Source organism: Arachis hypogaea, chromosome 6, assembly GCF_003086295.3.
Source record: "Arachis hypogaea cultivar Tifrunner chromosome 6, arahy.Tifrunner.gnm2.J5K5, whole genome shotgun sequence".
NCBI classification, from domain to species: domain Eukaryota; kingdom Viridiplantae; phylum Streptophyta; class Magnoliopsida; order Fabales; family Fabaceae; genus Arachis; species Arachis hypogaea.
In genome coordinates this window covers 36,029,047-36,101,135 of record NC_092041.1, presented here as the reverse complement: position 1 = coordinate 36,101,135, position 72,089 = coordinate 36,029,047, and the positions used below count along the sequence as shown (strand labels likewise).

The following is a 72,089-nucleotide window of genomic DNA, read 5'->3' as shown; positions in this document are numbered from 1 at the left end:
ACTCAATTTTCAAAAAATCCAAAAAAATTACAAAATCATAAAAAACCAAAAATATTTTATGTTTCTTGTTGAGTCTAGTGTCTCATTTTAAGTTTGGTGTTAATTGCATGCATTCTTTGAATTCAATCATGTGTCTTCATTGATCTTCAAGTTGTTCTTGATGATTTCATTGCTCTGATATTTAAATTCTCTTATCTTGAGTGTTTTGTTGTTTCTCATATGCATTCTCAACTTGTTAGTGTCAGTAGTATACAAACTTCTAAGTTTGGTGTCTTGCATGCAATGTTTATTTGATCTTAGTTGCATTTTGATTATTCCTCATTATTAAAAATCCAAAAAATTTTTAATTTGTGTCTTTTCAAGTCAATAATACAGAGAATTGAAGATTCAGAACATTCAGCAGAGGAATTACACAGAAAAAAAGCTGGCGTTCAAAATGCCCAGTGAGGAAGGAAAATGGCATTTAAACGCCAGCCAGGATACCTGGCTGGGCGTTTAACGCCCAAAAGGGTAGCATTTTGGGCGTTAAACGCCAGAATGGATACCATTCTGGGCGTTTAACGCCAGGATGGCACAAGAGGGAAGATTCTGTTTTTAATTCAAATTTTTTTCAAGTTTTCATAGTTTTTCAAAATCAAAACTTTTTCAAATCATATCTTTTCAATCATATATTTTCAAAATCAATTTCTTTCCATTTTCAAAAATACTTGCTGATAGTTAATGATTTGATTCAACATTTCAAGTATGTTGCCTTTTCTGTTGAGAAAGGTTTAATGTTTGAATCATATCTTTTCTTGTTAGCCAAGTCATTAATTTTCAAAATCAAATCTTTTTTTTTAAATTGCTTTTCAAATCATATCTTTTCCATCATATCTTTTTAAAACTATAACTTTTCAATCATATCTTTTTAATCACATCTTTTTCAAAATAGTTTTCAATCATATCTCTTTGATTTCCAATTTCAAAATCTTTTTCAAAATCACTTTATTTCTTTCTCAATCTCAGTTTTCAAAAATCAATCAGCATTTTTTCAAAATTCACTTTAATTTTCAAAAATTTCTTCCCCTCTTCTCACATCCTTCTATTTATGGACTAACACTCCTCCTCAATGCACAGTTTGAACTCTATCTTGATAAGTTTGAATTCTTCTACCTCTTCCTTCTATTTTTCTTTTCCTCTGACACCTCAAGGAATCTCTATACTATAACATAGATGATTCCATATTTTTCTTGTTCTCTTCTCTTTCATATGAGCAGGAGCAAAGACAAAGGCATTCTTGTTGAAGCTGACCCTGAACCTGAAAGGACCTTAAAGCGAAAGCTAAGAGAAGCTAGAGCATTACTCTCTGTAGAGGACCTAACAGAATTCTTCAAAGAAGAAGACATGGCAGCCGAAAACAACAACAATGCCAACAATGCAAGGAAGGTGCTGGGTGACTTTACTGCACCTACTCCCGACTTCTATGGGAGAAGCATCTCTATCCCTGCCATTGGAGCAAACAACTTTGAGCTTAAGCCTCAATTAGTTTCTCTAATGCAACAGAATTGCAAGTTCCATGGACTTCTATTAGAAGATCCTCATCAGTTTTTAGCTGAATTCTTGCAAATCTGTGACACTGTCAAGACCAATGGGGTTGACCCTGAGGTCTACAGACTTATGCTATTCCCTTTTGCTGTAAGAGACAGAGCTAGGATATGGTTGGACTCACAACCTAAAGAAAGCCTGAACTCTTGAGAAAAGCTAGTCAATTCCTTCTTGGCAAAGTTCTTTCCACCTCAAAAATTGAGTAAGCTTAGAGTTGAAGTCCAAACCTTCAGACAGAAGGAAGGTGAATCCCTCTATGAAGCTTGGGAAAGATACAAACAATTGATCAGAAAGTGTCCCTCTGACATGCTTTCTGAATGGAGCATCATATGTATCTTCTATGATGGTCTGTCTGAACTGTCCAAGATGTCATTGGATAGCTCTGCTGGAGGATCTCTTCATCTGAAGAAGACACCTGCAGAAGCTCAAGAACTCATTGAAATAGTTGCAAATAACCAATTCATGTACACTTCTGAAAGGAATCCTGTGAACAATGGGACGAATCAGAAGAAAGGAGTTCTTGAGATTGATACTCTGAATGCCATATTAGCTCAGAACAAAATATTGACTCAGCAAGTCAATATGATTTCTCAAAGTCTGTCTGGAATGCAAGCTGCACCAGGCAGTACTAAGGATGCTTCATCTGAAGAAGAAGCTTATGATCCTGAGAACCCTTCAATGGAAGAGGTGAATTACATGGGAGAACCCTATGGAAACACCTATAATCCTTCATGGAGAAATCATCCAAATCTCTCATGGAAGGATCAAAAGAGACCTCAACAAGGTTTCAACAACAATAATGGTGGAAGAAACAGGTTTAGCAATGGCAAGCCTTTTCCATCATCTTCTCAGCAACAGACAGAGAATTCTAAGCAGAGCCACTCAAAGTTTCATGACTGAAACAAGGTCCTCATTAGAAACTTGGAGGCACAAGTGGGTCAGATGAGCAAGAAAGTTACTGAACTCCCTCCTAGTACTCTTCCAAGCAATACAGAAGAGAATCCAAAAGGAGAGTGTAAGGCCATCAACATGGCCGAACTTGGAGAGGAGGAAGAGGCAGTGATTGCCACTGAGGAAGACCTCAATGGACGTCCACTGGCCTCCAATGAGTTCCCTAATGAGGAACCATGGGAATCTGAGGCTCACACTGAGACCATAGAGATTCCATTGGATTTACTTCTGCCATTCATGAGCTCTGATGAGTATTCTTCCTCTGAAGAGGATGAAGATGTCACTGAAGAGCAGGTTGCTAAATGCCTTGGAGCAATCATGAAGCTAAATAACAAGTTATTTGGTAATGAGACTTGGAAGGATGAACCTCCTTTGCTCACCAAAGAACTGGATGACTTAACTAGGCAGAGATTACCTCAAAAGAGACAGGACCCTGGGAAGTTCTCAATACCTTGTACAATAGGCACCATGACCTTCAAGAAGGCTCTGTGTGACCTAGGGTCAAGCATAAACCTCATGCCTCTCTCTGTAATGGAGAAGCTAGGGATCTTTGAGGTACAAGCTACAAAAATCTCACTAGAGATGGCAGATAATTCAAGAAAACAAGCTTATGGACTTGTAGAGGATGTTCTGGTAAAAGTTGAAGACCATTACATCCCTGCTAATTTCACAGTCCTAGAGATTGGGAAGTGCATGGATGAATCCATCATCCTTGGCAGACCCTTCCTAGCCACAGCAAAGGCTGTGATTGATGTTGACAGAGGAGAATTGATCATTCAAGTGAATGAAGAATCCCTTGTGTTTTAGGCTTAAGGATATCCCTCTATAACCATGGAGAGGAAGCATGGAGAGCTTCTCTCAAAACCAAGTCAACAAGAGCCCCCACAGTCAAACTCTAAGTTTGGTGTTGGGAGGCCACAATCAAATTCTAAGTTTGGTGTTGAACCCCCACATTCAAACTCTAAGTTTGGTGTTGGGAGGTTCCAACATTGCTCTGAGTATCTGTGAGGCTCCATGAGAGCCCACTGTCAAGCTACTGACATTAAAGAAGCGCTTGTTGGGAGGCAACCCAATGTTATATTTATTTTCCTTTGTTATTTTATTTTTTTTAGGTTGATGATCATGGGAAGTCACAAAATCAAATGAAAAAGCAAAAACAGAATGAAAAATAGAAAGAAAAATAGCACACCCTGGAGGAAAACTTACTGGCGTTTAAACGCCAGTGTAGACAGCAAATGGGCATTTAACGCCCAGTCTGGCACCATTCTGGGCGTTTAACGCCAGAAAGAAGCACCAGACTGGCGTTAAACGCCAGGAAAGGGCAAGAAGCTGGCGTTAAATGCCAGAAATGGGCACCAGCCTGGCGTTTAACGCCAGAATTGGCAAAGAGAGCATTTTTGCTCGCCACTTGGTGCAGGGATGAATTTTCCTTGACACCTCAGGATCTGTGGACCCCACAGGATCCCCACTTACCCCACCACTCTCTCTCTTCCTCACCTATTCACCAATCACCTCAACACCTCTTCTCCAAAAACCCCTCACCTATCAAATCCCACTATTCTCTTCACCACTCACATCCATCCTTCAAAAAACCCCACCTACCTCACCATTCAAATTCAAACCACTTTCCCTTCCAACCCACCCATACATGACCGAACCCTACCCCTCTCTCCACTCCTATATAAACCCATCTTTACTCCTTCATCTTCACACAACCTAAACACTACTTCTCCCCCTTGGCTGAACCACAAAGCCACATCCATCTCCTCTATTTCTTCTTCTTCTACTCTCTTCTTTCTTCTTTTGCTCGAGGACGAGCAAACCTTCTAAGTTTGGTGTGGTAAAAGCATTACTTTTTGTTTTTCCATAACCATTTATGGCATCTAAGGCCGGAGAAACCTCTAGAAAGGGGAAAGGGAAGGCAAAAGCTTCCACCTCCGAGTCATGGGAGATGGAGAGATTCATCTCAAGGGTGCATCAAGACCACTTCTATGAAGTTGTGGCCAACAAGAAGGTGATCCCCGAGGTCCCTTTCAAACTCAAAAAGAGTGAATATCCGGAGATCCGACATGAGATCCGAAGAAGAGGTTGGGAAGTTCTTACCAACCCCATTCAACAAGTCGGGATCTTAATGGTTCAAGAGTTCTATGCCAATGCATGGATCACCAAGAACCATGATTAAAGTGTGAACCCGGATCCAAAGAATTTGCTTACAATGGTTCGGGGAAAATGCTTAGATTTTAGTCCGAAAAATGTAAGGTTGGCATTCAACTTGCCCATGATGCAAGGAGATGAACACCCTTACACTAGAAGGGTCAACTTTGATCAAAGGTTGGACCAAGTCCTCATAGACATTTGTGAAGAGGGCGCTCAATGGAAGAGAGATTCAAAAGGGAAGCCGGTTCAACTGAGAAGGCATGATCTCAAGCCCGTGGCTAGAGGATGGTTGGAGTTTATCCAACGCTCAATCATTCCCACTAGCAACCGGTCCGAAGTTACTATAGACCGGGCTATCATGATTCATAGCATCATGATTGGAGAGGAAGTAGAAGTTCATGAGGTTATATCCCAAGAACTTTATAAAGTGGCAGACAAGTCCTCTACCTTGGCAAGGTTAGCCTTCCCTCATCTCATTTGTCACCTCTGTTATTCAGTCGGAATTGACAGAGGGAGACATCCTCATTGATGAAGACAAGCCCATCACTAAGAAGAGGATGGAGCAAGCAAGAGATCCCACTCATGGACATGAGGAGATTCCTCATCATGAAATCCCTGAGATGCCTCAAGGGATGCACTTTCCTCCACAAAACTATTGGGAGAAAATCAACACCTCCCTAGGAGAATTGAGTTCCAACATGGGACAGTTAAGGGTGGAGCACCAAGAACATTCCATTCTCCTCCATGAAATTAGAGAAGATCAAAGAATCATGAGAGAGGAGCAACAAAGGCAAGGAAGAGACATTGAGGAGCTCAAGCACTCCATAAGATCTTCAAGAGGAAGAACAAGCCGCCATCACTAAGGTGGACCCGTTCTTTAACTTCCTTGTTCTTTATTTTCCTGTTTTTCAAATTTTTATGCCTATGTTTATCCATGTTTGTGTCTTATGATCATTAGTGTCTTAGTGTCTATGCCTTAAAGTTATGAATGTCCTATGAATCCATCACCTTTCTTAAATGAAAAATGTTCTTAATTGAAAAAGAGAAGAATTGCATGAATTTTGAATTTTATAACAGATTAATTATTTTGATCTGGTGGCAATACTTTTGACTTCTGAATGTATGCTTGAACAGTGCATATATCTTTTGAATTTGTTGTTCATGAATGATTGGCTCTTGAAAGAATGATGAAAAAGGAGACATGTTACTGAAGATCTGAAAAATCATAAAAATGATTCTTGAAGATAGAAAAAGTAGTGAAAAAAAAAGTTGTGATCCAAAGCAAAAAGAGTGTGCTTAAGAACCCTGGACACCTCTAATTGGGGACTCTAGCAAAGCTGAGTCACAATTTGAAAAGGTTCACCCAGTTATGTGTCTGTGGCATGTATGTATCCGGTGGTAATACTGGAAGACAGAGTGCTTTGGGCCACGGCCAAGACTCCTAAAGTAGCTGTGTTAAAGAATCATCATACTTAACTAGGAGAGTCAATAACACTATCTAGATTCTGAGTTCCTATAGAAGCCAATCATTCTGAATTTCAAAGGATAGAGTGAGATGCCAAAACTTTTCAGAGGCAAAAAGCTACAAGCCCCGCTCATCTAATTAATACTGATCTTCATAGATGTTTTTGGAATTCATTGCATATTCTCTTCTTTTTATCTTATTTGATTTTCAGTTGCTTGGGACAAGCAACAATTTAAGTTTGGTGTTGTGATGAGCGGATAATTTGTACGCTTTTTGGCATTATTTTTAGTATGTTTTTAGTATGTTTTAGTTAGTTTTTATTATATTTTTATTAGTTTTTAGTTAAAATTCACTTTTCTGGACTTTACTATGAGTTTGTGTGTTTTTCTGTGATTTCAGGTATTTTCTGGCTAAAATTGAGGGACCTGAGCAAAAATCTGATTTAGAGGTTGAAAAGGACTGCAGATGCTGTTGGATTCTGACCTCCCTGCACTCGAAGTGAATTTTCTGGGGCTACAGAGGCCCAATTTGCAGGATCTCAACTGCGTTGAAAAGTAGACATCTTGGGCTTTCCAGCAATGTATAATAGTCTATACTTTTCCCGAGATTTGATGGCCCAAACAGGCGTTCCAAGTCAGCTCAAGAATTCTGGCGTAAAACGCCGGAACTGGCACAAGAATGGGAGTTAAACGCCCAAACTGGCATAAAAGCTGGCGTTTAACTCCAAGAAGAGTCTCTACACATGAAAGCTTCAATGCTCAGCCCAAGCACACACCAAGTGGGCCCGGAAGTAGATTTTTATGTCATTTACTCATCTTTGTAAACCCTAAGCTACTAGTTATCTACAAATAGGACCTTTTGCTATTTATTTTCATCTTTGGACGTCTAGTTCTTAGATCATCTTGGTTCTCCTGGTTCCCTCTCTGGGGTCGAAGCCAATGATCACTATTATCACTTATGTATTTTCAACGGTGGAGTTTCTACACACCATAGATTAAGGTGTGGAGCTCTGCTGTACCTCGAGTATTAATGCAATTACTATTGTTCTTCTATTCAATTCGGCTTATTCTTGTTCTAAGATATCACTTGTTCCTCAACTTGATGAATGTGATGATCCGTGACACTCATCATCATTCTCACCTATGAACGTGTGCCTGACAACCACGTCCGTTCTACCTTAGATTGAGTGGATATCTCTTGGATCCCTTAATGGGAATCTTCGTGGTAAGCTAGAATTGATGGCGGCATTCAAGAGAATCCGGAAGTTCTAAACCTTGTCTGTGGTATTCTGAGTAGGATTCAAGGATTGAATGACTGTGACGAGCTTCAAACTCCTGAAGGCTGGGCATTAGTGACAGACGCAAAAGAATCAATGGATTCTATTCCAACCTGATTGAGAACCGACAGATGATTAGCCATGCTGTGACAGAGCGCGTTGAACATTTTTACTGAGAGGACGGGACTGTAGCCACTGACAACGGTGATGCCCAACATACAGCTTGCCATGGAAAGGAGTAAGAAGGATTGGATGAAAACAGTAGGAAAGCAGAGAGACGGAAGGGACAAAGCATCTCCATATGCTTATCTGAAATTCTCACCAATGAATTACATAAGTATCTCTATCTTTATTTTATGCTTTATTCATAAATCATTCATAACCATTTGAATCTGCCTGACTGAGATTTACAAGATGACCATAGCTTGCTTCATGCCAACAATCTCCGTGGGATCAACCCTTACTAGCGTAAGGTTTATTACTTGCACGACCCAGTGCACTTGCTGGTTAGTTGTGCGAAGTTGTGATAAAGAATTGAGATTGCAATTGAGCGTACCATGTTGATGGTGCCATTGATGATCACAATTTCATGCACCATTAACTAATTTAACATGGTAGTTAACGTATAAGAAAAAGGGGAACTCCACGTTAACGAGAAAAGTGAACACCACTAACGTTGGAAAACTAGGCAATGCCCCACGTTAAGAGTCACGTTAACTTAGTTAACGTGAACTCTAACGTGGAAGAGGAGCAACAATGCCAACGTTAGTGACACTCACTTTTGTCACTAACGTTGGGAGATGGCTTCATTTACTACGTTAAGAGCCACGTTAACTTAGTTAACGTGAGTCCTAACATAGGAACTTTAGGCAATTGGAGCGTTAGTGACAAAGGTGAGTGTCACTAACGCTCTCGAAGGTGAAGAACACCCACGTTAAGAGCCACGTTAGCTAAGCTAACGTGAGACTTAACGTAGGGGCAAGAGGCAAGCCAACGTTAATGGGAAAAGTGAGTCCCATTAATGTTTGCGAAAAGGGGCACAAGCCAACGTTAATGGGAAAAGTGAGTCCCATTAACGTTGGCCAAGGATTGAATAGGAGACGTTAGTAGTCACGTTAAGACTACTAACGTTGGAGTTAACGTGGGTATATAAGGGTGGAACGTTAGTGGAAAAAGTGAATGCCACTAACGTTCTCGCACCCAAAAAGGTGACTCAATGTTAGTCCCACTAAATGCCCAAGCATAACTCATATTTCTCTACAAGCTGGGCCCACTAAAGATGAGAACTGCTTCAACTCAAGGTCCAGAGCCCATATCCAAGACTTGAAGAACTCACTAGAAGATCATGAGGAGTAGTATATATAGTAGTTTTGAACTAGAGAGGAGTTTGGCACTTCTGGGCACTATTCTCTATAGATTTACTTTTTCTGCACTTTAGCATGGATTCTTCTTTTTTCCTATTTTTCATTTCTAGAGCTATGAACAACTAAACCCCTTTCATTGGGTTAGGGAGCTCTGTTGTAATTTGATGGATCAATTATAGTTTTCATTCTTCTTCTTCTTTCTTTTCTCTTGATCTTACTAGAAAGCTTTCAATCTTAATTCAATTGGTTAGTTGTCTTGGAAAAGAAACTCTCCATAATTGGATCTCCTTTGAGCCTTGGAAAAGGGATGAGGAGATCATGCTAGAAATGCTTTCTCATGTTGGACCAAATTGGGGTTTGGATGGATATTGTGACATGTAATCCTACCAACACTTTGATTTGGGAATACATCTGGTATAATCAGTGACCACACTTCATCTCTTCCCATGAGCAATTAAATCAAGGAATTGGGCAATTGTTCAAGCTTAGAGAGATTGGATTTCCAAGGAATTGGGATCCAATCACTTAAGATTGCCAAGGAGATCAATGAATGCATTAATTGAGGAAGAGATGAGAATGAACTTGATCCGAAGAATGCAACATCTCCTAAACCCAATGATTTCCCCATATCTTATCTTACCCATTCTCTTTACTTTCTGCCATTTAATTTCATGCTTATTACCCCAACTCCCATTTAAGATTCTGCACTTTAATTCCTGCTATTTACTTTCCAGTCATTTAATTTTCTGTAAATTCCAAATCCAATTTCTGCTCAGCTCAACTAGCACTTTCTTCTAACTAAAATTGCTTGACCAATCAATCCCTGTAGGATTTGACCTCACTCTACTATGTGTTTTACTTGACGACAATTCGGTATACTTGCCGAAGGGAAATTTGTTGAGAGACAAGTTTCCAAGCATTAGTTGTTGATGCCAAGGCATCTTAGGCTAGTTTCACTAGCATTTTTCTGTTAGTTTTAGTTGTTTTATGCATTTTCTTAAGCTTAAAGTAACCAAGAATGGTTAAATGAACAACAAAGTAATGAATCATCCAAACAGTGTAATTTTGATGCAAATTCCATGAGTTTTTAGTTATATTACTTGAATGCTATGAATGGAAGAATTCTCATGAAATTTTGCAAGACTTTGATGCAATTGTGTGGATGATTTCAGGGAAGAAGAGGCTAGGCAAGGAAGCAACAAAATCAATAAAGGAAGCTTGAAGATCACATGTGGAGTACAATGTTGAAAGTGGCGTTTAACCTCCAGTTTAACCTTAAACTGGAAGTTAAACGCCAGATCACATGTGGAGTACAATGTTTGGATATAACTTCACCTTCTTAAACAAATGCTTGCCATGCTTGTTCTGTTTCCAAAAATAAAAGAAAAGTTTGAGCAAAAGTAACTTGGCTCAATTAGTGACAAATCAAGTAGAATTAAGTGGTGGTATGCATGCTTGATTGTTAGTCAGATCACTGGAAATAGAATGTAGAATTATCATTTTTTGTGTAGAAATTGAAAACTGTCTATGGATCTTGATGAATAAATGTCTTTGGCCATGAAAAAGAAAGAAAAAGAAGAAGAAAAAGCCACTGAAAAAGGGCAACCAAAAAGCAAAAAAAAAATGAGAAAATAAGCTAGGCACCAATGGTTTGAACTTCTGAGACAAATGCCTGTGGTGTTTATGTATTAAGGATATGCTTGGATGAATAGGTTCTGAGGAGTGTTTCAACACTTGGTAACTTGGGTTAACTAACCCGGGATTATCAACCAAAAGTCCATTATCAAGAGCAACCTAAATACAAAACATTTAGTCACACAAAGAGGTGCTGGGCACCAATGTCTCAAGAAGAAATGTGAACTAAAATGCCTGTAGTGGATATGTGTAATGCAATGATAAGAAAAAGAAAATGCCAAAGGCTTGTGCAACACATGACACTGAGCAAACAAGGAGCAAAGAAGCTCTAAGAAAAAGAAAAACAAAGAAAGGAAAATGTGCCAAAGACATAAGAATAACAAGAGGCCATAGCAGTGTTTGATAGATGCAATGAAAAAGTGATAATTCTACCTGATAAGAATGAAAAAGTGATGCTGCAACTTTCTGCATTAAACCCTTCTGATGAACTTCAAATGCTTGCTAGTATAGCCAATGTATTTGCTTTTGTTTCATACTTTCTTCTCAAATAACTCAGGACTTGCTTAGGGACAAGCAAGTATTAAGTTTGGTGTTGTGATGCCAAGGCATCATAGGCTAGTTTCACTAGCATTTTTCTGTTAGTTTTAGTTGTTTTATGCATTTTCTTGAGCTTAAAGTAACCAAGAATGGTTAAATGAACAACAAAGTAATGAATCATCCAAACAGTGTAATTTTGATGCAAATTCCATGAGTTTTTAGTTATATTACTTGAATGCTATGAATGGAAGAATTCTCATGAAATTTTGCAAGACTTTGATGCAATTGTGTGGATGATTTCAGGGAAGAAGAGGCTAGGCAAGGAAGCAACAAAATCAATAAAGGAAGCTTGAAGATCACATGTGGAGTACAATGTTGAAAGTGGCGTTTAACCTCCAGTTTAACCTTAAACTGGAAGTTAAACGCCAGAATAAGGAAGGCACCAAATGCTGAAAGTGGCGTTTAACCTTCAGTTTAAGGTTAAACTGAAGGTTAAACGCCAGAATCATGAAAGCTGAGAAAAGAGGAAACTGGCGTTTAACCTCCAGTTTAACCTCAAACTGAAGGTTAAACGCCAGAATGAGAATGGCACCAAGGGAGTGATTCCACGTTTAACCTCCAGTTTGACCTCAAACTGGAGGTTAAACGTGTTCGAACCATATTATGCACCAGGAAGCCATTTCCACGTTTAAAGCTCCAGTTTGACCTCAAACTGGAGCTTAAACGTGTTCGACATTCACACTCCTGGGCTACCTTCTTCATTCCCACGTTTAAGCTCCAGTTTGACCCCAAACTGGAGCTTAAACGTGTTCGGCGTTTTTGTGCCTCCAGGGTTGCCTTCTCATTTCCACGTTTAAGCTCCAGTTTGACCTCAAACTGGAGCTTAAACGTGTTCGACCAAGAATTGCCTCCAGGGTTGCAATCTTCATTTCCACGTTTAAGCTTCAGTTTAACCTTAAACTGAAGCTTAAACGTGTTCGATCAATTACCCTCCTGGGTTGCTTTCTTCCAATTCCACGTTTAAGTTTCAGTTTAACCTTAAACTGAAACTTAAACTTCAACTTAAACGCCACTCTTTGAAAGGGTTTCTGGGCCAATTATATTGAGGTTTAAGTTAGCATTTGAGCACAAATATTAACTTAAACCTATTATGGTATGAAACCCAATTGAATATCATGGTTTATGGGATTGGGCCTGAAGAATTGATGAGTCTGGAACTTCAATTTGTTGAGTCTTGTGTCATTACTTGTTTATCACTAAGTTTGCTCAATAATGTTACAGAATTGGATCACAGCCTCATCAGGATTATGGACCATAAACCCAAAGCAAAAGGAAATCAAGGAAAGGCCTCAAAGCCCAAGAAACACAACAGAAGCTCAATTTAGAAAGTGTATAAATAGGATAGAATTGAAGTTAGTTAGCACTTTTGACACTTTAGAACTTTTCATATTTTGTAATTGAATTCAGAGCTATGAATCACTAAACCCCTTTCATTGGGTTAGGGAGCTCTATTGTAATTCAATGAATCAATAATAGTTTTATCTTCTTCTTCAATCTTTTCTCTTGAATTTTGTTAGAAAGCTTCTCGATCTAATTCCATTGGGTAGTTGTCTTGGGAAAGAAATTACCCATAATTGGAATCCTTCGGAACCTTGGGAAAGGAATGGAGGATTCATGCTAGAGAAGCTTTCTCACAGTGAATTGGATTGGGGTTTGGATGGATATTGTGACATGTAATCCTACCAAATTGTGGTCCATGAAACTGTGTGGTATAATCAGTGATCGAGCATCATCTCTTCTTATGAACATTTAAACCAAGGGATTGGGAATTTGTTTGTTTTTAGAGAGAATTGGTGAGCCAAGGAATTGGGATCCAATCATATAAGATTGCCAAGCAAGATTCAATGAATGCATTGGTTGAGGAAGAGATGAAAATGTTTTGATTCGGAGATCTCAATATCTCCTAATACCCAATGAACTCCCCATTTCTGATCTATCCCTTTCTCTTTACATTCTGCAATTTAATTTCATGCAATCACCCCCATCCCTTTTAATTTCAGCAATTTAATTTCTAGCTCTTTAATTCATGCAATTTAATATTCCGCAATTCTCATCTTGATTCCGCTCAACTAGAACAAACTTCTAATCCGAATTGCTCATTCAACCAATCCTTGTGGGATTCGACCTCACTCTATTGTGAGTTTTTACTTGACGATAACCGGTGCACTTGCCGGAAGGAATTTTGCCGATTGTGCAATTTCCTAAATCGTAGCTATCAAGTTATGGCTAGATCAAGTTTATGGCGCCGTTGCCGGGGATTGGTTTTCGATTGACAATTCTCAAATTGGAAGTGAACTAGAATGTTGAGCAAGAAAAGAGTTTTGAAGGGAGGACAAACTGTAATCATGAACAAAGAATGCAGTGCACTCATCAAGAAGGACATAGTCTCTAAGAAAACAGATCGAGGAAGTTTTCATATCCCCTGCATCATAGGGGAAACAAAAATTGACAAAGGATTCTGTGATATAGGAGCTAGCATAAATGTGATGCCTCTGACTCTTATGAAGAAGCTACAACTGAATGAGGTAAGATCCACTGATGTAATCATACAACTGGCTGACAAAACTCAAAAGCAAGCTGAAGGGGTAGTTGAGAATGTGCTGGTGAAAGTGGGAAATTATTTCTTCCCCACAGACTTTGTCATTTTGGACATGGAGGAAAGCTACCTACACCCTATCATTTTGGGAAGGCCATTTCTAGCCACTGCTAGAGCGCTCATAGATGTAGAACAAGGAGAGCTAATTTTGAGAATACATGATGAACAACTCATTTTCCATGTTTTCAAACCTGCATCTGAGCCTGAACTAGAATCTGAAAAGCCTAAGGATGATAGTAGCCATCTCTGTTTGGAGGAAAGCAATCCAGCAACTGAAACTCTAAAACAGTCCTTGGAAGGCAAACAAGAATTGCAAGAGTTAAAGCCACAAGAATTAAAAGAAACAGATAAGAAGGAACCTCCTGGCATAAGAGTCAATGAAGAAGTCCTCAAGAGAGAGGAAAGAATTGTAAAGAAAGTGCCAAGAGGGTGGAGAAACAAGAAAATTCCCACTGAAGGTTTCTCTCCGGGAGATGAAGTGATATCAAGTCATTATCTGCCAATCCCACCTGGCCTCAAAACCATTCCTTCCCAGCTCCCTCAAGTGTTCACAATCAGGAAAGTTCTTTCTATGGAACATTTGGAAATCATAAAGGAATCAAATGGGGACGTTTTCATAGTAAGAGGAGAAGACATCAAGCACTACAATCCACCCTAACAAGGGACAACCGTCAAGCTAGTGACGTTAAAGAAGCGCTTCATGGGAGGCAACCCATGTTTTTAGTATCCTTACTCTTTATTGTTTTACTCTGCATCTAATAAAGCATGGTCTCTTATGCATGAACTTGAATCCTCAGGACAACTGTTGATAAGGTGCACTAAACATTGCATATAAAATACAATTGGTCTCTGAGTTTGGTGTGCCTGAAGGCATCCCCAAATCTTATCAAATTGTATTCAATCTTTCATTTAAGGTGCATAACCAAACATTAAGTTTGGTGTTCCTCTTTGAACACAGTTAATGAAAAGCAAGAAGTTCCTCTGGATTAGAAATTCATGACAAGTACACCATTTGCATGTTTTAATACTTTGATTTCAATTACTTTAAGTAGTAAAATTGTTTAGGATCAAAGAGCCAAAGTGACTATTATTTATTAGAATTATGCACATTCATTAAGGACAACCAACATGGATTTCATGTCATCAGGAGACATTACCAAACACTAAGTTTGGTGTCCAATAATAAGTGTGCATACATATAAAAAGTCACGGCTATAAGCTCATAAAGTTAATCATTGATCTACAATTCAAAAAGAATGAAAAACATGTGCAAATGCTATTCCTCATTCACATGACCGAAAGAAATGATAGCAAATTGGTTTGTTTGTGCAGGTACAAAAGGAAGGATAATAATGGAGGAAAAAGACAAAGGGGGAGGCACGGTGCTTGGTCAAAAAGGAAGTTCAAAAATCTTTGAAACTAACAAATGGGAAAAAGAAGTTCTGCATGAAAAGATAGCTACATGTACAACCTAATGCACCTAGAATACTTCCAAGAAAGTGAAAAGCAATTCGTCCTTTTCCCTAATTCTTATATTTACCATCAAGCCATCCTTCACAAATCACCCTAGCCGTCCATTTTTCACTTGCTTGCACTAAAAAGAAGCAATTGGGGAACGAGCTCCACACCACCAAATCTCCTTCTTGCACATTTCCTTTCATCATAGCATAACTATCTATTGCCGAAAACAACCTCACCACACTTCTAACAACACTTTCTTACTTCACCTTGTCAACCTTAGCTTGTTACTCTCCAAAACTAAAGAACCAATGGCAGCCTCATCTAGCCACAAAAGAAGAAAAGACAAGCAACCCATGGAGGAGGAAAGGGAATTTGATGCATGGAAATACAAATCAGTTTTCCATGAGATTCAAGCCGAATGGATGAGACGTAAAAGGGTACTAGCTGAGGTTCCCTTTGACCTTGAAAAGGATGAGTTCCCAAGTATTTGGGAGAAGATCAAAAAGAGGAAGTGGGAGCTCCTGACTAAGCCAATCACTAAAATCAACATCAACCTGGTGAAGGAGTTTTATGCAAATGCAGTGAGGGAGGATACATCCATGGAACCTACATACAAAAGCTATGTGAGAGGGGTGGAAGTTGACTTCAGCCCTAAGGCAATCATGAAAGCTCTTGGCTTGAAAAACATACGTTTCAGCCAAGCAAGTTATGAGGAAAGGATGATAGGAGAACCTGACTATTCGACTATTGCTGAAGACCTTTGTGCCATCAGAGCTGAATGGGTGAGAAAAACAAAAGGGGCTCCAAGAGTCTTGAGAAGGGGAGACCTAACACCTGAAGCTAAAGGGTGGTATGCAATAGTTAGGAGATCCATCCTACCCACTGCAAACTCTTCAGAAATAGTCCCTAAAAGAGCCATCTTGCTACATTGCATTATGGTGGGAGGGGAGATCAAAGTTCATAAACTCATTGCTGAACAGATACAAGAGTTTAGTGAGAAAAGTGACCCTGACTCTTGGCTCCACTTCCCTAGCACCATCATCAGACTATGCATCCAAGCCCAAGTACCACTTGAAGATGAAAGACCTAATTGGCTATATCCTGGAATGGCCATAACTGCTCACAGAATGACTCTTGGCCCAACTCCCCCAAGACATATAAAAAGAAGAAATGAAGGAGGGCAACAAGCAGAAGAGGAGCAAGAAGCAGAGCAAGAAGGAGAAGAAGAGCAAGAAGAGCAAAAAAGTCCAGAAAGAAGGCAACAAGTTCCCAGAGACCCCATGGATATGAGCAGAATGCAGGAAATCATGGAAGGAATGTCTCAACAATACATGAGGTCTCAAGAGAGGCAAGAGGACTTTCACCTCAAAATGATGGATATGCAAAGGAACTTTGAATCAAGATTCCTAGATCTGCAAAGAGAACAGAACTTACAATTACAGGAATCCCTCAGCCACATATGCCAACACCAAGATGCCAGTATCTTTGCAATCAAAGAAGCCACCACTTTGCAGAATGCAAGACACTCAGTCCAAGCTGATTACAACATCAGTTCTCAAATCAAGCTTAACTACATAGGGGAACATCTACACAAGATGGACCCAGCATTCCCATCTTTTGATGAGTATTTCAAAGGGAGAAAAGAAGGAGAAATAAACAAGGCAATGATCCTTGAAAAAGGAGTGGAAGAAACAATGAAAAAGGCTGGATTCTGGACAAAGCTCATGAGAAAAGATAAAGGAAGTACAAGTGGTCAAAAAGAGGTAAGAAGCAAGAAGAAGCGGGACCCCAAGAATAAAAAAGAACCAAGCAACAAATGAGAGGTGGTCTTGTTCCTTAATAATCAAATAATAGTTGGTGAATTGTCTTTATGAGCTTTCTTTCATTTTAAGTCAATTTGTATGTTTGTTTGTTTACTGCTTTGAATAAAGTGAATGCCTAGATGTTTGGATATAACTTCACCTTCTTAAACAAATGCTTGCCATGCTTGTTCTGTTTCCAAAAATAAAAGAAAAGTTTGAGCAAAAGTAACTTGGCTCAATTAGTGACAAATCAAGTAGAATTAAGTGGTGGTATGCATGCTTGATTGTTAGTCAGATCACTGGAAATAGAATGTAGAATTATCATTTTTTGTGTAGAAATTGAAAACTGTCTATGGATCTTGATGAATAAATGTCTTTGGCCATGAAAAAGAAAGAAAAAGAAGAAGAAAAAGCCACTGAAAAAGGGCAACCAAAAAGCAAAAAAAAAATGAGAAAATAAGCTAGGCACCAATGGTTTGAACTTCTGAGACAAATGCCTGTGGTGTTTATGTATTAAGGATATGCTTGGATGAATAGGTTCTGAGGAGTGTTTCAACACTTGGTAACTTGGGTTAACTAACCCGGGATTATCAACCAAAAGTCCATTATCAAGAGCAACCTAAATACAAAACATTTAGTCACACAAAGAGGTGCTGGGCACCAATGTCTCAAGAAGAAATGTGAACTAAAATGCCTGTAGTGGATATGTGTAATGCAATGATAAGAAAAAGAAAATGCCAAAGGCTTGTGCAACACATGACACTGAGCAAACAAGGAGCAAAGAAGCTCTAAGAAAAAGAAAAACAAAGAAAGGAAAATGTGCCGAAGACATAAGAATAACAAGAGGCCATAGCAGTGTTTGATAGATGCAATGAAAAAGTGATAATTCTACCTGATAAGAATGAAAAAGTGATGCTGCAACTTTCTGCATTAAACCCTTCTGATGAACTTCAAATGCTTGCTAGTATAGCCAATGTATTTGCTTTTGTTTCATACTTTCTTCTCAAATAACTCAGGACTTGCTTAGGGACAAGCAAGTATTAAGTTTGGTGTTGTGATGCCAAGGCATCTTAGGCTAGTTTCACTAGCATTTTTCTGTTAGTTTTAGTTGTTTTATGCATTTTCTTGAGCTTAAAGTAACCAAGAATGGTTAAATGAACAACAAAGTAATGAATCATCCAAACAGTGTAATTTTGATGCAAATTCCATGAGTTTTTAGTTATATTACTTGAATGCTATGAATGGAAGAATTCTCATGAAATTTTGCAAGACTTTGATGCAATTGTGTGGATGATTTCAGGGAAGAAGAGGCTAGGCAAGGAAGCAACAAAATCAATAAAGGAAGCTTGAAGATCACATGTGGAGTACAATGTTGAAAGTGGCGTTTAACCTCCAGTTTAACCTTAAACTGGAAGTTAAACGCCAGAATAAGGAAGGCACCAAATGCTGAAAGTGGCGTTTAACCTTCAGTTTAAGGTTAAACTGAAGGTTAAACGCCAGAATCATGAAAGCTGAGAAAAGAGGAAACTGGCGTTTAACCTCCAGTTTAACCTCAAACTGAAGGTTAAACGCCAGAATGAGAATGGCACCAAGGGAGTGATTCCACGTTTAACCTCCAGTTTGACCTCAAACTGGAGGTTAAACGTGTTCGAACCATATTATGCACCAGGAAGCCATTTCCACGTTTAAAGCTCCAGTTTGACCTCAAACTGGAGCTTAAACGTGTTCGACATTCACACTCCTGGGCTACCTTCTTCATTCCCACGTTTAAGCTCCAGTTTGACCCCAAACTGGAGCTTAAACGTGTTCGGCGTTTTTGTGCCTCCAGGGTTGCCTTCTCATTTCCACGTTTAAGCTCCAGTTTGACCTCAAACTGGAGCTTAAACGTGTTCGACCAAGAATTGCCTCCAGGGTTGCAATCTTCATTTCCACGTTTAAGCTTCAGTTTAACCTTAAACTGAAGCTTAAACGTGTTCGATCAATTACCCTCCTGGGTTGCTTTCTTCCAATTCCACGTTTAAGTTTCAGTTTAACCTTAAACTGAAACTTAAACTTCAACTTAAACGCCACTCTTTGAAAGGGTTTCTGGGCCAATTATATTGAGGTTTAAGTTAGCATTTGAGCACAAATATTAACTTAAACCTATTATGGTATGAAACCCAATTGAATATCATGGTTTATGGGATTGGGCCTGAAGAATTGATGAGTCTGGAACTTCAATTTGTTGAGTCTTGTGTCATTACTTGTTTATCACTAAGTTTGCTCAATAATGTTACAGAATTGGATCACAGCCTCATCAGGATTATGGACCATAAACCCAAAGCAAAAGGAAATCAAGGAAAGGCCTCAAAGCCCAAGAAACACAACAGAAGCTCAATTTAGAAAGTGTATAAATAGGATAGAATTGAAGTTAGTTAGCACTTTTGACACTTTAGAACTTTTCATATTTTGTAATTGAATTCAGAGCTATGAATCACTAAACCCCTTTCATTGGGTTAGGGAGCTCTATTGTAATTCAATGAATCAATAATAGTTTTATCTTCTTCTTCAATCTTTTCTCTTGAATTTTGTTAGAAAGCTTCTCGATCTAATTCCATTGGGTAGTTGTCTTGGGAAAGAAATTACCCATAATTGGAATCCTTCGGAACCTTGGGAAAGGAATGGAGGATTCATGCTAGAGAAGCTTTCTCACAGTGAATTGGATTGGGGTTTGGATGGATATTGTGACATGTAATCCTACCAAATTGTGGTCCATGAAACTGTGTGGTATAATCAGTGATCGATCATCATCTCTTCTTATGAACATTTAAACCAAGGGATTGGGAATTTGTTTGTTTTTAGAGAGAATTGGTGAGCCAAGGAATTGGGATCCAATCATATAAGATTGCCAAGCAAGATTCAATGAATGCATTGGTTGAGGAAGAGATGAAAATATTTTGATTCGGAGATCTCAATATCTCCTAATACCCAATGAACTCCCCATTTCTGATCTATCCCTTTCTCTTTACATTCTGCAATTTAATTTCATGCAATCACCCCCATCCCTTTTAATTTCAGCAATTTAATTTCTAGCTCTTTAATTCATGCAATTTAATATTCCGCAATTCTCATCTTGATTCCGCTCAACTAGAACAAACTTCTAATCCGAATTGCTCATTCAACCAATCCTTGTGGGATTCGACCTCACTCTATTGTGAGTTTTTACTTGACGATAACCGGTGCACTTGCCGGAAGGAATTTTGCCGATTGTGCAATTTCCTAAATCGTAGCTATCAAGTTATGGCTAGATCAGTTGTCCATGCGAACGCGTCACTGCCAGTTGCTCCAAAACTCAAATTTGTGCTTTCCTTCCAATTTTGTATGTTTCCTTTCCATCCTTTAAATCATTCTTGCCCTATAAAACCTGAAAGTACTCAACACACAAATAACGGCATCGAATGGTAATAAAGGATAATTAAAATAATTACTTTTAAAGCATAGAAAACATGTGTTTCATATATATCACATAATAGGGAAGGGAAAGCAAAACTTATGCAATTTCTATGAATAAGCATGTGAAGGGTTGAATAAATCACTTAGATTGAGCATAATATATATCATAAAATATGGGTTTATCAACTATCAATAGGTCAACCACATCTTCTTCTCCTTCAACCCCCGTGGTGCACAAAAATAAAACTCGCACAACTGAAACGGCAAGTGCACTGGGTCGTCAAAATAATACCTCAGGTGAATGAGGATCGATCCCACGAGGATTGTCAGATTAAGCAAGCTGTGGTTATCCTGCAAATCTTAGTCAGGCGAATAGAAAGTTGATTGTTGTTGTTGTAGGCGCATAAACAAAACAATAACGAAAGTAATTAAGAATTGACATAGACACAATAGTGAGAAATCAGTTAAGGCCTCGGAGATGCTTGTTCTTCTGAAATAATACTTCTTACTAACTATTTCAACAATGAGTGATTCATTCAATGGAAAGGCTGTAAGTGATTGAGCCACGGGTAGTGGTCATTAATCTCCTCTGATCTAAACCAAACACCAGCCGTGATAGTTCAATCTGGAAGACGGTGAAATTCACGCAATTCAATCTCTGGTGACCCTACTAAAAAAGCCACAGACAAGGTCGGATCTTCCGGATCGGAGAATAATGCTCAGTGTTCTAGCCTTGATGCCACAGAGACCTCAATTGCCCATGACTAACGAGATTTTATGTCACGTATCCTAATTACCCCAGGTAACTTTTTGGAACTCGTGATGTACTCTCAAGCTATAGCTCAATACTATTCGGGTCAGGACTCGTAAGGAACTCATGTAGAATAAGGGGTCATACTCTCGTTCCACCCTAGATCCATAAAGATGAAGAATGACAATACATTATAGAATGAAATCAAACATGTATTAAAGTAGAAAAATAATTATATTAATCCATAGTAATGAGCAGAGCTCCTCTCCTTAACCTAGGAGGTTTAGCTGTTCATAGTTTACAAAGGAAATAGAAAATAAGTTGGAAGAAGATGATAGATGATCCAAGATTCTTAACAAGTGTGATCTTCCTCCTATTTATACTAATAACTACACCTAAAATGATATTAATAATAATTAAAAAATTATAAAAATGAAATAAACTAAGTTAAAGGTGCGAAAATCCACTTTTGGGCCCACTTAGTGAGTGTTTAGGTTAAGTTTCGCGTCCAACTTGAGTGAGTCGGGGTTGAACGCCCACTAGGGGGGTAAATGCACTGTCTTGTGCTCCCTTGGTGGCATTGATAAACCCCATTTTTAGGGTTTATCTTGTATTGAATTTAGAGGGTTTTGTCAACTTGTCTCCCATTTATTCACTAAAATAGCATGATTTTGTAAATTCTCCTTTAATTGTGCTTAAGAGTGAAAACATGCTTTTTGGGTCTTAAAATAGCTAAACTTAATTCACCTTGATTCCATTAGATGCCTTGATATGTTTTTTAAGTGATTTTAGGTTTAGGAGACAAAGATTGGATTGAGGAAATGAAGAAAAAGCATGTAGAAATGGAGAACTCATGAAGATATAAAGGAATCACAAAGCTGTCAATCATGACCTCTTCGCACTTAATTTGATCATAACTTGAGCTACATAAATCCAAATAAGGTGGTTCTAGTTGCATTGAAAAGCTAACATCTGAGGCTTCAAGATGATATAAAATTTGTGATAGTTGTCTGGCGGTTAAAGATGCACACATGTGATGTACGCGTTCGCGTCGATGCTCGCACGTGACTCACTAAAGGCAACTCGTGGCCAATGATTTCTGAAGCATTTTGGGCCCAATCCAACTCATTTCTGATGCTATTTAACCCAAGGATTGAAGAGGGATAAGACAATTAGTCATAGTTTAGTTTTAGTTTTGTTATAGAGTTAGTTTCTAGAGAGAGAAGCTCTCTCTTCTCTCTAGAATTAGGATTAGGTTTAGATCTAAATTAAGATTTCTTAGATCTAGGTTTAATTCATGCTTTGATTCACTTTTCCTTTATCATTCTTATTCTTTTACTCTCCCTCTCTCTAGATTAGTGATTTACTTCTTGTAATTCTTTACTTTGTTATTGATACACTCTTTTGTAGATCGCCTTTTCCTTTCAATGCAATTTATGACTTCCTTGCCTTTTTATGTTTGCTTTAGTTTTCTATTGTTGCTCTCTTGCCTTGATTAGTTGTAGTTTCTTTAATTCTTACAATTTGTGATGTTTACTTTTATTGCCTTATATGTGTTTGTTGAAATGCTTCTTTTAGTTATGAGGTAGATTTTGTTCCTCTTGGCTTTGGTTGTGTAATTGGTGACTCTTGACTTATCAACCTCATTTGTTGATTGATAATTAGAAGTTGCTAACTGATTTTAATGTCACTAAGGCTAGTCTCTCCTTAGGATTAGGCTAGGACTTATGGAATCAAGTTAATCCATCCACTTGGCTTTCCTTCATAGTAGAGGTTAACTAAGTGGGAGCAATGAACAATTCTCATCACAATTGATAAAGATAACTAGGATAGGACTCCTAGTTCCCATACCTTGTCAAGAGCCTTTCATAGTTATTAGTTTATTTCTTTTGCAATTTGCTTTTCTTGTTTCTTATCTCAAAAACCCCAAACATACTTCATAACCAATAGCAAGAACACTTTATTGCAATTCCTAGAGAGAATGAACCGAGGTTTGAATACTTCGGTTATTTTTGTATGGGTTTGTTACTTGTGACAACAAAATGTTTATATGAAAGGATTATTGTTGGTTTAGAAACTATACTTGCAACGAGATTTCATTTGTGAAATTCTATACCATCAATTTTTTCTTCATCAGGCATTAAACGCCAGTTTGGGGCGTTCAATGCTGGCCTGGATCCTTCTTGGGCGTTGAATGCCAGAAAGGGGGTAACTTGGGTGTTCAATGTCCGTTTTGGGCAGTCTATTCCAGAGAAACGTATAGACCATTATATATTGCTGGAAAGCCCTGGAAGTTAGCTTTCTAACACCGTTAAGAGCACGTCCATTGGAACTATGTAGCTCCAGAAATGCTCATTTGAATGCATGGAGGTTAGGATTTGATAGCATCTGCTATCTTTTCTTTGCGTCTGAATCAGACATCGTCAGAACTTACCAGATTCAGCCAAAAATCACCTAAAATCATAAGAAAAACACAAAAACTCAAAGTAGCATCCAAAATGTGAATTTTTCACTAAAACATACTAAAACATAATAAAACTTAACAAAATATAACTAAAAAGACTAAGAAAATAGTATCAGAAAGGGTATAAAATATCTACTTATCAGAATACCAAACTTAAACTATTGCTTGTCCTTAAGCAACAAAAAAAAAAACAAACAAGTAGGACTAAAAAGAAGAGAAAGATACAATATGTCTCAGAGTTGTTAATGAAGCTCAGCTCCAAATAATTGAATGGGGCTATTAGCTCTTTACTTCTAAATAGTTTTGTCATCTCACTTTTCTTTGAAGCTCAGAAGTATTGGCATCCCCTGGAACTAGAATCCAGATGATACTATTGATTTTTTTCTTTATGCTCTTCTTGATTCTTGAACACAGCTTCTTTTGGTGCTTTGCACCTTCTTGAGCCTAGTCGTGACTCTAAGCGTTTTGTTTTTCCATATTACCACCGAATACATAAACGCCACAGGAACTTAATTGGGGAAACCCTTTGGATTTTGAATGTAGCTTTTCTTAAAATCCCAGACAGTGGTGCCCAGAGTTCTTAAGCATACTCTTTAGTTTTGGATCACAACTTTAGCTGCTCAGTCTCAAGCTCTTTACTTGACACCTTCACACCATAAGCATATAGCAGCTTAGTTGAGCTTTTTAGGCCAATTTCTAATCCTCTTAACCATTGATACTCAAAGCCTTGGATCCTTTTTCCTTACGTTAAACGAATCACTTTTTTTTTGCTATTTCTTTTGCTTCAAGAATAAATAATTTGGATTTTTCTGAGAACCAATAGTACTTTTCTAAATTCACTTGTTCTTTCAAAAGCCAACACCCTCAACTTCAAGACAATTATACTAGTTAATTCATACATTCAGAAAATAAATGCAAGGCTACCACTCTTTGAATTAGAGGGAAGGAATCATAATTAACTCAAGAATTCTTATATTTTACTGCTTCTAAGAAAAACAAATTTATTCAAGCTCAATGGAGTAATAAGTGGAATATCCTATACTTAATTGACAGAATTAAAATTAATTACTAGAAAATTAGAAAATACTACAAGTGATCATGTAATTTTAGATTTGAAAAAACAAAAATTAAAATACTGAAATAGGAAATGGATAGGGGGTGAAACTCAACCACTTTAATCGTGGTGGTCACTACTCTCTCCAGAAGATACTTTTTGGCGCTTCAGCTCTTCTAATGCTCGCCCCTGCTTCTTATGTTCTTCAGCTATCGTTTAAAGCATGCAAGATTGGTTCTTTTGCTCATCTCTCAATTGGTTCACAGTGGATTGCAACTATTCAACGGATGCTGCTAGTTGAGTCCAGTATTCAATTGGAGGGATACTCTCTTCTTGAGTCTTCCTCTTAGGAGGGTTAACTGATTGCTTAATCTTATCTGGTGCTGGCCCCCTGGTGCTCTCCATACTCTCTTTGGTGATTGGGTTGTCTACTGGGATGCATGTGTCTCTATCAATCAAGACTCCTGCCTCACCACACAAGCCAGAAATGAGGTGTAGGAAAGCCAGCTTGGCTTGAGTTGAGGTCTTGTTTGCAAATTTATACATCTCACAGGGAATTAGTTAGTGAACTTCCACCTCATTGTCCATCATGATGCAATGGATTATCACAGCTCACCTTATAGTAACATCAGTATGGTTGCTAGTGGAAAGTATGGAATGCCCAATGAAGTCCATCGATCCTCTAGCAACTGGCTTGAGATCCATTCTCCTGAGTTAGTTTGGTTTACCTTTCCTGTCATTGATCCACTGAGTTCCGGATAGACATATGTCCTTAAGGACTTGATCTAGCCTCGGATTAGCTTGTACCCTCCTATTAAAAGAGTCAGGATCATCCTTTTGTGGGGACAATTTGAAATTCTCCCTTACCTTATCCAGATTGAAATGTAGAGTCTTTCCTCAGACCATGGTGCGTCATGTATGGATTCCTTGTCCCTCTTTCTTTTGTTTATCTGTCATCCACAGATTTGCATAAAACTCACGGACTCTTACTATTCCAACATTCGTTGCAAGGTTTGCCAGAATTTTCCAACCCCTCATTTTAATCTGCTCTTGGATTTTTGGGTATTCATCTTCTTTTAATTTGAACTTAACTTCCAGAATCACTGTCTTTTTGCACATTACATTATAGTAGTGTTCCTCATGAAGCGTGGAGTAGAATCTGTAAGGTTTATAGGCAGGTGCTAGTGGAACACTTTCTTTCTTGTTTCTTGAGGTAGATCTTCTACTCTTTGGAGTCGTGGAATGTGAATAAGTGATAGAGTGGAGCGCTTCCCACACTAGACTTAGAAATTTTGCTCGTTTTGAGAAAAAAAAAGGAAGAGGTAAGCATATGATAGAAGGAAAGGGGCATGTGAAGGAGAGAGATGGTCGAATATTTGAGTAGAGGGAGGGAGGGTGTGGTTTTTGAACTTTAAATTGAAAGGAGATAGGAGAAGATAGCCAAATTTAAATGAAAAAGATATCATTAAAGATAAGGAAGATATGATTGAAACTATTTTACATTATCAAAGATTTGAAAAAGATCATGTGGAAAGAGAGGATATTCATGAAAAGGTTTGAAAGAGAATATATGGATTTAAAAGATTAGAAAAAGATTTGAAATGATAAGAATTTAATTTGAAAAGATAAGATTGGAAAATAAGTTATTGAAAAGATATGAAATAATTAGGTTTAGTTTTGTGGCATACAAATTAAAATAAAAGAAAGTATGATGTGGGGATATGATTGGTAAAATAGATAAGGTTTTGAAAAGATATGGTTTAAAAAAGTCAACACTTCCTTCCTCCCTTGCACGTTCGAACTTTTGGCCCTCCCCTTCCTGGGCGTCGGCGTTGAACACCAGGGGTTCTCAATTTTTTTTTTGAATGGATGGGCGTCCAACACCAAGAATGGGTGTTCAACGCCCAATAGGGGCCAAAATGATGGCTCCAGCTGCTCCATAGGGGGCGTTGAATGCCCCTTAATTGGGTGTTGAACACCTAGAGTGCTCCTTCTCTGGCATTTAACGCCGGTCTTACTCTTCTGATTGGGCGTTGAATGCCCCACTTCCTCCTTGTCTGGCATTCAATGCTAGCAAGGGGCTCTCCCCAGAGTGTTCTGTTTTCAATTTTGAGTGTCTCTGTCTCTATTCTAAGTGCTGCGCATGATTACCAATGTTAAAAAGCAAAGGAAAACTATGAAAGTTAATGGGAATTGAACTGAAAATGAATTTAAACGAGGATAAACAAAAGAAAGAAAACAATAGTACTCTACTTATGGTTAGGTTACCTCCCAACAAGTGCTTCTTTACCATCATTAGCTTGACCTTACTACTGTCATGTTAGCAGTAGTGTAGAGCTTTTGCTTCAGATTATCCCCTAGATAATGCTTGACTCTCTGTCCATTCACTGTAAATCTATTATTAGAGTGTCTATCCCGGAGCTCTATATGACCATAAGGTAATACATTAGTGACCACAAAAGGTCCATCATTCATGACTTTAGATTCCTAAAAAAGAGCTTGAGTTTGGAATTGAAGAGTAAAACCTTCTAGCTAGGCTCGAAGACTCTGGAAAAGATCTTTTTATTGTGTCATTTCTTGGCCCTTTCCTTGTAAATTCTAACATTGTTAAATGCAGCTTGTCGGAATTCATCCAACTTATTTAGCTAGAGCAATCTTTTTTCTCTGGTAGCCTTGGCATAAAATTGAAGAATCTGGTTGCCCAATAGTCTCTGTTTTCCAGTTCCACTGGTAAATGACATGCCTTACCATAGACCAGCTGGTAGGGCGACATTCCAATAGGGGTCTTGAAAGCTGTTCTATATGCCCAAAGGTCATCGTCAAGCTTTCTTGCCCAGTCCTTCCTGGAGACGCTTACTGTTCTCTCCAGGATTCTTTTGAGCTCTCTGTTGGAGACTTCAGCTTGCCTATTTGTCTATGGATGGTAGGGAGTCACCACTTTATGGTGAACACCGTAAATGTAGGATGGAGTCGAGTTGTTTGTTACAGAAGTGACAGCCTCCATCATTAATCAGTATCCTTGGGATGCCGAATCCGCTGAAAATGTATTTTTGGAGGAATTTCATCACTACTCGAGTGTCATTAGTGGGTGATGCGATTGCCTCAACCCACTTACACACATAGTCTACTGCCACAAGGATGTACATGTTCGAGTATGAAGGCGGAAAAGGGCCCATGAAGTCTATGCCCCCATACATCAAACACCTCAATTTCCAAGATCCCTTGTTGAGGCATCTCGTGATTGTTGGGGAGATTTCCAGCCCGTTGACAACTGTCACAATTGTGGACAAACTCCCAGGAGTACTCGAAGAGCGTTGGCCAGTAGAAGCCGCTCTAAAGGACCTTGGTGGCTGTTCGCTCACCTTCAAAATGGCCTCCATAATCTGAGCCATGGTAATGCCATAGGATTCTCTGCGTTTCTTCCTCAAACATGCAATGGTGGATTATACTATCCGAGCACATTTTGAAAAGATATTGTTCGTCCAACAAGTAGTACTTAGCATCATGGATAAGTTTTCGAACTTGCTGTTTACTATATTCCTTAGGAATGAACCTTATTGCCTTGTAATTTGCAATGTTGGCAAACGAAGGTGCTTTGCGTATTGTAAAGAGTTGTTTATCATTTAAGGTCTTGGATATCTCAGTAATGGGAGGGGGGCGTCCCTACTGCAGGTTCAATCCAGGACAAGTGGTCAGCTACCTAGTTTTTTGATCCTTTTCTTTCCCTGATCTCTATGTCAAATTCTTGCAGGAGCAATACCCATCTTATCAATCTTGGTTTAGAGTCGTGGGGAGAAGGTACTTGAGAGTAGCATGGTCAGTATAGATAATGACCTTAGAGCCTATTAAATAAGATCTGAACTTGTCAATGGCATAGACCACTGCAAGTAGCTCATCCTCTGTGGAGGTATAGTTTTTTGTGCGTTATTTAAAACACGACTGTCATAATAAATGACGTGTAGGAGCTTATCAAGTCATTGTCTTAGGACTGCGCCAATGGCATAATCATTGGCATCACACATCAGTTTGAATGCCAAGTCCTAGTTGGGTGTAGAGATAAGCTTTGCCTTCAGAGTTTCAAAAGCATACAGGCAATCCTTGTCAAAATCAAAAGGAGTGTCAGTGGCCAAGAGATTGCACAGGGGTTTTACAATTTTTGAGAAATCTTTATAAACCTCTTGTAGAAACCTGCATGTCCCAATAAACTTTTGATTGCTTTAACATTAATAGGTGGTGATAACCGTTCAATTACTTCCACCTTAGCCTGATCGACCTCTATTCCCTTGTTCGAAATTCGATGTCCAAGAACAATTCCTTTAGTCACCATGAAGTGGCATTTTTTCCAATTTAAAACTAGGTTAGTTTCTTGGCATTCTTTCAGAACTAGGGCTAGATGGTTAAGGCAGGAATTAAAGGAATCACCAAAGATAGAGAAATCAACCATGAATACTTCAAGGAATTTCTCAACCATGTCTAAGAAAAAGGAGAGCATGCATCTCTGAAAGCTTACAGGTGCATTACAGAGGCCGAATGGCATTCTTCTGTAAGTAAACACTCCATAGGAGCATGTGAATACTGTCTTTTCTTGATCTTGAGGATCTACTGCTATTTGATTGTAACTTGAATAGCCATCCAGGAAGCAATAGTATGCATGCCTAGCCAGTCTCTCCAGCATCTGGTCTATGAATGATAAAGGAAAATGATCCTTTATTATGGCGTTAATGAGTCTTTTATAATCAATGCACATACGCTAACCTGTCGCTGTCCTTGTAGGGATCAGTTCATTCCTTTCATTGTGGACTACCGTTATCCCTCCCTTCTTGTGTGATGACTTGCATCATTACCCTTTTTTCTTGCCTAAAAAGGACCATAAAAGAGCATAATCTCATTTGATCATTTCAATTCATAAACTAATTGATGAATATTATGGTACATTGCTTTGAAATGGGTTTGTACTGAATTTCAGGTGAAAAGAGCAACAAAAAGGAAAGAAAACAACAAAACGAAGTTGGGCATGTAAAACTGGCATGCCACTTGGAACGAACGCCATGAAAATGTATGGGCGTGGCACGCCAGGAGCTAGGCGTGGCACACCAGTATAGTTTTCTAGAGAGCAACGCTGAAGGCCACAAAAAGGGCGTGGCACGCCAAGTCCATCACCTATTATAAGCGTGCCACTTAAATCATTAGGCGTGGCACGCCAACTCATCAACCAGAAAGGGAAATCACTTGGGCATGGAGGGCCAGTTCTATTTTCCAGAGAAGAGAGTGAAGCACATACAAGGGGCGTGGCATACCGGACCCTAGGCGTGCCACGCCAGTTTAACTTTCTAGAGAGAAGAAGAAGAAGAAAAAGGCCTGAGCGTGCCACTTGGGCTCGAAGGCGTGGAACGCCAGGAAGTTTAGCACATGTGGCGTGCCACTTGAAGAGCTGGGCGTGGCGCGCCAAGCCAAATTGGAGGCTGAGCGTGGCATGCCACTTAAACGACTGTCACACGCTAAGCTAGAAGGTCACGTTTATTGAGTTTTCTTTTCCCTCCAATTGTAATTTTCTTTTCTCTTTTGTATTTTCTTTATTCTAGTGCTAGGAATAGTATAAATAACCACTGCAAGTACTAAGAGAGGGGTTGTTGAGTAGGAGTTTTGTTGAAGCATAGTTAGATTTACTTTTCACATCATATCTTCCACCTCTTGTACTTTTTTTTAAGCTATGAGTAGCTAACTTCCCTCTCATTTAGAGAGGGAGCTCTATTGTACTAGATGGATTAATGATAGTGAATTTTCTTATTCTCTTCATCTTCTCTTTGATTTGCTAGAAGGAATTTCGTTTTAATGTTAGTGTTCAATCATCTTGGGAAAGAGGTTGAATGAAAAATGGGTTTCATGGGAACCTTGTAAAAGGAAACATGAAATCATGCTTGAAATCCCTTCTCACACTTGAGTAGAATCTAGGTTTTGGTGATTGGATATGGTGACATATAATCCACCCATTACTTGGACCTATGATGATGTGTGGTATAAGCAGGGACCAAGCATATCTCTCTTTATGAGCAATTAGACCAAGGAATTGGCTGATTATCAAGATTTAAGAGATTGAGTCACCACGGGATTGGGGCTCAATCAATCATGATTGCCAAGAGGTCAATAAGTTGCATGATTGAAGAAGAGATGAGCTGGATTTAATCCAAAGAGAACAACATCTCCTGATCTCAATAAATTTCCCCTATTCTTATCTTCCACATTCTTTATAGCTTTTTTTACATTCAGTTAATCCACATTCCCATTTATAATTAAGTCATTTATGTTTCTACACTTTACGTTCTTGCCATTTTCTTTTCTGCACTTTACTGCTTCTCTTTACTTTTGAGTCATTTACATTCATGCTTATTTACAATTCTGCAATCACACTGTATATTGCTCAGCTTGACTAATTTACCCATTAATTAAAATTGCTCAAATCTACCAATCTCTGTGGATACGATCCCACTCCACTGTGGGTTATTACTTGACGACAATTTTGGTGCACTTGCCAAAAGAACGGATTCATGAATTTTATGGAGAGTGAATTCTATCCATCAAGTTTTATGGCACCATTGTCGGGGATTGGTTTGAATTTGACAATGACTAAATTGATGGGAAGCTAGATTAAGCATTTTAGTTACCTTCTTATTTCTTTCTTAGTTCTTTAACTTTTTCCTTTGCTATTTTGTTTATTTTTACTTTGGTCATTTTAGTTATTCATTGTTCATATTTCCATTTTTTTACTGCTCCATTAACTGTTTGATTAATTGTATCAACCAAACTAACCACTAATCTCAACAAGTTTTTTTTACTTCACTTGTCCTATGCTTGCTGTTGTTGAATGTATGACAGGTAGAAGGGGAGAAACTTCATCCTCCTTCGATAGTGAACCTGAGAGGACCTTCCTTAGATTAAGGAGGGAAGCAAGAGGCAAAGGCATAGTTGGAGAGGAAGTAGTGGAGGAAGATCTGGGAGCTACTATGGAGGAAGAGGTGCATAACCATGTTGGAAAAGATGCTGGCAATTATGTTGGGCAAGAGAGGAGAGTCTTAGGCTCCTACATCAACCCAAACCCAGGAAACTATGGTAGTAGAATCCTGAAGCCAATAATTCATGCTAACAACTTTGAGTTGAAACCTCAACTCATCACACTTGTCTAGAATAATTGTTCATATGGAGGGGGTGCCCAAGAGGACCCAAACCAACATCTCAATACATTCTTGAGGATTTGTGACACTGTAAAGTCCAATGGCGTAGACCCTAACACCTACAAACTACTTTTGTTCCCTTTTTCTCTTAGAGATAAGACAGCAAAGTGGTTAGAGACTGTGGCCGAGAATGAGTACTTCTATGCTTCAGAAAGAGCTCAAAAGAAAGGAGTGCTGGAACTCAATTCCATGGATGTCTTGTTGGCACAAAACAAGATGATTGTAGCACAATTAGCAGCCCTAACAAAGAGGGTGGAAGCAAGCCAAGTCTCGGCTATCCAAGCTTAAGCACCACCACAAGAAGGAGATGCAGCTGAATGTGAATGGGAGCAGGCAAACTATGTGAACAATCCCTCTAGACCACCATATGACCCAAATTCAAAGACATACAACCCAGGTTAGAAGAACCACAAAATTTTGGGTGGGGAAACCAACAAGACCGCAAACCATACCACTTTAACCAATACAACAACCACAATCCTAACCATCAATCAAGCAACAACAGACCCTATCACAACTCACAAAATACATCATATCACTCTACACAACAAACACACAACAACTACCACCAAGATACATCAACCCCACCATGCAACCAAGTGAAACCAACAGCAATTTCTCAAAATTGGAGGCTGCCATAGCATAATTGTCAGCACAACTTACCAGAACTATCTCCACTTTTTTAGAGAGACAACTACAGGCTGAAAGAAAGATAAAAGCAAACCAAGAAGAGTTCAGATCCAACATAAAGAATTAAGGGACAACAATTTCAAAATTGGAAGCATAAGTAAGGAGCTTGTCTAAACAAATACCAATGCCTACACATACATTTTCCAGTGATAGAGGAGAATGTAAGGCCATCACACTAAGAAGTGGAAGAGTTGTAGAAGAAGCAACCCCAGGCCAAAGCAACCAAGAAGAAAAAGCTGCAAAGGAACCTGAAACCAAGAAAGAAGAAGAGACGCCTACACCATTCTCACCAAAGCAAGTCCTGAAGCCTTATGTGTCAAAAGCACCTTACCTACAAAGGCTAAGAAAGGATGGGAAAGACAGCCAATCCTCTAGATTTCTAGAAATCTTCAAGAAGCTCCAGATTAATATACCTTTCGCTGAGGCACTAGAGCAAATGCCACTCTATGCCAAATTTTTGAAGGTGTTCATGACAAGAAAAAGGAACTGGGGTGAAAAGGAAACCATAGTGCTAACCGAGGAGTGCGGTGCCATCATACAAAATAATCTTCCTCAAAAGATGAAAGATCCTGGGAGTTTCCAAATTCCTTGCATCATAGGTGATATCAACATTGAGAAAGCATTGTGCAATCTGGGGGCCAGCATCAACCTCATGTCTTTGGCAATGATGAAAAGGATTAGGATTGAGGAGGCCAAACCAACTAGAATGGCACTCCAATTAGCTGACAGAACATTCAAATTCCCCCATGGTGTAATGGAGGATTTGTTGGTGAAAGTAGGGGAGTTCATCTTTCCAGCTGATTTTGTTGAGCTTGATATGGAAGAAGAGGCCAACACATCAATCATTCTAGGAAGACTATTCCAAGCTACTGATAGGACCATAATTGATGTTCAAAAGGGGAGCTAGTCTTAAGATTGCATGAAGAGAAGATGGTCTTCAATGTCTTCAAGGACATGAGCTACCCCAAGGAAGCCATTGATGAATGCATGATGGTGGATACAATTGAAAACTTGGTTCAAGGAGTCCTAGAGGAAGAACAATGTGAAGAAATCAAAGAGCAAGATCAACAAGTCTCATGTGGTGAGCCACCACTAGAGATTATGGATGAACCAATCATGATGGACAAGACAAACAAAATGGAAGTGGAGGCACCAAAGTTGGAGTTGAAAACTCTGCCTTTGATAAACCCCATTTGTACGGTTTATCTTGTATTGATTTTAGGGGATTTTATGACCTTTTACCCACATTTATTCAATGAAATAGCATAGTTTTGTGATTGTCTCCTAATTTGTGCTTAGATGTAAAAACATGCTTTCTAGACCTTAAATTAGCTAAATTCAATTCACCTTTGATTCCACTAGATGCCTTGATATGTTTGTTAGTGATTTCAGATTGAAAAGGCTAGGAATGGATCAAAGGAGCAAAGAGGAAAGCATGCAAAGTGGAGAAATCATGAAAAGTCAAAGAAGTTGAACTTGCCCATGGACGCGCGCGCGCACCTGGCGCTCGCGCGCACCTGCGAGTCACCCCATGGACGCGTACGCGTGCTGTGCGCGTACGCGTCGGTGCCGTTTTATGTTTTTTTAATGAAAATGTGGCCAACGAATTCTGAAGGGTTGTGGGGCCCAATTGCAACCAACTTTGGCGCCAAAGATGCTATTTAAAGCCAAGGATTGAAGAGAAAAGGGAATTCCAATCACACACACTCACTAGGATTAGTTTAGAGGTAGTTTCTAGAGAAAGAAGCTCTCTCTTCTCTCTAGAATTAGGATTAGGATTAGGTTTACTTTTTAGATCTAGGTTTTAATCTTTGCCTTCTTCTACTTCTATCTCTAAATTCTTTGTTGCTACATTCATCTTCTTCTATTCTTTTGTTGTAATTTCCTTTATGTTGTTCTTATATTTTGTTGTAGATCTAGTATTGTTCCTTCTACATTCTTCTAATTCAATAAGAGGTAATTCATAATAATTGTTCTTCTTTGCTTTTCTATTGTTGATCTCTTGCCTTTGTAGTTAGATCTCTCTTTAATTCTTGCAATTTATGTTGTTTACTTTTATTGCCTTTTATGTGTTTGTTGAAATGCCTCTTCTAGATATAGTATAGATTTTATTCCTCTTGGCCTAGGTAGAGTAATTAGTGACTCTTGAGTTATCTAATTCTTTTGTTGATTGGTAATTGGAGAGATTGCTAATTGGTTTGGAGTGCACTAAAGCTAGTCTTTCCTTAGGAGTTGGCTAGGACTTGTGGCTCAAGTCAATTCATCCACTTGACTTTCCTTTATTTAGTAAGGGTTAACTAAGTGGTAGCAATGAACAATTCTCATCACAATTGAGAAGGATAACTAGGATAGGACTTCTAATTTTCATACCTTGCCAAGAGCCTTTTATAGTTGTTAGTTTATTTTCATTGCCATTTACTTTTCATGCTTCTTATCCAAAACCCCAAAACACATTTCTAACCAATAACAAGGCACTTTATTGTAATTCCTAGGGAGAACGACCCGAGGTTTAAATACTTCGGTTTATAAAATTAGGGGTTTTTTACTTGTTACAAACAATTTTTTGTATGAAAGGATTATTGTTGGTTTAGAGACTATACTTCGACGAGAATTCATTTGGAAAGTTTTAAACCGTCAAAAATCCGTTCATCAAAATGGTGCCATTGCCGGGGATTGCAATGGTGTTGTGTTATTAGTTATTGTATATATGTGAATATTGTGAATATGTTTGCTTTTTGCTTCTTTGTTAGTTTTTAGTTTGTTCTCTTTAATTGTTCCTATTTTTTTATTTTTGCCCTTTCTTGCTACCATGAATTCTCACTTTGGCTATGAGTGTGATTACAACTATGTTGTAGGTGATGAGAACTTCAATGAGAATGTGTATCAAGGATGGGACAATCAAAGGTGGGAGGAGCCATATGCATATGATCAATCTTCATGGCAACAACCTCCACCAATGCACTATGAAGAAGAGCCATTCTATGATGCATACCAATCCAATGGCTATGGTGACTCACCTTGTGACTTCTAAGAACCACCACCATACGCCTATGAGTCATATCCTCAACATGAACCTCAACCACACTCACAAGCCTACTTTCACCAAACACCTCCATATGACCTTGATCCATATCCACCATACCAATCACCTTTTGAACCACATGAGCCCTACATGGAACCACCATTCCAAGATTACTACTCCTAAGAACTACCTTCCTATAATGAACCCTTTCTCCAATATGATGAACCCTTCCATCCACCCCAACCTCTAATGGATGAAACCCTTGGTGTTCTCCTTCAAGGACAAGAGGAGATGACAAGGGATGTGCAACAATTCATGACCGCCTTAGATGAGGTGGTAAACCGGCTAGCATCCCAACTTTTGGACACTCAAGGAACTCCCATGGCTCCATGTGGAGAATCTAAAGAGGAGCATAGCTTAAAGGAGAGATTGGAAACTTCGATGGAAAAGGAGGAATGCTACTTTGTGTTAGAACAATTGGAGGAACCTATGACCATTGAAGAAAAGGAAGAAGTGGTTGAAGACTTAGGAGATGCAGATCCTCCATGGGAACCTAGAGTTATAGAAAACTCCTCCAAGAAGATTGAAGTTGATGTTGAGGAGGAATGTGCACAACCTCCAAGGCATATCCCATATGAAGACTTGGAAGGAGTGAAGCAAGAATTGAGTTCCCTTGGTGATGAAGATCATGCATCCAATCTTCTTGGTGAAGAATCCTTTGAATTTGAAGAACTTTCTCCTAATAAATTTGCAAGTGATATGGAGGTAGATTTCTCTCGTCCTCCCATTTATGATTTGACTGATGGAGAGGAGTGGGATGAAAATGATGAACAAAGGATTGAAAGTGAAGAAGTTTATGAAGAGGTGGAGATTGACAATGAAGCAAACAAGGGAGTAGAGCTTGCTAGCACATTGAAGACACCTCTCCCCAAGCCACCACCATCCATTCTCTCATTCAAGTGGGTAAATTCCTTATACTTAAGCTTTGTTATTCCCCTTGAATATGGTTTGCTTGAGATGGATGGTCAACTTAGAAAAATTAGTGGCTTTAAGAGTAAAAAGGAGATGGTTAGTGGTTGGAAGCATCATTCTAGGTTCACTATGGTCACATGTCCAAAGCTTGATAGCAAAGGTTGGTGTAGAACTAGAGTGCATGGGTCTAGAAGGATGTTTGGTCACTTTATTGAGAATTCACCTTGCACACCACCCACATGGACTAATGATAATCAACTTGGAGATGGGTGTGAAGACAAAATATGGGATCCAGGAACACATGAGGATCAACATTGGGAGCCCATGGTTTGTGAAGAACTCCATCAAAGTTTGGAGATATTAATCTTGAATGATGGAGCTTATTGGAAGTCCAAGCATTGGTGGAAGTTCCAAGATGAATTCAAGCACAAGCCACCTTGATGAGGAGCTCCCCATAAGTCCAACTTAAGGACAATAAACAAAAGTGCTAGGTGGGAGACACCCCACCATGGTAAAATCTTTTCATTTTCTCTTTTGTACATATTGGTAAAATTAGTTCAATTTCTTGTTTTTATTGGTTTGTTGAGTTTATTTGGTAGTTTAGTATGTTGAATAAGGTTTTATGGTGTTTTGGTAGCTGTTTGGATGTTTGGAATGCTTGGATTGGTGCAAGAACATAGAAAATTTTTGAAAAAACAGAGCACCATCCACGTGTACGCGCTCTGCGTGCGTACGCGTGCATCAAGCATTTTCGACCATCCACGCGTGCGCGCCATGTGTGCGTACGCGTGGATTGAGAAGTTCCACATTCCATACATTTTCCAGAGAGTTGTGCCTGCGCCGCGCCAACGTTGTGCCTCTAACACAAACCTATTCGCGCGTACGCGCACATGACGTGTGCGCGCCACTCTCAAAATAAGACATCGACGCGCGCGCGCCATACGCGCGTACGCGTGGATTCCCTTCCTTCACTACATTTCTTTTCTTCTCCTCTTTCCATTTCTTTCCTTCCCCTCTCTTCTTCCCTTCTTCTACTCCTCATCCAACACTTCCAAACACCATTGATAACCATTTATTTTAATTAGTTAGTTAGATAATTAGTTAGTTAGTTAGTTAGTTAGTTGGTTGCTTAGTTAGCTTTAGTTAGTTTTCATTCTATTTTCTCTTTTTCATTATAAGTGTTGGATTATTATTCTTGCTTACCACTACTTGCTGCTGGGTATTAAAAAGGGTTGTTTTCTTAACATCACTATGTTTATAATCTTTGTTGGATTCTATGATTGAGGTTATATGTTGCTACTTGGTTTTGAATTTTTCATGCTTACCTTTTGAAAATACCAAGTGATGAGAATTGACTTCGAGTTTGTAACTCCTCTTGAATTGCATGATTTGGCCACCATGTAATTTGAATCCTTTTCCTCGATTAGGCAACCTCTTGATGGATGATGTTGTGCATTTACCTTAATGCATTGTATTTTATGATCATATGCATCCATATGTGTTTGACTTGAATGCTTTCATGCTTCTTTAATGCTTATTTTACCTTACAAGTTCACTTAGAGCATCTCAAGCACATTAGGATTATTGAAGTGCATGCTTCTTTTGTGACATCGCCCTTTTATGCTAATGTGTGTTCTAAACCGCCCAATTTAGAATTCACATACCTAATATTTCCTAATGTCACACTAATTCACTCACTCAATTCTAGTGATTTACCTCACTCCAACAATGTATGCTTCCTTGCTTTTATATCTTCTCATCTTATGGTGTTCGCTTTTGTTTTTCATGAATGATGCACCGTAAGCAAAAATGGAAGCAAGACTAAGAACACGCAGCGATCCGGAGAGTCGCCATACCCCCTTGCTCATCTTTGGATACACCGAGGACGGTGCAAACTTTTAAGTGTGGGGAGGTCGTCCGATTGTTCGGCGATCTTGGGTGACAAGTTTCTAATTCCAACACTTTTTGCATTTCATTTTAGGATTTTTGTTGTATTTTCTTATTTTTTGCATATACACAATAAGTTTAGTCAAAATAATGAAAATTTTTAAGATTTCTATCTATAGGGCACCAATTGATTTGAGTGAAAACTTTTCATAGAACTTGCTTGAATTATATATCTTGTGGATCATGTTTTTGAGCTAAGAACACAAGCAAGTGAGTTTTGAGCCTAATGGTGTGGTTACATCTTATAACCACTTATTTTTCCTTCTTGTGTGCATTATTCTCTTCCTATGATTGTAATCTTTGATTTGTTTGATTCTTTATGTCCATTATTTTGTGTATTCATGCATTTATATGATTGAGGCCATCATTTCATTTAACTCACTTACCCAAATAGCCTTACCTTTTATCTTCCTTTGTTAGCCAACTTTGAGCCTATGCTTAACCCACTTGTTCTTATTTTAGCTCATTACAAGCCTTAAAGCGAAAAACAATAAAAGTCCTTATTTGGATCTTTGATTAGTTTAGGCTAGTGTGTGTGAGTATCATTCAAGTGTGGGAACCTTGGGACATTGGGGGAATAAAAAGGTAGTTTTGTATTTTTATTGAATTTATTGGGAATTGGGTAATACTCATGTATTGATCAAATATAAAATCTTATGCATTGATGCTCTTGTATATAGAAAGAAAAAAATGAGAAAAACAAAAGAAAAAGAAAAGAAAAATAATAGTGAAAAGAAAAGAAAAAAATAGAAAAAAGAAAGAAAAAGAAGAAAAATAATAAGAAGGGGACAAAATGCCCCAAAGCGAAGCTCAATAAAGTCAATGCATAAGTGTTGTGAAATGAAAAGGGATGCATGAGTATGTGAAAAAGTGAGGAATGGGTAGTTAGGTTAGAACTTAATTGTATAGGATGTCATAGGCTAGGTGGGAAGTCTAAGCTTATCAAAGATTCAAATTTTAAGCTCACTTGACCAAATATGCATCCTACCTTGACCCTAACCCCATTACAACCTATGAAAAGACCTCACGATATATGTATGCATGCATGAAATATTTGTTGATTGTTAGAAGAAAACCAAATCTTGGAAAGCATGATTAGGGGAGAATTGAGAGAATCAACCCTAAACACTTGAGCGAATAGAGTGCAAACACTACCGGTGAGGGTTTGAGGCTCAATTACATGTTTTCACCTATGATCATCTCTTCTCATGCAAGTTTGTAAAAATATTTAATAACTCAATTCAATTGTGGATTAGACTTGTTAGTCCTTAGCCCTTGTGCATATATGCTTCTTGGGAATTGATTTATTTTGACCAAGCAATTGCATTCATTTAGATAGTTGCATATAGGTAGATTGCATTTGATTAGTTTCCATTGAATAAATGCCATGCCCTTTACTTCATTCTTGGTTTAAGCATGAGGACATGCTTGGTTTAAGTGTGGGGAGGTTGATAAACCCCATTTGTACGGTTTATCTTGTATTGATTTTAGGGGATTTTATGACCTTTTACCCACATTTATTCAATGAAATAGCATAGTTTTGTGATTGTCTCCTAATTTGTGCTTAGGTGTGAAAACATGCTTTCTAGACCTTAAATTAGCTAAATTCAATTCACCTTTGATTCCACTAGATGCCTTGATATGTTTTTTAGTGATTTCAGATTGAAAAGGCTAGGAATGGATCAAAGGAGCGAAGAGGAAAGCATGCAAAGTGGAGAAATCATGAAAAGTCAAAGAAGTTGAACTTGCCCATGGACGCGCGCGCGCACCTGGCGCTCGCGCGCACCTGCGAATCACCCCATGGACGCGTACGTGTGCTGTGCGCGTCCGCGTCGGTGCAGTTTTATGATTTTTTAATGAAAACGTGGCCAACGAATTCTGAAGGGTTGTGGGGCCCAATTGCAACCAACTTTGGCGCCAAAGATGCTATTTAAAGCCAAAGATTGAAGAGAAAAGGGGATTCCAATCATACACACTCACTAGGATTAGTTTAGAGGTAGTTTCTAGAGAGAGAAGCTCTCTCTTCTCTCTAGAATTAGGATTTGGATTAGGTTTAGTTCTTAGATCTAGGTTTAATCTTTGCCTTTTTCTACTTCTATCTCTCAATTCTTTGTTGCTACATTCATCTTCTTCTATTCTTTTGTTGTAATTTTCTTTATGTTGTTCTTATATTTTGTTGTAGATCTAATATTGTTCCTTCTACATTCTTCTAATTCAATAAGAGGTAATTCATAATAATTGTTCTTCTTTGCTTTTCTATTGTTGATCTCTTGCCTTTGTAGTTAGATCTCTCTTTAATTCTTGCAATTTATGTTGTTTACTTTTATTGCCTTTTATGTGTTTGTTGAAATGCCTCTTCTAGATATAGTATAGATTTTGTTCCTCTTGGCCTAGGTAGAGTAATTAGTGACTCTTGAGTTATCTAATTCTTTTGTTGATTGGTAATTGGAGAGATTGCTAATTGGTTTGGAGTGTACTAAAGCTAGTCTTTCCTTGGGAGTTGGCTAGGACTTGTGGCTAAAGTCAATTCATCCACTTGACTTTCCTTTATTTAGTAAGGGTTAACTAAGTGGTAGCAATGAACAATTCTCATCACAATTGAGAAGGATAACTAGGATAGGACTTCTAATTTTCATACCTTGCCAAGAGCCTTTTATAGTTGTTAGTTTATTTTCATTGCCATTTACTTTTCATGCTTCTTATCCAAAACCCCAAAACACATTTCTAACCAATAACAAGGCACTTTATTGTAATTCCTAGGGAGAATGACCCGAGGTTTGAATACTTCGGTTTATAAAATTAGGGGTTTGTTACTTGTGACAAACAATCTTTTGTATGAAAGGATTATTGTTGGTTTAGAGACTATACTTTGACGAGAATTCATTTGGAAAGTTTTAAACCGTCAAAAATCCGTTCATCAACCTTCTAACTTGAAGTATGCTTACTTGGGTGACAACAACATATACCCACTGATCATCAACTCAAGTTTGGATGAACAACAAGAAGAGGAGCTAATCCAAGTGCTAAAGCAACACAAAGATGCCATTGGATGGACACTTGCGGACTTAAAAGGGATCAGACCTTCAATGTGCATGCACAAAATCCTACTCGAGGAAGGTGCAAAGCCCTCAAGACAGCAACAGAGAAGGCTAAACCCAACAATGAATAAAGTTATCCAAAAAGAGGTGTTAAAACTTTGGCAAGCAGGGGTGATCTACCCTATCTCTGACAGCCCTTGGGTGAGCCCTGTCCAAGTGGTTCTTAAGAAGGGATGGATCAATGTTGTACCAAATGAGAAGAACGAATTGATACCTACACGGACAGTGACTGGCTAGCGTATGTGCATTGATTATAGGAAGCTCAATGAAGCCACCAGGAAGGATCACTTCCCCCTATCTTTCATGGACCAAATGCTAGAAAGACTTGTAGGACATGAATATTACTGCTTCTTGGACGGTTACTCTGGCTACAACCAAATAGTTGTAGACCCCAAGGGCCAAGAGAAAACTTTCTTTACTTGTTCTTATGGAGTCTTCGCTTATAGGAGAATGCCTTTTGGATTATGCAATGCACCTGCAACATTCCAAAGGTGCATGCTCTCCATGTTTTCAGTCATGATTGAGAAGTTCATAGAAGTTTTTATGGGCGACTTCTCTGTGTTTGGGGATTCATATTCTGATTGCCTACACCACCTCGCCCTGGTGCTAAAGAGGTGCTAAGAAACCAACTTGGTTTTAAACTGGGAGAAGTGCCACTTTATGGTAACTGAAGGGGTGGTTCTTGGTCATAAGATCTCTAAAAAGGGTATAGAAGTGGACAAGGCAAAGGTGGAAGTAATTGAGAAATTGCCTCCACCATGCAATGTCAAGGCAATTAGAAGCTTTTTGGGACATGCTGGATTCTATAGGAGGTTTATTAAAGATTTTTCAAGGATTGCTAAACCTCTCAGCAACCTACTTGTTTCAAATACTCCCTTTGTTTTTTATAGAGAGTGTATGTTAGCATTTAATGAACTTAAAAATAGACTTTTCTCTGCACCTATTATAGCAGCACCTAGCTGGGACCTACCCTTTGAATTGATGTGTGATGCATTTGATTTTGCTATTAGTGCTGTTCTAGGATAGAGGAAAGACAAGCTAGTACATGTTATCTACTATGCTAGCAAAGTTCTCAATGAGAATCAAAGGAACTACACCACTATAGAGAAGGAACTTTTAGCCATAGTCTTTGCTTTTGATAAATTCAGATCATATCTTATTGGCTCTAAAGTTACTGTTTTTACTGATCATACAGCCCTTAAATATCTGCTGACCAAGCAAGAATCCAAGCCTAGGTTGATAAGGTGGGTCTTGTTACTTCAAGAGTTCAACATAGAGATAAAAGATAGAAGTGGGGCAGAGAATAAGGTGGCTGACCACCTATCAAGAATCGCACATGAAGAGGATGAAGCACAGCAATTTGAAGTGAATGAAAACTTCCCTGATGAGCAGTTGATGATGATTCAAGAAAGCCCTTGGTTTGCTGATATAGCCAACTTCAAGGCTATTGGGGAGTTGCCCACCAACATCAACAAGTACATGAGGAGGAAGCTACTCAATGATGCTAAACACTATATCTGGGATGAACCCTACTTGTTTAAAAAGGGTGTTGATGGAATCTTGAGAAGGTGTATTTCACAAGAGGAAGGGCAAGAAGTATTGCGATAATGCCATTGATTTGCATATGGAGGCCATTTTAGTGGAGAAATAACTGCAGCCAAGGTGATGCAATGTGGGTTCTTTTGGCTAACAGTATTCAAAGATGCAAAGGAATTAGTGTCAAGGTGCAATGAATGCCAAAGAGCTGGCAATCTACCCAAAAAAATGAGATGCCACAGCAGTTCATCCTAGAACTTGAGTTGTTTGATGCATGGGGAATTGACTTCATGGGTCCTTTTCCTACCTCATACTCAAACAAGTACATTTTAGTGGCAGTGGACTATGTATCTAAGTGGGTGGAGGCCATTGCAACCCCAACAAATGATAATAAGGTAGTGATGAGCTTCCTTAGGAGGAACATCTTCAGCCGATTTGGAGTCCCAAGAGCCCTTATTAGTGATGGAAGAAGCCATTTCTGCAACAGACCATTACAAGCCCTCCTCATGAGATATGAAGTGAAACATAAGGTTGCAACACCTTATCACCCTCAAACAAGTGGACAGACAGAGGTATCCAATAGAGAGTTAAAAAGAATTCTAGAAAAGACCGTGGGAGCTTCAAGAAAGGACTGGTCAAAAAGGCTGGACGACGCTCTTTGGGCATATAGGACAGCCTTCAAAACAACGATTGGGATGACCCCATATCAGCTGGTGTATGAGAAGGTATGTCACCTACCCTTTGAGCTTGAACACAAAGCCTTCTGGGCGCTCAAGCTACTAAATTTTGATAGTAATGCTGCTGGGGAGAAAAGGATCTTGCAACTGTAAGAATTAGAAGAACTTAGATCTCAGGCATATGAAAATGTCAAAATCTACAAGGAGAAAGCAAAGAAATGGCATGACCAAAAGATAGCAAGAAGAGAGTTTGTGGAAGGTCAAAAGGTGCTGCTATACAATTCAAGGCTCAGGTTCTTCCCAGGGAAACTTAAGTCAAGATGGTCTGGACCCTTCACAATCCTCAAGGTGTTTTCCTATGGGCATGTAGAGCTTATGGAAGACAAGACACAAAAGAATTTTACTGTCAATGGCCACAGGCTAAAGCACTACTTGGGGGACTCTTTGGAAGAGCAAAGAGTGAGCTACAACCTCAACTAAAGATGGAGGAATGTCAAGCTAATGACATTAAAGAAGCGCTGGTTGGGAGACACCCCAACACTCATATCCTTTTGATTTCATACTTTCTAGAAGTAGTTTAGGATAGTTAGTTTAAATAGTTTAATTTCCAGTTAACCTTTTTAGTTTTCTGCTTTTCATAAATAGTTGTGGTAACTTAGGGAGTTTAAAAGTGTTTGTTAGTTAGTGGATATATTTTCACTGGAAGTGCAAGGTTGCTGGGTTCACTCATTAACATTGATTGAATTGGGCTGCAAATCTAGCTAAAGAGCTAAGTTTGGTGTGGCCACTAACCCACTTAATTTAGTCTTACAACCACTGAATGGATTAACTTTGAAAGTAAGCCCAAAAATTAATTTTGGTGTGGGCCACCACCATATGATGTTCGCATAGCTAGCCAAGCATGTTCTTAGTTTGAATGCATTAAATAAATTGGTTAGACATGTAAGGCCACTTTAATGTGTTCGGAAGGAGTTAGAGAAGAAAGAATGTAAAAGAAGTGAATTTATTTCACCCTTATGAACACATTAAAAATCCAATGATAAACCCAATTTATTAGATGCAAAGAAATTAAGTTTGGTGTCCCAAGGGACACTCATCAAATGAATTTTGATTGTATGTTATAAAAGGGGATATAAAGAGGTTCTTTTCACTAATGGGGTTTTCAGTTTTCAATTTCATGAGATAGAATGGGGCCTACATGATTGATGGCTCACTAAGAGAAAGAGTCAAAGTGTACCTACACTTTGGAACTCAAAACATGCAGAGAAAAGGGTTTGCACCTCTTCCCACACTAAGCGCCACTTCCCAAGTGGGAAAAGGTTGAATTACTTTTACTTCCCACCACACCCCCCTTCCAGACTGCATCTTTCCCTCATATAAAAGCTAAACACTTTCCCACCACTCTCCACACTTCAATCCTCAAGTTTCACACGCGAAAGAACCTCCACACCTTCCCTCTTCTCCCTTTCTTTCTCTTTACTACCTTCTTTTCTTCTACTTGATTAGGGACAATCAAGTCCTAAGTTTGGTGTTATAGAGCAAACCTTTGCTTTGCTCTTCGTTCCCTACTTTTTCTTCCAGTTTCCTCAACCTTTCAAACCTCTTCTATCACCCCAATGGCACCACCAAGAGCATCATTGATAAACCGCTATTTTATGATTCATATTGTATTTAATTGTGTAGTTTTATCAAGTCTTCACCCACTTATTCATATGATTTGCATGTATTTACAATTCCTTCCTAAAAATATTCTATGATTGATAACTTGCTTCCTAAAGACCTTTTAGCTGTATATTTTTATCTTCCCTCACACCATTCGATGCCGTGATCTGTGTGTTAAGTGTTTCAAGCTTCATAGGGCAGGAATGGCGTAAGGAATGAAGAGAAAGCATGCAAAAAATAGAAGGATCACAAGGAATTGAGGAGATGACCAGCGAGGAGTCATGCGGTCGCATGGCTCACGCGACCGCACGAAATGGAAGAAATCAGAGTGACGCGTTCGTGTGCCTGACGCGACCGTGCGGACTGGAAGCTGCACGAATGACGCGAATGCGTGGACGACGCGCACACGTGGTACGAAAAATGCTGAGTGACATGATCGCGTGGACAACGTGGCCGCATGACGTGCACAATTTGTAGAATTACAAAAGTTGCTGGCAGAAATTCTGGGCCTCATTTCAACCCAATTCTCAGCCCAGAAACACAGATTAAACTTAGGGAACATGCAGAGACTCAAGGGATCACTTCAGACTCAATCATTACTCACAATTTTAGGTTTTAGATGTAGTTTTTAGAGAGAGAGGTTCTCTCCTCTCTCTTAGGATTTAGGATTAGGATTTCAATTAGGATTAGGATTTATTTCTTTTTCATCTCAGGTTCAATGTTCTTTTTATTTATTTTCTCTTTTATTTGTTTAATGACATTCATGTTATGATTTTCTTAATTAATACACATTTGAGGTATTTCAGACTCATGATTGTTTTCTTCTATTTATTATATAAATAATTTAGATTATTTACTATTGGCTTTGATTAATTAATTGGTGACTCTTGAGTTATCAAACTCATCATGATTGATAATTATTATTCTTGCTGATTAATTTAGATCCCTATAACTCTAGTCTTTCCTCAAGGAGTTAACTAGGACTTTAGGTATTAAATTAATTTGTCCACTTAACTAACCTTCATAGTTAGAGGTTGACTTAGTGGGAGCAACAGTATAATTCTCATCACCATTGATAAGGATAACTAGGATAGGACTTCCAGTTTTCATACCTTGCCAAGCGTTTTACTAGTTATTAATTTATTAATTCCCTGTAATTTATTTCTCTTGTTCAAAACCTTTTCAAAACCCAAAAACACTATTTTGCATAACCAATAATAATTCATACTTTCCTGCAATTCCTTGAGAAGACGACCCAAGGTTTGAATACTTTGGTTTATAAATTATATTGGGTTTGTTACTTGTGACAACCAAACGTTTGTAAGAAAGGACTTTTGTTGGTTTAGAAACTATACTTGCAACGGGAATTTATTCTGAATTCTAGACCACGCAAAAGTTCTCTCTTCAAAATGGCGCCGTTGCCGGAGAATTACAAACGTGTGCCTTATTATTAGTTATTGTAAATATTTTCCTTTTACTTGTTTATTTGTTTTTGTTTTTCCTTCTTATTTCTGATAGCTACTATGAATTCTCACCCCTCTCGCTTTGAGTTTGGTTCTAATTTTGTTGAAAGGAATGGAAGCTATAATAGGAATATGCATCAAGGTCTAAGCAATCAAAGATGGATGGAGCCAAGAGGATCTGATCAACCCTTTAGGCAACAACACCTTCCAAGATATCATGGACGAAGACCACTCTGTAATGCATACCAGGATGATAGATATGGTGGACCCCCTTGTAGTTACCAACAAGCCCCATCATATGCCGATGAACCACCTCCTCAACATAGCTTTGAACCACCACACTCACAAGCCCCTTTCTACCATTCACCTTCAGATGACCCTAATCCTTATCCACCACACCAACCACCATATGAACCATACCCAGAACCACCACCTCAATATTCACCATCTCCATATCCTTATCAAAAAGAAACACCTCCATATTATGGACCTATTTTCCAAAAAAATGAACCCTCCTATCCATCCCAAACCTCCATGGAGAGCACACTTGCCTCTATCACTAGTCTCACCTCTACACTCCAAAATCTTATATCCCGTATGGACCAACCCTCGACCTCCAATGTTCAACCCTCAAGCTCTAGTACACTTCCATCTCAACCACAGAATGATCTTTCCATCCCATCACCACCATCCATGGAAGAGCACCCACATCCATCAATCCAAGAGCAACATAATCCCAATGATGCTATTGACATGGAACAAAAGAGAAGGGATCATCTTCGCGAATCCATACTTCATAAGGAGCTAGAGGAGGCACTAAAGGTGAAGGTAGAAGAGACCTTTGCAGATGAAGGAGTAGTTGAAGGTAGTTATCATAGAAAAGAAGCCATCAAGGAGGAATACAATTTCATATTTAAACACCTGGTTCAAGCAATAAATCGATTATCTTTCTAACATTCGGACATTCAAGGAACTCCCATGGCTTCATATGTAGAATCTAATGAAGAACGTAGCATGAAGGAGACACTAGAAACTCCAGTGGACAATAAGGAGCGTGATTTTGTACTGGAATAAGTGGAGGAAGCCAGAATTATTGAAGAAAAAGGAGTGGTTCAAGACTTATGTTGAACCTCCATGGGAAAGTCAAGTTATAGAGCCTCCTTCAAAGACATTTGAAACTGATGTTGAGGAGGGTGTACAACCTCCAAGGTATATCATGGTTGACGACTTTGAAGGGGATGATCAAGAGATGGATTCAATCATTCAGGAATTTTTATCTACATTTGAATCCTCTCCCATTGGACTTGACATGGAGATTAAAGAAGAAGAAGAAGCACAACCTCCCATGCCCTTGGTGAACAATGAAAAAGAAATTAAATCAGAAGAAAGCTACCAAGAGGAAGAGGTTGAAATTGAAGAAGCTTGCAAAGAGGTGGAAGATGTCGAAAAAGAGCACAAGGGAGTGGAGCTTGCACGTTCATTAGAAACACCTCCCCCTAAGTTGCCATCATCCTTCACAACATTCAAGTGGGTGAAATTCATATCCCTCAGCTTTCTAATTCCACTTGAATATGGGCTACTGAAGACGGATGGTCAACTTAGAGCTATTTGTGGCATTAAGAGTAAGATGAAGATGGTTAGTGGTAAGAATTGTCCTGCAAGGTTCATTATGGTTGGAAGCTTTGAGTTTAAATGCAAAGATTGGTGTAGAGCTCAACTGAATGGGTCTAGGAAGTTGTTTGGCTGCTTCAGTGAGAATTCAGACTGCTTGTCACCCGAATGGAACACTAATGATCAACAAGAAGACGGGTGCAAAAGCAAGGTTTGGGACCCCAGAATTCAATCTAGAAATCAATACTTTTGGGGCCCTGTCAATTGCTTTAGCTTGCTTGAAGGCTTTCTGCGCCTAGTTTGGGATCCCGGAGGCTGTGGGGATTCTAAACATTGGTGGAGATTCTTGGATGAATACAAGCACAAGCCGCCATAACAAGAAGCTCACCAGAATGTCCAACTTAAGGACTTTAACTAAAAGTGCTAGGTGGGAGACAACCCACCATGGTATGATCGCTCCTCTTTTATTTTAGTCTGTTTTTGAATTTTGTTTGAACCTGAAATTTCTACATAACATTCATTGCATTTTGCATTCTGCATACTGCATAAAAAAAAGAGAGAAAGCACGCGATGCGACAGCGTCGCCGACGCGTCCGCGTCATAGGTGCGTTGGGAAGAAAACAAAATTGAACAGAGAGTCATGCGGAAGCGTAGCTGGAGGCGTGCCTTTGGCACAAATTGGTCCATGCAACCGCGTCGATGTTGCGTCCGCGTCATGTGGGAAAAATGCCTCCCACGCATCCGCGTCACCCACGCAAACGTGTGCCTCAAAATCGATGTAAAAAGGGTGTATGGCCAAAAGTTGAGCTAGAATTGGGCTGGAATCATTCTAGAAGCACAAGCCCTACCACGCGAACGCATGCCCCACGCGTTCGCGTCGTTTTTTGAAATATGGCCATTCACGCGATCGTGTCACCCAGGCGAACGCGTCACCCCAGCTTTTTGGCAAAAATGCATTTAAATAGAGAGTTGTGCGTACGCGAGGCTGCTCTCACGCCACTAGCACAAATCGAGTCACGCGTCCGCGTCACTTGAATTTCTCGCAGCCCACGCGATCACGTGCACCACGCATCCGCGTCACAAGCGGCGCACATCTTATCCAAATTAGCCAAATATCTATCTTTTTCTTCCCCATATCTAAATCTTTTCTTTCCCTCTTATTTCTTTCTTCCTCCTTTCTTACTTTCATTTTCTTTTTCATTGGTGTTAAAATTCTCTTCTTCAACTATTGCATCTTTTCTTGAATTATTCTGGTGCTTCATGACTTGTTTTATTCTGATTGGGTATTATTATTCATAAGTCAATGCTAATTTTTATAATACTGATATTCCTTTTGCATTGTGTGCACTTATTCTATCTTGCATTACCGCACTTATTCTATCTTGCATTACCCACACTCTCTTTCCCATTGTTGCAACTTTTTGCACTGTTGATATGCCATATGCTTTTATTATTTTCAAACTTGCATGTTGTAGCTACCATGTAATTGAGAACTTTATTATTTGGCATTAACAAACCCATATTTTATTTATTTTCTTATCTTTATTTCTGGGTTACTTTTCCTCATTTTCCTCTTCTTTCAGGATGACCACCGAGAGGAAGGGAAAAGGAAGAACTTCTATATGGGGAGACAGGCGAGTCAATCCACACAATCTGTAGAGAAAAGGCATTAGTTGGAGCAGCCTGTCCACTTGCACATCTTAGAATTGCACCGGGGACGGTGCAATCTTTAAGTGTGGGGAGGTCGATACCGATCTCTGTGGGTTAGTCACTTTCTTCTCAAACACCAATTCTTGTTTTTTTCATTGTTGCATTTGCATGTGTATTTGCATGTTTGATTGCATACTTTACCATCACTTGGTTGAAGTAATATTCTCTTTTTCAAGAAAACTCTCTATAGTATTTCACTAATTTGAATTAAACTTTTATTAAAACTTGTTTGAAGAAATATTATATTGGAACATGATTTAGAGCTCGAACACACAAAACCAATGAGATTTTGAGCCTACTTGATTGGTTGCATTTTACCAACCAATATTTTATTTTTGCTGTGTGTTTTTCTCTCTAAAATTGTGATCTTTGTCTTGCTTAATTCTATATTTCCATTATTTGATGTATGCATGCACTTATATGATTGAGGCCTTGTTTCACTGAGCTTACATACCCATATGGCCTTACCTTTCATTATCCTTTGTAAACCAATGTTGAGCCATTTTACCCCTTTGTTCTTTACTTTAGCACATCATTAATTCTAAGCGAAAAATAATAATGTCCTTAATTTGAATCCTTGATTAGCTCAGACTAGTGAAAGTGCTCATGAATTAAGTGTGGAGAAAGTGGGTTTGGAAACGTTTAGTTTGATAATTGAGTATGTTAGACTCTGTGTGAAAATGTAAAAAATGTTAAGAACATGTTTATGCATTCAATACATTAATCATATGCATTGAAAAAAAAGTGAAAAAAATAAAAGAAAAAAAGGAACAGAAAAATAAAAAAGGGGAGAAAATGCCCCAAAGTGAATGGTGAAATCAATGCATATGAGTTATACTTAAATTTAGGATGCATGAATATGTGGTAAACATAATTAATGGGTAGTTATTGATTTTATATTATGATTACATGGATTGTTCTAAGTTAGGTGAAAAGTTTATGTTAATTAAGGATTCAGATTTTAGTCCACTTGCCCAAATACAATCCTACCTTGACCCTAACCTCATTACAACCTTTCAAAGACCTCTTGATTTGTGTATTGGTGCATTAAATTTTTGTTTATTGTTAGATGAAGAGCAAGCTATAGAAAGCAAGATTAGTAGAGAATTTAGAGTGATTGACTGATGAGCGGATAATTTATACGCTTTTTGGCATTATTTTTAGTATGTTTTTAGTATGATTTAGTTAGTTTTTATTATATTTTTATTAGTTTTTATTTAAAATTCACTTTTCTGGACTTTACTATGAGTTTGTGTATTTTTCTGTGATTTCAGGTATTTTCTGGCTGAAATTGAGGGACCTGAGCAAAAATCTGATTCAGAGGCTGAAAAGGACTGCAGATGCTGTTGGATTCTGATCTCCCTGCACTCGAAGTGGATTTTCTAGAGATACAAAAGCCCAATTGTCGCGCTCTCAATTGCGTTGGAAAGTAGATATTCTGGGCTTTCCAGAAATATATAATAGTTTATACTTTGCCCAAGCTTTGATGGCCCAAACCGGCGTTCTAAATCAGCTCATGAATTTTGGCGTTTAACGCCGGAACTGGCACAAAAGTGGGAGTTAAACGCCCAAACTGGCACAAAAGCTGGCGTTTAACTCCAAGAAGAGTCTCTACACATAGATGCTTCAATGCTCAGCCCAAGCACACACCAGGTGGGCCCGGAAGTGGATTTTTATGTCATTTACTCATCTTTGTAAACCCTAAGCTACTAGTTCTCTACAAATAGGACCTTTTGCTATTGTATTAGGGAGATCTTTCGATCATGTTTTTATGATTGAACCCTCTTTGGGAGGCTAGCCATTTGGCCATGCCTAGACCTTGTTCTTATGTATTTTCAACGGTGGAGTTTCTACACACCATAGATTAAGGTGTGGAGCTCTGCTGTACCTCGAGTAGTAATGCAATTACTATTGTTCTTCTATTCAATTCAGCTTATTCTTGTTCTAAGATATCACTTGTTCCTCAACTTGATGAATGTGATGATCCGTGACACTCATCATCATTCTCACCTATGAACGTGTGATTGACAACCACCTCCGTTCTACCTTAGATTGAGTGGATATCTCTTGGATTCCTTAATCAGAATCTTCGTGATATAAGCTAGAATTGATGGCGGCATTCTTGAGAATCTGGAAGGTCTAAACCTTGTCTGTGGTATTCTGAGTAGGATTCAAGGATTGAATGACTGTGACGAGCTTCAAACTCGCGATTGTGGGGCATTAGTGACAGACGCAAAAGAATCATTGGATTCTATTCCGACATGATCGAGAACCGACAGCTGAATAGCCGTGCTATGACAGAGCGCGTTGAACATTTTCACTGAGAGGACGTGACTGTAGCCATTGACAACGGTGATGCCCAACATACAGCTTGCCATGGAAAGGAGTAAGAAGGATTGGATGAAGACAGTAGGAAACCAGAGAGACGGAAGGGACTAAGCATCTCCATACGCTTATCTGAAATTCTCACCAATGAATTGCATAAGTATCTCTATCTTTATTTTATGTTTTATTTATCTTTTAATCATTAATCCTCCATAACCATTTGAATCCGCCTGACTGAGATTTACAAGATGACCATAGCTTGCTTCATACCAACAATCTCCGCGGGATCGACCCTTACTCGCGTAATGTTTATTACTTGGACAACCCAGTGCACTTGCTGGTTAGTTGTGCGAAGTTGTGATAAAGAGTTGAGATTGCAATTGAGCGTACCATGTTGATGGCGCCATTGATGATCACAATTTCGTGCACTAAGTTTTTGGCGCCGTTGCCGGGGAATTAAATGTCCTAACTACAGTTTCGCATTTGTTCCCTGCAATAACAGTGCCAAGTTTTGATCCGGCAACAACACCAAGTTTTTGGCGTCGTTGCCGGGGATTGTTTGAGTTTGGACAACTGACGGTTCATCTTGTTGCTTAGATTAGGTATTTTTCAGAATTTTTAAGAATGAATTCTAGAGTTTTAAGGTGATGTTTTTATCATCACCAAAGCTGATTGATTCTCATTAATTTAGCTCTTGAATGTAATGTCCTGCTGAAGCTTAGCTAGCCATGTCTAATCATTTTAGACTAATGCTTTAGACTAACATTGCATGATTCCTGGAATTCTTATTAAAAATTTTGAATCTCTTTATTTTCTTTTCCATATAATTTTTGAAAAAACACAAAAAAAAATTATAAAATCTTAAAACCAAAAATAATTTTATGTTTCTTGTTTGAGTCTAGTGTCTGATTTTAAGTTTGGTGTCAATTGCATGTTTCTGTTCTTCTTGCATTTTTCGAATTCATTCATGTGTCTTCATTGATCTTCAAGTTGTTCTTGATGATTTCCTTGTTCTGATATTTAAATTCTCTTGTCTTGTGTGTTTTGTTGTTTCTCATATGCATTCTCATCTTTAAATTCATGCATGCATTGTTTATTTGATCTTAGTTTCATTTTGATTATTCCTCATTATTAAAAATCCAAAAAATTTTTAATTTGTGTCTTTTCAAGTCAATAATACAGAGAATTGAAGATTCAGAACATATAGCAGAGGAATTACACAAAAAAGGCTAGGCGTTCAAAATGCCCAGTGAGGAAGGAAAACTGGCGTTTAAACGCCAGCCAGGGTACCTGGCTAGGCATTTAAAGCCCAAAAGGGTAGTATTTTGGGCGTTAAACGCCAGAATGTATACCATTCTGGGCGTTTAACGCCAGGATGGCACAAGAGGGAAGATTTTGTTTTTAATTCAAATTTTTTTCAAGTTTTCAAAATTTTTCAAAATAAAATCTTTTTCAAATCATATCTTTTCAATCATATCTTTTCAAAATCAATTTCTTTCCATTTTTTCAAAAATACTTGCTAACAATTAATGATTTGATTCAACATTTCAAGTATGTTGCCTTTTCTGTTGAGAAAGGTTTAATGTTTGAATCATATCTTTTCTTGTTAGCCAAGTCATTAATTTTAAAAAGTCAAATTTTTTTAAATTGTTTTTCAATCATATCTTTTCAATCAAATCTTTTTAAATCCATAATTTTTCAATCATATCTTTTTAATCACATCTTTTTTAAAATAGTTTTCAATCATATCTTTTTGATTTCTAATTTCAAAATCTTTTTCAAAAATCACTTTATTTCCCTCCCAATCATATTTTTCGAAAATCATTCTTCAATTTTTCAAAATGTTTTTAAAATCTTTTTAATTTATTTTCGAAAATTTCTTTCCCTCTTCTCACATCCTTCTATTTATGGACTAACACTCCTCCTCAATGCACAATTCGAACTCTATCTTGATAAGTTCGAATTCTTCTTCTACCTCTTCCTTCTATTTTTCTTTTCCTCTGACACCTCAAGGAATCTCTATACTGTGACATAGAGGATTCCATACTTTCTTGTTCTCTTCTCTTTCATATGAGCAGGAGCAAAGACAAAAGCATTCTCGTTGAGGCTGACCCTGAACCTGAAAGGACCTTGACGCGAAAGCTAAGAGAAGCTAAAGCACAACTCTTTGTAGAGGACCTAACAAAAATCTTCAAAGAAGAAGAACCCATGGCAGCCGAGCACAACAACAATGCCAACAATGCAAGGAAGGTGCTGGGTGACTTTACTGCACCTACTCCCGACTTCTATGGGAGAAGCATCTCTATCCCTGCCATTGGAGCAAACAACTTTGAGCTTAAGCCTCAATTAGTTTCTCTAATGCAACAGAATTGCAAGTTCCATGGACTTCCATTGGAAGATCCTCAGACTTATGCTATTCCCTTTTGCTGTAAGAGACAGAGCTCGGATATGGTTGGACTCACAACCTAAAGAAAGCTTGAACTCTTGGAAAAAGCTAGTCAATGCCTTCTTGGCAAAGTTCTTTCCACCTCAAAAATTGAGTAAGCTTAGAGTGGAAGTCCAAACCTTCAGACAGAAAGAAGGTGAATCCCTCTATGAAGCTTGGGAAAGATACAAACAATTGATCAAAAAGTATCCTTCTGACATGCTTTCTGAGTGGAGCATCATAGGTATCTTCTATGATGGTCTGTCTGAACTGTCCAAGATGTCATTGGATAGCTCTGCTGGAGGATCTCTTCATCTGAAGAAGACGCCTGCAGAAGCTCAAGAACTCATTGAAATGGTTGCAAATAACCAATTCATGTACACTTCTGAAAGGAATCCTGTGAACAATGGGATGAATCAGAAGAAAGGATTTCTTGAGATTTATACTCTGAATGCCATATTGGCTCAGAACAAAATATTGACTCAGCAAGTCAATATGATTTTTCAAAGTCTGTCTGGAATGCAAGCTGCACCAGGCAGTACTAAGGATGCTTCATCTGAAGAAGAAGCTTATGATCCTGAGAACCCTTCAATGGAATAGGTGAATTACATGGGAGAACCCTATGGAAACACGTATAATCCTTCATGGAGAAATCATCCAAATCTCTCATGGAAGGATCAACAGAGACCTCAACAAGGTTTCAACAACAATAATGGTGGAAGAAACAGGTTTAGCAATGGCAAGCCTTTTCCATCATCTTCTCAGCAACAGACAGAGAATTCTAAGCAGAGCCACTCTGACTTAGCAACCATGGTCTCTGATCTAATCAAAACCACTCAAAGTTTCATGACTGAAACAAGGTCCTCCATTAGAAACTTGGAGGCACAAGTGGGTCAGCTGAGTAAGAAAGTTACTGAACTCCCTCCTAGTACTCTTCCAAGCAATACAGAAGAGAATCCAAAAGGAGAGTTGGTGGACGAAATTGTGATCCTCAAAGTTGGTCTCTTTGTATTTGTATGAAATCAAAAATACCCCAAAGAGATCATGGTGTGATAAATTAGGATCTTAATAATCCATGGTGTGATCATAACTCCGTTCAACTTAACCAGCAAGTGTACTGGGTCATCCAAGTAATACCTTACGTGAGTAAGGGTTGATCCCACAGAGATTATTGGTATGAAGCAAGCTATGGTTACCTTGTAAATCTCAGTTAGCAGATTAAATAGTTTCGGGTTTCGAAAATTAATAATAAATGGAAAATAAAAAGGGATAGAAATACTTATGTAAATCAATAGTGGAAATTTCAGATAGGCATATGGAGATGCTGTGCTCCTCTTGAATCTCTACTTTCTTATTACATTCATCCAATCCTTCTTACTCCTTTCCATGCTAAGCTGTATGTAGGGCATCACCGTTGTCAATGGATACATCCCACCCTCTCAGTGAAAATGTTCCTATGCTCTGTCACAGCACGGCTAATCATCTGTCTGTTCTCAATCAGGTTGGAATAGAATCCCTTGATTCTTTTGCGCTTGTCATCACGCCCAGCCTTCAGGAGTTTGAAACTCGTCACAGTCATTCAATCCCAGAATCCTACTCGGAATACCATAGACAAGGTTTAGACTTTCCGGATCCTCATGAATGCCGCCATCTATCTAGCTTATACCACGAAGATTCTGTTGGGGAATCTAAGAGATATGCGCCCGGCCTAAAGTAGAACGGAAGTGGTTGTCAGTCACGCGCGTTCATAGTTGAGAATGATGATGAGTGTCACGGATCATCACATTCATCAAAGTTATGTGTAACGTATATCTTGGAATAAGAATAAAAGAGAATTGAATATAAAGTAATAGTAATTGTATTGAAACTTGAGGTACAGCAGAGCTCCACACCCTTAATCCATGGTGTGCAGAAACTCCACTCTTGAAAATACATAAGTGAAAGGATCAGGCATGGCCGAATGGCCAGCCCCCTGAATGATCAAAAGACCGAATGATCAAAGACTAAAACAGTCAAAGATTAAACTGTCAAAAGATGTCTAATAGAATAGTTAAATGTCCTATATATACTAGACTAGCTACTAGGGTTTACATGAGTAAGTAATTGATGCATAAATCCACTTCCGGGGCCCACTTGGTGTATGCTTGGGCTGAGCTTGATCTATCCACGAGCTGAGGCTTTTCTTGGAGTTGAACTCCAAGTTATAACGTGTTTTGGGCGTTCAACTCCGGATCATGACGTGTTTCTGGCGTTTAACTCCAGACAGCAGCATGTACTTGGCGTTCAACGCCAAGTTACGTCGTCAATTTCCGAATAAATTTTGGACTATTATATATTGCTGGAAAGCTCTGGATGTCTACTTTCTAACGCCGTTGAGAGCGCGCCATTTGGAGTTCTGTAGCTCCAGAAAATCCATTTCGAGTGAAGGGAGGTCAGATTCCAACAGCATCAGCAGTCCTTTTGTCAGCCTTTTTCAGAGTTTTGCTCAAGTCCCTCAATTTCAGCCAGAATTTACCTGAAATCACAGAAAAACACACAAACTCATAGTAAAGTCTAGAAATGTGAATTTAACATAAAAACTAATGAAAACATCCCTAAAAGTAGTTTGAACTTACTAAAAACTACCTAAAAACAATGCCAAAAAGCGTGTAAATTATCCGCTCATCACAACACCAAACTTAAATTGTTGCTTGTCCCCGAGCAACTGAAAATCAAATAGGATAAAAAGAAGAGAATATACTATAAATTTCAAAATATCAATGAATATTAATTCTAATTAGATGAGCGGGACTTGTAGCTTTTTGCTTCTGAACAGTTTTGGCATCTCACTTTTTCCTTTGAAGTTTAGAATGATTGGCTTCTCTATGAACTTAGAATTTCGGATAGTGTTATTAACTTTCCTAGTTAAGCATGTTGATTCTTGAACACAGCTACTTATGAGTCTTGGCCGTGGCCCTAAGCATTTTGTTTTCCAGTATTACCACCGGGTACATAAATGCCACAGACACATGACTGGGTGAACCTTTTCAGATTGTGACTCAGCTTTGCTAGAGTCCCCAGTTAGAGGTGTCCAGAGCTCTTAAGCACACTCTTTTTGCTTTGGATCACGACTTTAACCATTCAGTCTCAAGCTTTTCACTTGGACCTTCATGACACAAGCACATGGTTAGGGACAGCTTGGTTTAGCCGCTTAGGCCTGTATTTTATTTCCGTGGGCCCTCCTATCCATTGATGCTCAAAGCCTTGGATCCTTTTTACCCTTGCCTTCTGGTTTTAAGGGCTATTGGCTTTTTCTGCTTGCTTTTTCTTTTTCTTTCTATTTTTTTTCGCCAGTTTTGTTTTTTCGCAAGCCTTTGCTTTTTCACTGCTTTTTCTTGCTTCAAGAAACAATTTTATGATTTTTCAGATCATCAATAACATTTCTCTTTGTTCATCATTCTTTCAAGAGCCAACAGTTTTAACATTCATAAACAACCATATCAAAAGACATATGCACTGTTCAATCATTCATTCAGAAAACAAAAAGTATTGTCACCACATCAATATAATTAAATTAAATTCAAGGATAAATTCAAAATTTATGTACTTCTTGTTCTTTTGAATTAAATCATTTTTCATTTAAGAGAGGTGAAGGATTAATGGATTTCATTCATAGCTTTAAGACATGGTTACTACATACTAATGATCATGAAGTAGAAATACAAAATATAGATAAACATAACATAGAAACCGAAAAACAGAAAGAAATAAGAACAAGGAATGAATCCACCTTAGTGGCGTCTTCTTCTTGAAGGACCAACAATGTCCTTAAGCTCTTCTATGTCTCTTCCTTGCCTTTGTTGCTCCTCCCTCATTGCTCTTTGATCTTCTCTTATTTCATGGAGAATGATGGAGTGCTCATGATGTTCCACCCATAATTATTCAACATTGTGGCTCAAATATTCTAAGGAAGTGTTGAGTTGTTCCCAATAGTTGTTGGGAGGAAAGTGCATCCCTTGAGGCATCTCAGGGATTTCTTGATAATGAGCTTCCTCATGCATCTCTTAAGAACCGTGGAGGGTCTCTCTTGCTTGCTCCATCCTCTTCTTGGTGATAGGCTTATCCTCTTCAATGAGGATGTCTCCTTCTATGATAACTCCAGCTAAGTAACATAGATGGCAAATAAGGTGAGGAAAAGCTAGCCTTGCCATGGTGGAGGACTTGTCGGCTATTTTGTAGATTTCATTGGAGATGACCTCATGAACTTCTACTTCCTCTCCAATCATGATGCTATGAATCATGATGGCCCGATCCACAGTAACTTCTGATCGGTTGCTAGTAGGAATGATGGAGTGTATGTTCGGCCATTTAGGGTGGGAATGGGTGGGGAAATGGTTTTGAATTTTTGAAGGTAGGTGGGGTTTATGGGGAAGAGTGGATGGATGTGAGTGGTGAAGGGGGTGATTGGGAAGAGGAATTGAGGTGATTGGTGAAGAGTGTTGGGAAGTGTGACATGGGGAAGAGTAATCACAAAAATATGATTAGGAGGTAAGGTGGGAATATAGTAGGTGGGGATCCTGTGGGGTCCACAGATCCTAAGGTGATCCTGTGGGGTCCACAGATCCTGAGGTGCCAAGGAATTCCATCCCTGCACCAAATAGGCATGTAAATTGCCTTTGCACACCATTCTGGCATTTAAACGCCGTGTGGTGCACATTCTGGGCGTTCAACGCCCATGTAAAGCATGTTTCTGGGGTTGAACGCCAGTTTCATGCTAGTTACTGGCGTTCAGCGCCAGCTTTTCCTCTTAGGCACATTCCTGGCGTTCAACGCCAGAATGTTGCTTATTTCTGGCGTTCAGCGCCAGGTTGATGCTCTGTTCTAGCGTTGAACGCAAGCCAGATGCTCCTTACTGGCGTTGAACGCCAGCCTGTGCTTCCTCCAGGGTGTGATTTTTCTTCTGCTGTTTTTTTTTTATTCTATTTTTAATTTTTCTATTTTTTTCATGACTCCTCATGATCATGTACCTAATAAAACATAAAATAACAATAAAATAAAAATTAGATAAATAAAATTGGGTTGCCTCCCAACAAGCGCTTCTTTAATGTCAATAGCTTGACAGTGGCTCTCATGGAAACACAAGGTGATCAGGTCAATGTTGTATAGTCCCAACACCAAACTTAGAGTTTGGATATGGGATCTTAACACCAAACTTAGAGTTTGGTTGTGGCCTCACAACACCAAACTTAGAGTTTGACTGTGGGGGCTCCTCTTGACTCTGAACTGAGAGAAGCTCTTCATGCTTACTCTCTTTTGTCACAGAGGGATGGCCATATGCCTTAAACACAAGGTAGTCCCCATTCAATTGAAGGACTAATTCTCCTCTGTTGACATCTATCACAACTCCTGCTGTGGCTAGGAAAGGTCTTCCAAGGATGATGCATTCATCCTCTTCCTTCCTAGTGTCTAAGATTATGAAATCAGCAGGGATGTAAAGGCCTTCAACCTTTACTAGCACGTCCTCTACTATTCCATAAGCTTGTCTCAATGACTTGTCTACCAATTGTAATGAGAACAAGGCAGGTTGTACCTCAATGATCCTCAGCTTCTCCATTACAGAGAGTGGCATAAGATTTATCCTTGACCCCAGATCACACAGAGCTTTTTCAAAGGTCATGGTGCCTATGGTACAAGGTATTAAGAACTTGCCAGGATCTTGTCTCTTTTGAGGTAAAATTTGCTGAATCCAGGTATCTAGTTCACTAATGAGCAAGGGAGGTTCACTTTCCCAAGTCTCATTACCAAACAACTTGGCATTCAGCTTCATGATAGCTCCTAGATATTGAGCAACTTGCTCTCCAGTCACATCTTCATCCTCTTCAGAGGAATAATAGTCTTCAGAGCTCATGAATGACAGAAAGAGATTTAATGGAATCTCTATGGTCTCTATATGAGCCTCAGATTCCTTTGGATCCTTAATAGGAAACTGCTTCTTTGTTGAGAGACATCCTAGGAGGTCTTCCTCACTAGGATTTTCGTCCTCCTCCTCCCTTGTGCATTCGGCCATGTTGATTACATCAATGGCCTTGCACTCTCTTTTTGGATTCTCTTCTGTATTGCTTGGGAGAATACTGGGAGGAGTTTCAATGACTTTCTTACTCAGCTGGCCCACTTGTGCCTCCAGATTTCTGATGGAGGATCTTGTTTCACTCATGAAACTGAAAGTGGCCTTTGACAGATCAGAGACTAGATTGGCTAAATTAGATGTGTTTTGTTCAGAATTCTCTATCTGTTGCTGAGAAGATGATGGAAAAGGCTTGCTATTGCTCAGCCTGTTGCGTCCACCATTGTTAAAGCCTTGTTGAGGCTTTTGTTGATCCTTCCATGAGAAATTTGGATGATTTCTCCATGATGAGTTATAGGTGTTTCCATAAGGTTCACCCATGTAATTAACCTCTGCCATGGCAGGGTTCTCAGGATCATAAGCTTCTTCAGAAGCTGCCTCTTTAGTACTGTTGGATGCATTTTGCCATCCATTCAAACTTTGAGAGATCATGTTGATCTGTTGAGTCAACACTTTGTTCTGAGCCAATATGGCATTCAGAGTATCAATTTCAAGAACTCCTTTCTTCTGAGGTATCCCATTATTCACTGAATTCCTCTCAGAAGTGTACATGAATTGGTTTTTTGCAACCATATCAATGAGTTCTTGAGCCTCTTCAGGCGTTTTCTTTAGGTGAATTGATCCACCTGCAGAATGGTCCAATGACATTTTCAAAAATTCAGATAGACCATAATAGAATATATCTAATATGGTCCATTCTGAAAACATGTCAGATGGACATCTTTTGGTCAGTTGCTTGTATCTTTCCCAAGCTTCATAGAGGGATTCACCATCTTTTTGTTTGAAGGTTTGAACATCCACTTTCAGCTTGCTCAGCTTTTGAGGAGAAAAGAATTTATCCAAGAAGGCAGTGACCAGCTTATCCCAGGAGTCTAGGCTATCCTTGGGTTGTGAATCCAACCATATTCTAGCTCTGTCTCTTACAGCAAAAGGGAAAAGCATGAGTCTGTAGACTTCAGGATCAACTCCATTCGTCTTTACAGTCTCACAGATCTGCAAGAACTCAGTTAGAAACTGATAAGGATCTTCAGATGGAAGTCCATAAAACTTGCAGTTTTGTTGCATTAAGGCAACTAGCTGAGGTTTCAGCTCAAAGTTATTGGCTCCAATGGCAGGAATGGAGATGCTTCTTCCATCAAACTTGGACGTTGGTTTTGTGAAGTCACCAAGCATTCTCCTTGCATTATTATTATTTTCGGCTGCCATCTCCTTCTCTTGTTCTAATATTTCTGAAAGGTTACCTTTAGATTGTTGTAACTTACCTTCTCTTAATTTTCTCTTCAGAGTCCTTTCAGGTTCTGGATCAATTTCAACAAGAGTGCCTTTATCCTTGTTCCTGCTTATATGAAAGAGAAGAATACAAGAAAAGAAGAGGAATCCTCTATGTTACAGTATAGAGATTCCTTTATGTTAGTAGAAAAAGAAAGGGGAGAAGAGTGCAGAAGAGTGGGTTCGGATATTTAGAGGGAGAGGGGTGAAGAGAAGTGTTAGTAATTAAATGATTAAATAGAATAAGAAAAGAGAGGGGAAATTTCGAAAATAACTTTGAAAAAGGGGTTAGTAATTTTCGAAAATTAAAGATAAGATAAGATTAAAATTAAAATTTAAAACAAAAGAATTTTTTTTGAAAAAGAGATGAGATATTTTTGAAAATTAGAGAGGGAAAAGTAGTTAGGTGGTTTTGAAAAAGATAAAAAACAAACAAAAAGTCAAAGAGTTAGTTGAAAAAGATATTAAAATCAAATTTTGAAAAGATAAGAAGATAAGGAGTTAGATAAGATATTTTGAAATCAAATTTTGAAAAAGATAAAATTTTGAAAAGGAAAAGATATGTTTAAAAAAGGATTTAATTTTAAAATTTAAAATTACTTACTTCACTAACAAGAAACTTCAAGATAAGATTCTAGAACTTAAAGATTGAACCTTTCTTAACAAGAAAGTAACAAACTCCAAATTTTTGAATCAATCACATTAATTGTTAGTGTAATTTTGAAAATATGATATAAAGATAAGAAAAAGATTTTGAAATTATTTTGAAAAAGATTTTTGAAATTTTTGAAAAATAGAAAAAGATGAAAAAGATATGATTTTTGAAAAAGATTTTGAAAAGATAAGATTTTTAAAATTGAAAATTTGACTTGACTTGTAAGAAACAACTAATTTTAAAATTTTTTTTTGACTAAGTCAACTCAAATTTCGAAAATTATGAGAAAAATAAGGAAAAGATAGTTTTTTGATTTTTGAATTTTTAATTATGAGAGAGAAAAACACAAATATGACCCAAAACATGAAAATTTTGGATCAAAACACAAGATGCATGCAAGAACACTATGAATGTCAAGATGAACACCAAGAACACTTTGAAGATCATAATGAACATCAAGAACATAATTTTGAAAATTTTTTTATGCAAAGAAAACATGCAAGACACCAAACTTAGAAATCTTTAATGCATGGACTCTAACAAACGAAAAATACATATGAAAAAGAACAAACAACACAAAACAAGAAAACATCAAGATCAAACAAGAGGACTTATCAAGAACAACTTGAAGATCATGAAGAACACTATGAATGCATGAAATTTTCGAAAAATGCAAGAAAAATTTTTAAAAGCATGCAATTGACACCAAACTTAAAAGTTGACTCAAAACTCAAACAAGAAACACAAAATATTTTTTGTTTTTATGATTTTCTAATTTTTTTGTATTTTCTTTTATTTTTTTCGAAAATATTCTTTGAAAAAAAAAACAAAAATTAAAGAAAAATTTTTGAAAACTTTTTGAAAAGAAAATTACCTAATCTGAGCAACAAGATGAACCGTCAGTTGTCCATACTCGAACAATCCCCAGCAACGGCGCCAAAAACTTGGTGGACGAAATTGTGATCCTCAAAGTTGGTCTCTTTGTATTTGTATGAAATCAAAAATACCCCAAAGAGATCATGGTGTGATAAATTGGGATCTTAATAATCCCTGGTGTGATCATAACTCCGTTCAACTTAACCAGCAAGTGTACTGGGTCATCCAAGTAATACCTTACGTGAGTAAGGGTCAATCCCACAGAGATTGTTGGTATGAAGCAAGCTATGGTTACCTTGTAAATCTCAGTTAGGCAGATTAAATAGTTTTGGGTTTCGAAAATTAATAATAAATGGAAAATAAAAAGGGATAGAAATACTTATGTAAATCAATAGTGGAAATTTCAGATAGGAGTATGGAGATGCTGTGCTCCTCTTGAATCTCTACTTTCTTATTACATTCATCCAATCCTTCATACTCATTTCCATGGCAAGCTGTATGTAGGGCATCACCGTTGTCAATGGCTACATCCCATCCTCTCAGTGAAAACGTTCCTATGCTCTGTCACAGCACGGCTAATCATCTGTCGGTTCTCAATCAGGTTGGAATAGAATCCCTTGATTCTTTTGCGCTTGTCATCACGCCCAGCCTTCAGGAGTTTGAAACAGTCATTCAATCCCAGAATCCTACTCGGAATACCATAGACAAGGTTTAGACTTTCTGGATCCTCATGAATACCGCCATCTATCTAGCTTATACCACGAAGATTCTGTTGGGGAATCTAAGAGATATTCGCCCGGCCTAAAGTAGAACGGAAGTGGTTGTCAGTCACACGCGTTCATAGGTGAGAGTGATGATGAGTGTCATGGATCATCACATTCATCAAAGTGTTGTGCAACGTATATCTTGGAATAAGAATAAAAGAGAATTGAATAGAAAGTAATAATAATTGTATTGAAACTTGAGGTACAGCAGAGCTCCACACCCTTAATCTATGGTGTGCAGAAACTCCACTGTTGAAAATACATAAGTGAAAGGTTCAGGCATGGCCAAATGGCCAGCCCCCTGAATGATCAAAAGACTGAATGATCAAAGACTAAAATAGTCAAAGATTAAACTGTCAAAAGATGTCTAATATAGTAGTTAAATGTCCTATATATACTAGACTAGCTACTAGGGTTTACATGAGTAAGTAATTGATGCATAAATCCACTTCCGGGACCCACTTGGTGTATGCTTGGGCTGAGCTTGATCTATCCACGAGCTGAGGATTTTCTTGGAGTTGAACTCCAAGTTATAACGTGTTTTCTGCGTTCAACTCCGGATCATGACGTGTTTCTGGCGTTTAACTCTAGACAGCAGCATGTACTTGGCGTTCAACGCCATGTTACGTCGTCAATTTCGGAATAAAGTATGGACTATTATATATTTCTGGAAAGCTCTGAATGTCTACTTTCCAACGCCGTTGAGAGCCCGCCATTTGGAGTTTTGTAGCTCCAGAAAATCCATTTCGAGTGCAGAGAGGTCAGATTCCAACAGCATCAGCAGTCCTTTTGTCAGCCTTTTTCAGAGTTTTGCTCAAGTCCCTCAATTTCAGCCAGAATTTACCTGAAATCACAGAAAAACACACAAACTCATAGTAAAGTCCAGAAATGTGAATTTAACATAAAAACTAATGAAAACATCCCTAAAAGTAGCTTGAACTTACTAAAAACTACCTAAAAATAATGCCAAAAAGCGTATAAATTATCCGCTCATCAAGAGTGCAAGGCCATCAACATGGCCGAATTTGGAGAGGAGAAAGAGGTAGTGAACGCCACTGAGGAAGACCTCAATGGACGTCCACTGGCCTCCAATGAGTTCCCTAATGAGGAACCATGAAAATCTGAGGCTCACACTGAGACCATAGAGATTCCATTGGATTTACTTCTGCCATTCATGAGCTCTGATAAGTATTCTTCCTCTGAAGAGGACGAAGATGTCACTGAAGAGCAAGTTGCTAAATATCTTGGAGCAATCATGAAGCTAAATGACAAGTTATTTGGTAATGAGACTTGGGAGGATGAACCCCCTCTGCTCACCAAAGAACTGGATGACTTGACTAGACTGAGATTACCTCAAAAGAGACAAGACCCTGGAAAGTTCTCAATACCTTGTACTATAGGCACCATGACCTTTGAAAAGGCTTTGTGTGCATGCCTCTCTCTGTAATGGAGAAGCTAGGGATCTTTGAGGTGCAAGCTGCAAGAATCTCACTAGAGATGGCAAACAATTCAAGAAAACAAGCTTATGGACTTGTAGAGGATGTTCTGGTAAAGGTTGAAGACCATTACATCCCTGCTGATTTCATAGTCCTAGAGACTGGGAAGTGCATGGATGAATCCATCATCCTTGGCAGACCCTTCCTAGCCACAGCAAAGGCTGTGATTGATGTTGACAGAGGAGAATTGATCATTCAAGTGAATGAAGAATCCTTTGTGTTTAAGACTCAAGGATATCCCTCTGTAACCATGGAGAGGAAGCATGAAGAGCTTCTCTCAAAACAGAGTCAAACAGAGCCCCCACAGTCAAACTCTAAGTTTGGTGTTGGGAGGCCACAACCTGCTTCTAAGTTTGGTGTTGAACCCCCACATTCAAACTCTAAGTTTGGTGTTGGGAGGTTCCAACATTACTCTGAGTATTTGTAAGGCTCCATGAGAGCCCACTGTTAAGCTACTGACATTAAAGAAGCGCTTGTTGGGAGGCAACCCAATGTTATATTTATCTATTTTCCTTTGTTATTTTATGTTTTCTATAGGTTGATGATCATGGGAAGTCACAAAATCAATTGAAAAAGCAAAAATAGAAAGAAAAACAGCACACCCTAAAGGAAAACTTGCTGGCGTTTAAACGCCAGTAAGGGCAGCAAATGGACGTTTAACGCCCAGTCTGGCACCATTCTGGGTGTTTAACGCCAGAATGGGGCACCAGACTGGCGTTAAACGCCAGGAAGGGGCAAGAAGCTGGCGTTAAACGCCAGAAATGGGCACCAGCCCGGCGTTTAACGCCAGAATTGGCAAAAAGGGCATTTTTGCTCGCCATTTGGTGCAGGGATGAATTTTCCTTGACACCTCAGGATCTGTGGACCCCACAGGATCTCCACCTACCCCACCACTCTCTCTCTTCTTCACCCATTCACCAATCACCTCAACACTTCTTCCCCAAAAGCCACTCACCTATCAAATCCCACTATTCTCTTCACCACTCACATCCATCCTTCATAAAACCTCACCTACCTCACCATTCAAATTCAAACCACTTTCCCTCCCACACCCACCCATAATGGCCAAACCATACACCTCCTCTCCACTTCTATATAAACCCATCTTCACTCCTTCATTTTCACACACCCTAAACACTACTTCTCCCCTTTGGCCGAATCACAAAGCCACATCCATCTCCTCTATTTCTTCTTCTTCTACTCTCTTCTTCCTTCTTTTGCTCGAGAACAAGCAAACCTTCTAAGTTTGGTATGGTAAAAGCATTGCTTTTTATTTTTCCATAACCATTTATGGCATCTAAGGCCGGAGAAACCTCTAGAAAGAGGAAAGGGAAGGCAAAAGCTTCCACCTTCGAGTCATGGGAGATGGAGAGATTCATCTCAAGGGTGCATCAAGACCACTTCTATGAAGTTGTGGCCATGAAGAAGGTGATCCCCGAGGTCCCTTTCAAACTCAAAAAGAGTGAATATTCGGAGATCCAACATGAGATCCAAAGGAGAGGTTGGGAAGTTCTTACCAACCCCATTCAACAAGTCAGAATCTTAATGATTCAAGAGTTCTATGCCAATGCATGGATCACCAAGAACCATGATCAAAGTGTGAACCCGGACCCAAAGAATTGTGTCTACAGAGAATTGTGACTTAGCTTCTCTTAGCTTTCGCTTCAAGGTCCTTTTAGGTTCAGGGTCAGCCTCAACAAGAATGCTTTTGTCTTTGCTCCTGCTCATATGAAAGAGAAGAAAACAAGAAAATATGGAATCTTCTATGTCACAGTATAGAGATTCCTTGATGTGTCAGAGGAAACGAAAAATAGAAGGAAGAGGTAGAAGAATTCGAACTTATCAAGAAAGATGGAGTTCGAATTGTGCATTAAGGAAGAGTGTTAGTCCATAAATAGAAGGATGTGAGAAAAGGGGAAGAAATTTTCGAAAATTAAGTAAAAGATTTTAAAAACATTTTGAAAAACACTAATTGATTTTCGAAAACTAAGAGTGGAAAAGAAATCAAGTGATTTTTGAAAAAGATTTTGAAGTTAGAAATCAAAAGGGTATGATTGAAAACTATTTTGAAAAAGATGTGAGAAGAATATATGATTGAAAAGATATAGTTTTAAAAAGATATGGTTGAGAAGATATGATTTGAAAAATAATTTAAAAAAATTTGATTTTAAAAACTAATGACTTGGCTAACAAGAAAAGATATGATTCAAACATTAAACCTTTCTCAACAGAAAAGGCAACATACTTGAAATGTTGAATCAAATCATTAATTGTTAGCAAGTATTTTTGAAAATGGAAAGAAATTGATTTTGAAAAAGATTTGATTGAAAAGATTTGATTTGAAAAAGATTTGATTTTGAAAAATTTTGAAAACTTGAAAAAAATTGGCATTAAAAACAAAATCTTCCCTCTTGTGCCATCCTGGCGTTAAACGCCCAGAATGGTGCACATTCTGGCATTTAACGCCCAAAACTCACCCCTTTTGGGCGTTAAACGCCCAGCCAGGCACCCTGGCTGGCGTTTAAACGCCAGTTTTCCTTCACTGGGCGTTTTGAACGCCCAGCTTTTTCTGTGTAATTCCTCTGCAGTATGTTCTGAATCTTCAATTCTCTGTATTATTGACTTGAAAAGACACAAATTAAAATTTTTTTGGATTTTTAATAATGATGAATAATCAAAATGCAACTGAAATCAAATAAACAATGCATGCAAGACACCAAACTTAAAAGTTTGTATACTATTGACACTAACAAGTTGAGAATGCATATGAGAAACAACAAAACACTCAGGACAAGAGAATTTAAAGATCAGAGCAAGTAAATCATCAAGAACAACTTGAAGATCACTGAAGACACATGAAAAATGCAAGAAGAACAGAAACATGTAATTGACACCAAACTTAAAATGAGACTAGTATCTCAAAAAGAAACATAAAATATTTTTGGTTTTTTTTTTATTTTGTAATTTTTGGTTTTTTCGAAAATTAAGTGGAAAAGAAAATAAAGATATCAAAATTCTTAATGAGAATTCCAAGAATCATGCAATGTTAGTCTAAAGCTTCAGTCTAAAGGAATTAGACATGGCTAGCCAAGCTTCAGCAGGACATTGCATTCAAGAGCTAAATTGATGAAAATCAATTAGCTTTGATGATGATAAGAACATCACCTTGAAACACTAGAATTCATTCTTAAGAACTCTGAAGAAAAATACCTAATCTAAGCAACAAGATGAACCGTCAGTTGTCCAAACTCGAACAATCCGCGAAAACGGTGCGAAGAACTTGGTGCACGAAATTGTGATCATCAATAGCGCCATCAACATGGTACGCTCAATTGCAGTCTCAACTCTTTGTCACAACTTCGCACAACTAACCAGCAAGTGCACTGGGTCGTCCAAGTAATAAACCTTACGCGAGTAAGGGTCGATCCCACGGAGATTGTTGGTATGAAGCAAGCTATGGTCACCTTGTAAATCTTAGTCAGGCAGATTCAAATTGTTATGGATGATATATGAATAAAGCATAAAGATAGAGATACTTATGTAATTCATTGGTGAGAATTTCAGATAAGTGAATGGAGATGCTTTGTCCCTTCCGTCTCTCTGCTTTCCTACTGTCTTCATCCAATCCTTCTTACTTCTTTCCATGGCAAGCTGTATGTAGGGTTTCACCGTTGTCAGTGGCTACCTCCCATCCTCTCAGTGAAAATGTTCTACGCACCCTGTCACGGCACGACTAATCATCTGTCGGTTCTCAATCAGGTTGGAATAGAATCTAGTGATTCTTTTGCGTCTGTCACTAACGCCCAGCCTTCAGGAGTTTGAAGCTCGTCACAGTCATTCAATCATTGAATCCTACTCAGAATACCACAGACAAGGTTTAGACCTTCTGGATTCTCTTGAATGCCGCCATCAATTCTAGCTTATACCACGAAGATTCCGATCAAGGGATCCAAGAGATAAACATTCAAGCCTTGTTTGCTTGTAGAACAGAAGTGGTTGTCAGGCACTCGTTTATAAGTGAGAATGATGATGAGTGTCACATAATCATCACATTCATCATGTTCTTGGGTGCAAATGAATATCTTAGAACAAGAATAAGATGAATTGAATAGAAGAACAATAGTAATTGCATTAATACTCGAGGTACAGCAGAGCTCCACACCTTAATCTATGGTGTGTAGAAACTCCACCGTTGAAAATACATAAGAACAAGGTCTAGGCATGGCCGTGAGGCCAGCCCCCATGATCTAAGATAGCATAAGACTAAAGATAGCTACCAAGATAAGAATACAATAGTAAAAGGTCCTATTTGTAGAGAACTAGTAGCCTAGGGTTTACAAGGATGAGTAAATGACATAAAAGTCCACTTCCGGGCCCACTTGGTGTGTGCTTGGGCTGAGCATTGAAGAATTTTCGTGTAGAGACTTCTGTTGGAGTTAAACGCCAGCTTTTGTGCCAGTTTGGGCGTTTAACTCCCATTCTTGTGCCAGTTCTGGCGTTTAACGCCGGGCAGTTTTGAGCTTATTTGGAACGCCGGTTTGGGCCATCAAATTTCAGGCAAAGTATGGTCTATTATATATTGCTAGAAAGCCCAGGATGTCTACTTTTCAACGCAGTTGAGAGCGCATGAATTGGGCTTCTGTAGCTCCAGAAAATCCACTTCGAGTGCAGGGAGGTCAGAATCCAACAACATCTGTGGTCCTTTTCAGCCTTTGAATCAGATTTTTGCTCAGGTCCCTCAATTTCAGCCAGAAAATACCTGAAATCACAGAAAAACACACAAACTCATAGTAATGTCTAGAAAAGTGAATTTTAACTAAAAGCTAATAAAAATATACTAAAAACTAACTAAAACATACTAAAAACATACTAAAAACAATGCCAAAAAGCGTATAAATTATCCGCTCATCACAAGTTATTTGGTAATGAGACTTTGGAGGATGAACCCCCTCTGCTCACGAAACAACTAGATGACTTGACTAGGCAGAGATTACCTCAAAAGAGACAAGACCCTGGGAAGTTCTCAATACCTTGTACAGTTGGCACCAGGACCTTTGAAAAGGCTCTGTGTGACTTAGGGTCAAGCATAAACCTCATGCCTCTCTCTGTAATGGAGAAGCTAGGGATCTTTGAGGTGAAAGCTACAAGAATCTCACTAGAGATGGCAGACAAATCAAGAAAACAAGCTTATGGACCTGTAGAGGATGTTCTGGTAAAGGTTGAAGACCATTACATCCCTGCTGATTTCATAGTCCTAGAGACTAGGAAGTGCATGGATGAATCCATCATCCTTGGCAGACCCTTCCTAGCCACAGCAAAGGTTGTGATTGATATTGACAGAGGAGAATTGATCATTCAAGTGAATGAAGAGTCCTTTGTGTTTAAGGCTCAAAGATATCCCTCTGTAACCATGGAGAGGAAGCATGAAGAGCTTCTCTCAAAACAGAGTCAAACAGAGCCCCCACAGTCAAACTCTAAGTTTGGTGTTGGGAGGCCACAACCAACTTCTAAGTTTGGTGTTGAACTCCCATATTCAAACTCTAAGCTTGGTGTTGGGAAGTTCCAACATTGCTCTGAGTATCTGTAAGGCTCCATGAGAGCCCACTGTCAAGCTACTAACATTAAAGAAGCGCTTGTTGGGAGGCAACCCAATGTTATATTTATCTATTTTCCTTTGTTATTTTATGTTTTCTACAGGTTGATGATCATGAGAAGTCACAAAATCAATTGAAAAAGCAAAAACAGAAAGAAAAACAGAAAGAAAAAATAGCACACTGGTGGACGAAATTGTGATCACTATTCTTTAAATTGTACTTTTATGGAATTTGAAATTGGCACGAGTGGACACAACTCCGTTCAACTAACCAGCAAGTGTACTGGGTCGTCCAAGTAATAAACCTTACGTGAGTAAGGGTCGATCCCACAGAGATTGTTGGTATGAAGCAAGCTATGGTCACCTTGTAAATCTCA

General features: G+C 38.6%; 1 protein-coding gene and 2 non-coding genes across 3 annotated transcripts; 1 reads left to right on the top strand and 2 right to left on the bottom strand.

Annotated features, from left to right (window-relative positions):
• Window positions 1–1,788: 1,788 nt before the first annotated feature.
• On the bottom strand, window positions 1,789–1,896 carry LOC112700058 (small nucleolar RNA R71). Its single transcript, XR_003152981.1, has one exon. It is a non-coding gene; the product is annotated as a small nucleolar RNA R71 (small nucleolar RNA).
• A 30,736-nt stretch (window positions 1,897–32,632) lies between these two features.
• Window positions 32,633–33,415, top strand: LOC112805511 (uncharacterized). The gene has a single exon (XM_025847886.1). The coding sequence runs from the start codon at window positions 32,633–32,635 to the stop codon at window positions 33,413–33,415; it is 783 nt and encodes a 260-aa protein (XP_025703671.1).
• Window positions 33,416–55,073: 21,658 nt separating this feature from the next.
• LOC112700499 (small nucleolar RNA R71) lies at window positions 55,074–55,181 on the bottom strand. Its single transcript, XR_003153408.1, has one exon. It is a non-coding gene; the product is annotated as a small nucleolar RNA R71 (small nucleolar RNA).
• Window positions 55,182–72,089: the final 16,908 nt, after the last annotated feature.

Coding starts and splice junctions, on each gene's coding strand:
- LOC112805511 (XM_025847886.1), top strand. CDS start 32,633: ATGCCTACACATACATTTTCCAGTGATAGAGGAGAATGTAAGGCCATC.